This window comes from Conger conger, chromosome 10 (assembly GCF_963514075.1).
Source record: "Conger conger chromosome 10, fConCon1.1, whole genome shotgun sequence".
Taxonomy (NCBI): Eukaryota; Metazoa; Chordata; class Actinopteri; order Anguilliformes; family Congridae; genus Conger; species Conger conger.
Window position 1 is genome coordinate 21,503,537 of NC_083769.1, and position 60,948 is coordinate 21,564,484.

General features: G+C 43.0%; 3 protein-coding genes and 1 pseudogene across 6 annotated transcripts in view; all 4 read right to left on the minus strand.

Annotated features, from left to right (window-relative positions):
• Positions 1–4,854, minus strand: part of LOC133138081 (transmembrane protein 106C-like) — a 5,483-nt gene extending 629 nt beyond the window's left edge. Inside the window, exons 1-8 of the mRNA XM_061256529.1 lie at positions 4,707–4,854; positions 3,752–4,005; positions 3,300–3,363; positions 2,014–2,173; positions 1,789–1,929; positions 1,271–1,320; positions 528–581; positions 1–300 (exon numbers count right to left, since the gene is read on the minus strand). The exon at positions 1–300 is cut by the window's left edge and continues 629 nt beyond it. Of these exons, the coding sequence (XP_061112513.1) occupies positions 186–300; positions 528–581; positions 1,271–1,320; positions 1,789–1,929; positions 2,014–2,173; positions 3,300–3,363; positions 3,752–3,962 (795 nt within the window). The 5' untranslated portion in view covers positions 3,963–4,005; positions 4,707–4,854 and the 3' untranslated portion in view covers positions 1–185. The remainder of the gene's footprint in view (positions 301–527; positions 582–1,270; positions 1,321–1,788; positions 1,930–2,013; positions 2,174–3,299; positions 3,364–3,751; positions 4,006–4,706) is intronic.
• A 24,144-nt stretch (positions 4,855–28,998) lies between these two features.
• On the minus strand, positions 28,999–35,144 carry LOC133139048 (transmembrane protein 106C-like; annotated as a pseudogene).
• An 11,608-nt stretch (positions 35,145–46,752) lies between these two features.
• LOC133139412 (transmembrane protein 106C-like) lies at positions 46,753–52,631 on the minus strand. Of its 2 annotated transcripts, none has more exons than XM_061258936.1 (8): positions 52,403–52,631; positions 51,224–51,477; positions 50,812–50,875; positions 49,255–49,414; positions 49,028–49,168; positions 48,547–48,596; positions 47,944–47,997; positions 46,753–47,719 (listed from the first exon to the last, which is right to left on the minus strand). In XM_061258936.1, exons 2-8 carry the CDS (start codon positions 51,432–51,434, stop codon positions 47,605–47,607), a joined length of 795 nt encoding a protein of 264 aa, XP_061114920.1. In that variant the 5' UTR covers positions 51,435–51,477; positions 52,403–52,631; the 3' UTR covers positions 46,753–47,604. The 2 variants fall into 2 exon arrangements, with proteins under 2 accessions (XP_061114920.1, XP_061114919.1); XM_061258935.1 differs by lacking the exon at positions 52,403–52,631 and adding an exon at positions 52,242–52,396.
• A 1,383-nt stretch (positions 52,632–54,014) lies between these two features.
• On the minus strand, positions 54,015–58,866 carry LOC133139641 (PTB domain-containing engulfment adapter protein 1-like). 3 transcript variants are annotated; one of them, XM_061259245.1, is made up of 8 exons: positions 58,775–58,866; positions 58,126–58,193; positions 57,679–57,750; positions 57,017–57,112; positions 56,604–56,741; positions 55,977–56,081; positions 54,865–54,954; positions 54,015–54,338 (listed from the first exon to the last, which is right to left on the minus strand). In XM_061259245.1, exons 2-8 carry the CDS (start codon positions 58,171–58,173, stop codon positions 54,333–54,335), a joined length of 555 nt encoding a protein of 184 aa, XP_061115229.1. In that variant the 5' UTR covers positions 58,174–58,193; positions 58,775–58,866; the 3' UTR covers positions 54,015–54,332. The 3 variants fall into 3 exon arrangements, with proteins under 3 accessions (XP_061115229.1, XP_061115228.1, XP_061115227.1); XM_061259244.1 differs by lacking the exon at positions 58,775–58,866 and adding an exon at positions 58,362–58,388; XM_061259243.1 differs by lacking the exon at positions 58,775–58,866 and having other exon boundaries at positions 58,126–58,385.
• Positions 58,867–60,948: the final 2,082 nt, after the last annotated feature.

Here is a 60,948-nt window from a genome sequence, read left to right on the forward strand (position 1 = left end):
AGGCATGATGGGAGAGGGATTTAATACACTTCAGTCTGAGACAGCACAACTCTGCCCCGTATGACAGTGCAAAAACAAAAGAGAAACTAAAGAAACCCACGCAGCAAACCAAAGTGCGTTCCTGTCCGTCACAGAACGCGGCCCCGGGCTCCCAGAGTGCTTTGCAGGCGAGGGGGGGTCGGGGGTCAGAGCAGCCAGGGGGTCTGGCGGACGGTGTAGTTGGCCCCGCAGTCGATGTAGCGGTACACCTCCAGGGTGTTCTGCGCGGTGCGTACCATATACGAGGTCTTTACAGAGGTCCTGACGGGTGGCGGGGGGGAGGAGAAAGGATGAACCAGGAAATAAGCAACGGAAACAATGAGGAAGTAAAATAGAACAGGAAATGAGCATTTCAAAAAAGTGAGCGAGCAAAAGAGTGAGAGAGGTCAGGAAGCTGCAAAAGGAAGTTAGAATAAAAAGTAATCAAAACTGTGGCTCAGAAACAGCTAAGTGAGGGAAGTCATGTTACAGACTAGGAGGGGACTCACTGCATGAAGACCACAATGTTGTGCACTTTGATGCTGGCCATGGTGCAGAACGCACTGCAGGGGAGAAGAGAGGAGAGACAGTGTTAGAGTCTGACCCTCCTTCTCATTTCTGCTCCCTTTACCAACACCAGAGTAGCTTTAACAAGGGGAATTGAGTTAATGGACATTCCAATCAAGTGGTGGTACACTGCACGCATGTTAGCTACAACTCGCAGGGAAAAGGGACTCCTCTGTTCAGCAAAACATTCACAAACATCAGCATGACAAGCTGCGGCACATTTTGAATTTTGAGACAGTGTCTACTGTCAAAACATTGGAACATTGGAACCTTGAGAGAGCAGTGGTCCCTGTGTTGTCCTGCCTCATTGCAAAAAGTGTAGAAGATCCAAATTATTGTTTTACCTTTTTCTTGCAGCTGACTGAATGCTCTAGCCAACTGGTATAGACATTGGGGCGATTCTGGGGAGTTTTGGTTCAAGACTAAAGCAATGGTATACCGTATCCTAGAGTACACAGTTGTGATTCCACCAGAGTCACTTGAAGTGACAAGTGACTGGCAATTTTAAACCCCTGAAGCAAATTCGGTTAAATTTAGGATGATCTGACTGTGCTACAGGTGGCCATTTTGTTTCATGATTTTTTACCGCTCGTATCTACAGTTTCACGATGCAAACTCAAAAAATGGCATGTTAAATACATTACTAGTGCCATTTTTACACGGACAGAAAATAATATGAACTTACTAAACATAGGAAAGGCTCCCGCTGATCTCCATGCTCACAGTAAAGTTCATCTGCAGTGGTGACATAAATGTGGATTAAAACAGCAGAACCACTTTCCCACACTGCACCAGCAGACCGCAGATTAGTGTAAATTAATCAGTTGTAGCACACTAGGTTACATCTGCCCAGCACTTCTGACTCAGTGTGGCTTCAGTGGGGAGAAAGGGGCCCTGAGAACTCCCTCCAAAGGACAACCCATAAAGCACACCGGTTTGGTTGCATGTCTTTGGAGGGCAAGGATGGACCTTACTCGAGGTGCGAACAGGGCAATGGATTCTCTTTAAAAGCATGAAAACTCTTCCTTAGTATGGTCCTAGTGTGGATAGTTGCCCACTGCGCGCAAGGTAGCTGCACTGTGCATGAGGTAGCTGTACTGCACTGTGAGTGAGGTAGCTGCACTGCACTGTGAGTGAGATAGCTGCACTGCGCGTGAGGTAGTTGCGACGTGTGTGAGGTTCCTGAGCAGGGCGCTTGCTGACCTGTCTCTGGCTGAGGGGCAGAATGCTGATGACGTTATCCAGCTGCTGCGTACCAATGACCGTCTTCATGTACAGCACCTGGCAGCTCACACTATCCACCAGCGCTGTGAAGAAGTTGGAGTTGCTGATGTTCAAGGTGCTCTGAAAACAGACCGGCAGGCATGAGAAACGGTCACGTCCAAAACGGTTTAGAACAGAGAGGTAGAGGGACAGAAGTCTGCTCACGGTCATGTTGATGATGACTTTGCTGTTGTTGCGGTCGAAGAGGACGGTCACGGTGCGTATACCATCGTCCTCGATCAGCAAGGAGCGTGGGAACATGAAGAAGGCCAACAGCGAAGAGGCCAGCAGGCACAGCACCACGGACAGGACCACATACAGCTTCCTGCAGCAGAAACACCCTCACACTCATCACACCCACCCTGCTGCACATCATTGCCATCACTCACACTGCTGCACAGCCCATCATTACCATCACACACACCCTCACACTGCTGTACATCATTACAATCACTCACACTGCCCATCATTACCATTGTAACCGGTTACCATCCCATTTTTTAAAAGGTTAACCGATTAAACAATACTGCATTTTCGAACTTTAGTTTGGGCCATCTTGATAGTTAAATGTCAACATTGTAAGTCCGATAATGGTAAGTTAGCCTAATTGCCTAATTCAATTTTTACATTTACATTGGTCAAAGGAGTACTGACCACAACTCTTGGTCAATACTCCTTTAAATACAGAGGTCCATCACTCTCCATCAAAACCTGTCTATCATTATCAGTATTCAAGCTTAACATGAAAAAACACCTGTCTCATAATTAAGGTGCTCAGTATATGGATTTATCTCCTACGAGTCTGTTTTTACTCTTTTTTTAAATTTTTATTATTACTGTTGTTATGAATTTACCATTTTCTTTTTTCGCATTATGCGTTAAATATCAGGATGAATTTAAATCCTACAGGGGAGGTTTTATTATAAGCCCTTTGGGGTTCCTTACCTCTCCGGCACAATTTCTGTTTTGCTTGTTTTCCTTTTTGTATATTTTCTATTATTTTCTTTGTGCCAATAAAATAAACATAATTTTAAAAAACTGTGCAGTGTAACCTCACAGTTGCAGAAATCCCTGTATTTTATGTCCACTGGTCGATCGTGTGTAATTCTTTTTAATGCATTAGTTAAAATGATAATTCTTCATGTTTTCATCCCTCGTCCCTATGGCTTCTGCCTGAAGGACTTGATTGGCATGCAATTTATAAATATGCTGCTGTGAACAACTTTGTTACTGACCGGGTTGTGCACTCAATTCCATGGTCACGCAATATTTTGCTGATAGAATATAACACCAGGTCTAATAGGCAACTGGTCTAATGATTGTACTTTCCTGCCAATACAGGTCCCTGTACAATTTGATATATATTTATGTAATGATAAACTTGCATTTTATATGCCAATGCATTTTATATTCACACCTCACACCTCTATGTTAGTCAGTATATAACTTACGTTCTCTGGGGCTGCAGCCTCTGATCATTATAGGGAATCAGTGCCACCAGCTGGTTCACCTGGTCTGGAAGACAGTGACCACAAAATGAAAAACAGCACTTCCAAAGGGCTATCGCAAATACTATTCATTTGTTTGCCACAAGTGAATTTCAATAACGATCACACATTACCTCAAGTATGCATGTAGGGAGAGTACCAAATAATGATTCATTCCAGCTACATTTTATTTAAATTAATGTAAAGCATACATCTATCTTCCTGTTTTCATTAAGTACAAGCTGTGTTTCTAAAGGCTGTTTTATTACTTTTCATTGAATGATTGAGTGAATTACCCAAGTCAAAACACACAGTTAGTGCTAATTTGATGAGAATGTAACTTTACGTATTGTTGAAACAAACAGCTGACGGTGGTCCAGCTGTCTGAAATCAGTCTTTTCTTTAGGTAGGCTCACCCGAAGGTATTCTGCCGGTGCCTTGACATGTCGGGCACGTAATGCTGTCCGGACCCGTGAACTCCACGTACGCAAACTGCGCGATCTCCTCCTGCCGGTCCCGGCAATCCAGAGAGTCGTCATTTCTCAGTTCACCCCTACGCCGCCCCCTACCCTCGGTCTCTGGGAGGGGCAGGAGGCTGCAGTTTCTCTGGGACCAATGTGTTCCCATGGGCCGGCGTGCGCGATCCGGGCGGCCCCTCCCGGACCAGCGCCTGCAGCAGTGAGTAAACGGGCAGGTACAGACCGTATTAACACACTCAAGAAAATCTCCAACAAATGACAATCCAGCGAACTTCAAACGTGTGAGGCAGCGTGGCACACGTGCAAAAATCCACATGACTACCAGATACGTTTTCCGTAAAGTTATACTAAAGTTATACTTATCCGTTAAGTTACTTGCCGGGTGATGGTGGTTAGCCCACTAGCCAATTCGATTAGACTACGGTATGTACAGTAGCTACCTAGTTAGCTACCGTTACATTTACCGAACGAGAAACGCTTAACAACTGCTACCAAGCAAAAGCTAAGTTATAATAGCCGATATGGCCATACTTTGAAAGTTGGTGTAACGTTAGAAATTATTAATATTATCTAGCCGGTTATGAAAAGCTAGTTAGCCAAACAACATTTAGCTAGCTAAGCAAGTTAGCTTGTGTTATCCGCTCTGGGCACCTAGCTAACAAGAACGAGAAACATTAAGTTAAGCCAAAGAAACCAGTTCCAACATTCTGGTTGTAACGTAACGGTTATGCGTTCACTCGTTCGTTACCAAAAGGCAGTGATTAATCAAATCGCTGTGAGCAAAACTGGCTCTCAATGGAAAGCACCATTGGTAATATCCTGCTAGCTGGTTAGCCAACTAAATTCATTGGCTAACATCACGAATAATCTATAACGGTAATGGCTGGTTTACCTGTATGTAGTGTGAGTCTTCTGTTAGAACCACAAGGACTGTGACAAACGTTCTGCGGTCCTTTTCTTCGGTTAAAATGATACGTTCTCTTCCTCGGACAGGCCGGTGACATGTTTGCGCAGTGTCCATGTTTTTATGTGTTGCTGTCTCTTGCCTACGCCACTTCCGGAGACTCAGCAGTACGCGGTTTGTTTGCTTTTTTCAACCACACATCAACGCACCTAACTCTGATTCGTTTAAACGCGCCCTGTCAGGAACACTATGGAATTATAATAATCTGCGATGAAAAATTGTTTAATACAATGTGCTAAAAGGCTTGGACGTTGTATGTTTTAGGCATCGATCATCAAATTACGGGCCTCAAAGGCCAAGTACTACTGGTTTTCTACCCTCTCTTTACCTTGGGAGTAGGGTGTAAAGACAGTTTGGCCAAACCTAAGCGCTAATTCAGTTAATTCCCTGAAATAAAATAAAACCAGGGTTGGATTTGGATTTGAGGGCCAGATTTGATGACCCGTTTTATTTGGCTGTCTTGCATGTCCCCACAAAAAATATTAGTGACATTGTGACTTTGAATAACTTGGACTGAATTAATGAAGTCATTCATTCCACTGATTTGTCAAGACATAACCTGATAAGATAATGTTGACTTTTATAAACAAATTTCCCAAAAAATATTTTGCATGCGTTAGTCTTGTTTGGCGATAAAGCACAAGGACAGCAATTTTTGGATATCAGTTTCACTTTCCCCTGTAATTGCTCATAGTGGCAGGTCTGTGCAAGGTTTTTTGCGTGGACGTTTTCAGGTTCTCTCCACTAATCTTAGTTTTTCATTGACAGTAAAGGATATGGTGGAAATACAGAATATCAGTGTCGATTTCACCTTGCATCGAAGTTTGAAATGTTTGATGCTGAAGCTCAACGACTGGTAGTTGTGTCAAGAAAGAAAAGCCCAGGGCCCATGATTAGCCATAGGGTAGCAACAGGAGATTGCTGGTTCTCAGCCGAGGTGTGATGCTGTTCTGGGTATCTTTTTGACAGGCTCTTAATTAAATACTGTTTGTAATTCTCTAGTTGAATCAGTATGTATCTCACAATCTTAAAAAGTACAAAGCAAATGGGTATGGAGGAGTAATTTAATTCCTGATCCGTGTCCCCTGTGGATACAGGATCCATTTGTATGGCTGTTTCTCTCTGTGTGTGTTTATATGAGTGAGTGCCCACTGGCTAATATTATTTTGCCCCCGAGCTTCAGTTACTGGTAAATCCAACTTTCATAACAATGACCTTAATCAAACCTTTCCTGTAAGTGGTGGTCAGTCTTTCCCATTGCTTATTATGAATTTTGAACCACGCTTCCTTGCATGCATTTCTTGCTTCAGCCTCTAGCTTTCTTTCCAGCAGAATTCTTTCCACCCATCTGAACAGGCTCTTAGCTGTTTCAGAATATTCTACTGTAGAGTCGAATCCATGGTGGACCCATTGATTGACTCACTCATTGATTGCTCACTCCAGGTCCTGAGCCATCAAAACAGCATGAATCCCCCGCCATTTTTCATTATGCAGTGGGGTTCATCCACAGCAGGGGAGCTTGTGGTATTAACTGAGTGATTTATTTGAATGGCAGGGGCAATAGTGGTAATTAGTGAGTATTTATTCCCAATGATGGGGACAGTTGTAATTGTAGGGACTACAACTTCCACATTCCCACAGGAAAATTCTGCGACGTCCACCACGAATGACGTCTAACTTGGTTCAGCCAATCCCGTAATGGCGGGAGCAATAAACGGTCCCGTATAAGAGCAAGACACGTTCTTGGGATCTCTCTTCTGGCTCTTCTGCTTCTTCTCTTGGACGCACCCTTTTTGGGCATTCGCTTCAGCTCATCTGCTCCGAGACTCGGACAGAGGCTGAATGCTGCACAGCGCACTACCAGGCCTACGGACACACCCAGTTACCTCGCGGTAACTTCGTGGCCTATAGCGAGTGGAAACTGGTGTACGCGGAACGCTACATCAGTTTACTCCTGCAAAGCTCACCATCGAACAACAGCAACGAACTTTTCCACCCGGAAAAGGACAAGCGAACATCCTTCCAGCAACCGAGTGGACAAGACGGCAGCGCGCGGCTAAGACGCCCCAGCCTGCGCATCTCTCCAGGACACGCATTCACAGCACCATCGCGGCTCCTATAAGGACAGCACGTCTTTTGGATCCAATGCGTATGGACTCAGTAAGAGAACAAACATTCAGGCATAGCCAGTGTTTAGTTTAGTCTTAACTGTTTTTGTGGATCTGTGTTTCAATATTTACCATCCTACTACTGTAATGTGTTTGGTTAGCTACATATATATGTACGTGAATTGATTCGCCGTCTTTTGCGCATATATAGAGTAAAACTACTCAAGTAGTCCCATCCCACAGCTAACTCTAACTCATTACCACACCCAGAACTCTAGCTTACTCAAGCTAGCTACTCCCACTTTTACCTTTCCTTTGTTCAAGCGACATGCGCGCTTGCGCGCGCCACACACACATACCCAACTAAATTTCCTTACTAACTTCCCGTTAATTTATCTGTTATGTGTTTGTATGTTTGTTTAATAAATATATTTTATTAAACCCCGGTGTCCGTTTTGGAATCGCATAGACATGAGAGCCGAGTTAAAGCAGTCTTTCGAAGAACTTCCAACCTTCAGGTTATCGGTATGTTTAATCATTAATATTGGTTATTTTAATTATTAATTAAAATACTAAATTTGTGGTTAGATATTTCTGATAATAGTAATTTTATGAGACTGATTACTTTTTGCAGTTATACTGCTACACAACGTTTAACTGGCGCCCCGGTTTCGTAGAGAGTAAAATCCCTGCGTTATTTGGCGGCCCGTGCGAGGACCCTACATAATTTGGAGTCCCGTGCGAGGACCCCTACATAATGAATGAATGTCATTTCTGATGGCAGGGGGTCTTGGGTAGCAGGGGGGAAGAGGTAGGAACGTGACCAACCCTGTGGAGATCAGAATGTACTGTCAGTATTGGGTGGGTTTTGGTTAGTAGAACATGGCGGGGATCCAGAACAGACCAGGAATCTATTTGTGTCCATTAATGGAGGAAAAACAGAATACAGTGTCATAGTGTGAGTTCTGATGATAGTGGACAGCAAGCAGGTTATGTGGTGGATGACTGGTGGTTTCTGAACTGTGAGATAAAGGAAATGTTACACTCTGTGTGGTTAATGAAATTCTAAAATATTATTTTATCTTTGAATGTCCCTGTAGCAGGTTATGTGGTGGATGACTGGTTTCTGAACTGTGAGATAAAGGAAATGTTACACTCTGTGTGGTTAATGAAATTCTAAAATATTATTTTATCTTTGAATGTCCCTGTAGTGTATGTTGAGCAGAGTAGAATGTATGGTTCTTCAGATTAAGACCATAGACTCATTGTCCCCTACACAAAATGACTTGCCGGGTCATAGGAGGACATTATTGTTGTATAATAATAGACATTACCAGCAATAAATGTGAAGTTACAATGAATGAACAAACCATCAGTTACATAAAATCAAGAAGGTTTTCGAGACCACTAAAAATAGCCATAAAAAGTACAGGAAAAAAAGTGTGGTGCTCTTTCAATTTTATAGTGCTTTTTCCAATTAAATAAACATTTTTATTCATTTATAGAAATGGTTAATTTTGGGGGGAAAAACTATGTGGACTGAAGAAAGAACACTTGGATAGGGCCATTTTTTCCATACAATGCAAAGTAAAGGACTCTCTTTTGAAATCCTTAAAAATATAAAGAACATAAACATATTTTGTCTGGATAATGTATTTCAGGGAGTAGTGTGGCTCACAGAATGTAGCTCCATAACTAAACAATCTCATGAATAGAAGGTACAGTGGAGGTCCACATTTTTTGTCTAGGGCACTGCATTCTCAAACTTAATCCTGGGGCACCCGTGTGTATGCTGGTTTTCGTTCCAATCACAACAGCAATTCCAGAATTATTTTCTTAATTACTCACCATATCTTGAAGGATGATTGATGTCCTCTTTAGCCACATTATGTCATGTTAGTTCTTGCCATGAAGAATGAAAGTCCCATATACACATTGGGTCACATTTATCAATATTTTTCGTAAATCCATGTGTAAATGTATGTGTGATCAAAACCGAACTAACAAATGCTGCCGGATTTATCATGTAGACACAGCTACAACTACAGATTATTACTTCGCAGACATCTTTTTCTTTGATGTATTTTTATTAAATGTGTCTGTATCTATGGTATTGAGCTAGATAGTTTGCTAGCTAGTTACTGAACCCACAATTAGTTGACTAATTCTACAAGCTGCTGCGTTCCAGGCTTCACTGAGGGAAGGAAAGTACAGGGCTGGAGGAACGTATTGGCAAATTATAGGAGATGTTGCAGTCTGGAATCCCACCAGAGGGTGACAGCAATAGCCGATACGTATTCTCTGTCCTTGCAGAGAGCCAGAAGGTGTCACAAGCCTCAAACAAAATGGTTATGTGACCATGCTTTAAATATTCATGTCAACCTCTGACATTAAACCTGAGGCTAAAAACAAAACTTATAAACAAATGAAGCGCATCAGCCACATGATATATGGCACTTCTATATCATGATGTTTACAGGAGTAAACTTGAAATCACCAAAGAAATCGGCTCAGTCTTTGAAGATGCACTCTTTCCATAGTAGGCTACACCATGCCCCAAATCTTCTAATCTCCGGCCTATTTATAGCAAACTTTTAGGCTTGTTGGCTACATCCTATTTATAGTAAACTTTTAAAAATGTTTTATGGAATTTATATTCTACTCCTTTCAAGCATGAATTAACCAGGATTACCAGAATGAAACATATATATGAATAATTATAATATTCAATGGTCTTAAAATAATTTTGCAGATATATGATATTACAGACAAATTAATATTAGTACTGTGTGGTTTGCTCGGAAGTGTCCAAAATTCTGTTTTAATAAAGCCAAATAAGGGCCTTGGTACAAAGTTGGCTATATTGCTAATGCTCCTGGGTTTCTTTTCTCAGTTGTTTAGCAAGGCTCTCTGGTGCCCCCTGTCTGGGCCACTGACAGGGCCCCAGGCCATCTCCAAGGCAACCAGCACCACCCTGTGCCGAAGCGCCTGTCACCTTGCCACAGTGGTGCACTTCAAGGTGTCTGCCTGGGGAATCTCGCTCACCGACAGCCAGCACAGCTACCACCCCCACACCAACCAAACACGCCCCAGTGTGTATACTAATGACAATATAATAGTAACACCGCATCTGTATCATAGGCCAAATCAGAAGATATAGGGTTGCAGGAGCTAATAAGCACACACACTAATTCTGTAATATGAATTCACCTTTCAAACAAAAATAAATCTTACCTCTGTTAAACACTAAACAGTTCAAACAATTCAGTAAACACAAAAACAATTCAGCAATTTAGCATTAAGGCCTTGAAAAACGGACTTAACTATTGTAATTAAAGGGTTCCCTAGCTCAGGTATGCCAAGAAGACCTTCTTAGTTAGGCTCATCCTGGTCAGAATTCTGTTCCACTATCTCTTCACTAATCTGTTCATCTGGTGCCTCTTCTTCTTGACCGTTTTCTGACTCATCCAGAACTGATGAAGTTCCCAGACTTCTTTCGATAGGTAAATTATGCTGATTGCACAATTCTTCATTTGTTGTTCGTTCCACGAGTCTTTCTTTCGGACTTGCAGGTGAGTTACATTCTGCAACAGGTTCTTCTGCTTCAGGAACAACAGGGCACGTTGTAAGTGATTGACTTGTACTTGGCTTAGGATGCACAGGTCTTCTGTCTACCTGTTCTTCACCGGGTTCTTGACATTTAGTAGACTCATCTACTATTTCAAATCTGGGTCTAAAATAATAGGACTCCTCTTCTTCAGAATCATACTCTTCATCTTCCGCAGTTCTCTCTTTAGGACTAATACGGGTTCTGCGCTTACGAGCTAGTTCTGGAGAATTCTGCTCTTCTTCAGAAAGAAAGAAGAGTTCCACAAGGGAGCAGAATATCCTGATGTAAGGTTCTCATTTGCAGGCAAATCACCAGCTTGGCTCACTACTACATGAACTGTTTCTTCCCATTTGTTTGCAAGTTTGTGCTTGCCACGTAAGCGCACGTTTCTTACTAACACTCGGTCTCCTTTCAGCTATCACTCGTTTGTCAAATCTAGTTTTGTTCTGTTCAGCCATTTTCTGTGGGTTGCTATCTTGAAACTTTCAAGATGGGATTTCAGGTTTTGTACTATTGAGTGTGATGTACTTTGTTTGTTTTTCAAGGCTAGTCCAAAAGCTAAGTCTACTGGCAGCCTTGGTTGTCGTTCGAACATCAATTCATATGGACCAAAGTCTTGTTCCTAGTACAGTTGTAGGAATGCACTAGGGGTTTACATATTCCTTCCATCGACTTTTGCTTTTGGTCTCCAGGGTTCCCAGCACACTCGAGTTCTTTCAACAGGATTTCCCCAGGGATGATACGGTGTAGTTCTTATCTTTTGAATTCCTGCTATATGATATAGCTCTTTTATCAAGCGAGATTAAAAAAATCAGGCCCTTGGTCACTGTGCAATCGTTCAGGATAACCATAATGAGAGATTAATTGTTCCCATAGGCATTTTGCAACAGTCTTGGCTTTTTAGTTCGGTGTAGGAATAGCTAGAGCATATTTCATAAAATGATCAGTTATTACCAACACATTTTTTGTGTTGTTTCGATCAGGTTCTATGGACAGGTAGTCCATACAGACAAGCTGTAAGGGTCTTGTTGTCTTGATATTCACCAGTGGTGCAGCTTTTTCAGGTAAGGTCTTCCTTCTAACACACCGACCACAGGTTTTGATTTTCTGCTCCACATGAAAAGCCATCATAGGCCAATAAAAGTGATTCCGGACTAAATTAAAGGTACGATCAATGCCCATGTGACACAAGTCGTCATGCAGACTCTAACACATCAGCTCGGAGCTTCTCGGGTAAGACAAGCTGGTAAGTTGTTTGATCTCCTGTTGTCCTTTTCCTGTAGAGAATGCCGTCTTATAGCTCTAGACAATCCACCTCTCTGAGAAGGTAAGGTTGTCTGGGAAGTGCTTTTCTCACTCAAGAGGATGGTTTTCCCCCAGTTTCTATCTGTACAATAACTTGCCTGATACATGGATCAGCTGATTGCAAGTTCTTGATTTCAGCACGAGACAAATGAGAAATGAATGGTAATCCCCCACACTGTTCTTCTTTTTGTGTGTAACTGTCAGGTATAGCACTTGGATGCATTGTCAATGATCCAACATAGGCCATGTCAACATCAGCAGCAGGTTCGGTCAATTTGATTGAACTACATCAGCGCTAACTTCTCCTAGATCACCGGAGTTCACCAGATGACCTTCGGTAAACTTCATACGTTCTTGTTCTTTTAGGGATGTGACATTGTCCGAAGGTCCTCCATGTGGTTGTCCATCCATGTGGTTGTCCATAAACCATCAGCATGGTTGTTCAGTTTTTTAGCTCGGTATTGCAACTTGAAATTATATGTCAACAAAGCGGCTAACGATCTGTAACTGGTTGCATCCAATCTTGTGGTGGAGTACAAAAGGGATTGTTACCTGTGTAAGGGTAATTTTCTTAATTGATTCTTAATTGATAATGTGTGTTAACATAAAGACAATCACGCGATTACAAATAACCTTTCAGTGATTATCCTTATTACTATTAGACCACTTTCTGAATTAACTGCTTCCTATGAGTCTTTCTCTGTCTCTCTCCAGCAGACAGACAGCCTTTGACCTTAATGTCTCTGCTTCTCAGCTAGCACATTCTGGTCTTACAGCAAGGTCAACAAGGGGTATTCAGAAGACAAAATACTGATACATGTTTGTGGCCAGCTTCATGTCTTTTTGTTTTGGTAAAGCCCCCCCCTTCAGGAAAAGTGTGTATAAGAGTCTTAACTGTGTCTGATTCAAATCAGAAAGCCGGTAAGCTTTCTCACTTTGTCATTTCTTTGCAAATAAATACGAAAGTTAAAGAGAAGAATAGCTATTGTTGTTTTTTACTGGATCTGTTTCATCAGACGATGCTCACCTGTTAAATGTTAAAAAGGGCATTTTCCCCTAACACCCGTTACGACAGTAAATGAACTGCCGTAAACATAATCAGGAAACTTTTCGGTTACAGCACATTTAAGGGTTAAAAACTCGCCTTATGTAAATTCTATTGAAAGTTTCACATATGTGAATTTTTAGGTGCTAATCTAAAATATATATATATATATATATATATATATAGATATCAAAACAATATGCATCTGTATAGTTTGAGGTCATAGTTCACCAGTCACCTGCGCATGACAATTAACCCCGCTTTTGCTAGCTAATACATCAATGATTATACCGCGCTAAAAAACATGGCTGAGAAGAGAAAAAAAACGTATGTTTTTAACAAAGACTGGGAAGAGGAGTTATTTTTTACGTCAATACGAGATAAGTGTGTGTGCCTTATTTGTGGAGCTACGGTGGCGATTTCAAAGCGGCACAATGTGGAGAGACACTATCAAACCACTCATGGCAGCTTAAACACAAACTTTCCCCCCAAGACTGCGCTTCGGGCGGAGAAGGGCGTGAGTTAAAGGCCGCTTTGACCAAGCAGCAGACCTTTTTCACAAGACCGCTGAAGAAGGCCAAAAAGGCAACCAAAGCTTCATTCAGAGCTACACATTATTTGATTAAAAACAAGAAGACGTTTTCTGATGGAGAGATCGTTAAGGGGGCTCTGATGATAATCGCAGAGACTGTTTTTAAAGACGATAAAAATGGGTCCGATGTTATCTCAAGTCTGGCTGAAGTACAACTTGGGGCAAGTACAGTGACCAGAAGAGTGTCCGCTATGTCCGAAAACTTGAATGAGCAGCTGGACACGGACTTAAGTACATGCCGGTGGTTCAGCATCCAATGTGATGAGTCTGTGGACAGCAGCAGTACAGCTCAACTAATGGTGTTTATTCGCATGGTATTTGACGATTTCTCCACTAAAGAAGAGCTCACGCTGATACCGCTGAGGACAACTACACGTGGAGTGGACATCTACAACGCGATAAAAACTTTCTTCGTGGAGAAAAAAGTGCCGCTGTAGAAGCTTGTGTCGGTAACTACCGATGGTGCATCTGCAATGGTAGGATGCCGTGTGGGCTTCATTGCGCATTGCAAGAATGACCCAGACTTTCCACCTTTCCTACACTACCACTGTATCATCCACCAGCAGGCGATATGCGCGAAAGTGACCGGGTTTGACCATGTAATGACCACCGTTGTAAAAATCATCAATAGCATTCACGCTAAAGCCAAACAACACCGGACATTTAAGGTGCTTTCGGAGGAGCTTTCCGCAGAATATGGAGACCTGTTGCTGCATACCGAAATCCGATGGCTCAGCAGAGGGCGGATTGTGAAACGTTTCTTGGCACTTTTGGGTGAAATAAAGGAGTTTATGCAGAGAAGAGGACACCTCCCTCTCTGCACATTTGCAAAGAAAAAGTGTTGTGCACTTCCCCTCTGTGCAAAAAGTTTCTGCATCTGTGGCTTTTGATAAAGCTGTAGAAAAATACTGCCAAGTGATTAACAGACTGATGAAAGAGTTTGAGAACAGATTTTGTGATTTTGAGCAAATTAAGCCAAGTGTGTCATTCATTTCAAATCCCTTTATGTCAGTGGACATTACAGGCACAGCTGAGAACCTAAGTACAACCTTCACCTTGGATGCAGGGCAGGTGGAAATGGAAATAATAACTTTGCAAAATGACCATCTGAGTAACCCAAACTTTTGGAACCTAGTGGACATGGAAAAGTACAAATCTATCTGCACAGCAGCTATGAAGGTTGCTTGTCTCTTCAGATCCACTTATCTCCGCCTTTTCCAATATGAACTTTATAAAAAATAAATACCGAACACGCCTAACTGATTCACATCTGCAGGAGTCACTGAGAGTGGCAGTGTCAAACTATACACCAGAATACAGCAAACTAGTGGACAAAATGGAATGCCAGGTTTCTCACTAACTGACAGACAAGACTGAACAGTGCTTTAGTAAAACACCATGTTACCTGGTCAATTGATCATTGTTCATTGATTAAATCAGATTCAAAGTTGGAGTTGACACAATCTCATGTATTGGGAAAAAACAATTTGAGTTCTGTTTTTTGTTGAATGAAATTGTGACATGTTCATTTGCACAAAATAAATGTCACTTTGACAATGAAACATAAATACATTAATTTACAAATACTTGTCAAAAAGTTATGAATATAGTTTTTTGTGTGAATATTGTACGCTTTTTTGATTTTTTGTTTATACATATGTTTTGAGCTGGTATCCCTCAAGCCATTTGGGAATCTTAAGGTAGCCCTCAGCAAGTGTATGGCAACTGTGGATTAGCAAAAGCCAACACTGGAGCAGTTGTCAGGTCTCTTATGATCAGGTCGAATGAGTCTTAACATGCTGTAATCCACTTGCCACCAAATGGCTCTTTTGGGTTGCGATATTGCCCATCATTCTTGACCTTTGAATTCTTCCTAGTAGGTGGACATCTGGACATCAAGTCGTTGAGCGGCCTTACTTTGGTGAAAAGTCCTTTATAAATCGATGAATCCAAGAAATGATTTCAACTCTTTCAGGTTTCTGGGGATTGGCCAAGTCTTAACAGTAGCCATCTTCTCAGTCGGTTTGAACTCCTTGGTGTGACACTATGTGGCCCAAGTATTTGACTGATGTTTGTGCAAAGACACATTTCTCCCGGGCTAGCTTTAGGCTATATTTGCTAAGCCTATCTTCATGTTCATCTAAGTTCATCTGGGGCAGCCTGTAGCGTAGTGGTTAAGGTAAATGACTGGGACACGTAAGGTCGGTGGTTCTAATCCCGGTGTAGCCACAATAAGATACGCACAGCCATTGGGCCCTTGAGCAAGGCCCTTAACCCTGCATGTCTCCTGCTTAGTCTAATCAACTGTACGTCGCTCTGGATAAGAGCGTCTGCCAAATGCCAATAATGTAATGTAAGTCTTTTGAGAATACAATGATGTCATCTATGAAGACAGGAACTTCTCTGAGGTTTATATCTGCCATGCATTTCTCCATAATTCGTGCATTCGTAATTCCTTGAGGCATCGTGTTGAATTTGTAAAATCCAAGAGGGCACACAAATGCTGTGCATAGTGCTTTTATCTCCGAAGTGCTTTTATCTCCTGCTGATTTCGTTTTCTGTAGTCTATACACAAGCAGATGTCTCCATTCTTCTTTCGTACCATGACAATTAGCGTAGAAAAGGAAGATTCTCTCTCTGAAGCAGTCCTTGGAGATGCTTTCTATCAGCTTCTCTGTCCTATTCTCTGTATATTCTGGGAGAATATAACAAGCATGCTCTGTAATTTCTTCGTAAGTCTATTCTTCCACTCGAGTGGAACAGAAGAATCACTAAAGTTGAATTCTTGACTTCTGTTACGGCCACTTGGGCCTCTCAGCCTTATTCTGCATTATGTTGCTTATTTCTGTTCTCATGTCTTGTAGGCCTGGTCCCGTGTGTTCCTGGATGGGATGTGCCAGCGCGCGGGGCGTGTCCCAGCCGAGGACATAAAGTGGGCCTGGCCTTCGAGAGAAGCGGGGGGAGCTTTGCTTTGTCTTTTGCGTTTGCAATCAGTTTGAAATACATATGTTTTCACGTAATTAAAACCCTAAATGTGAAACAGTTGCGAAGTCTCTCCTGCCGTTTTCTTTGTTACTTTGAGCTAGTAACAAATAGGGGCTCGTCCCGGAAGTGCTTCTAGGTATTTGTTGACCATCATGTGCCAGGTGACTCGTTATCCTGCTGCCTACCCACTGCGTTCTATTACCACCAGGTCCATTGTAAAGGCTCTTTCCCAGTTCATCTCCATTTGTGGTATACCAAAGGTCGTCCAGACTGACCGTGGGTCCAATTTTATGTTGAGTGTTTTCTCAGGTTTTGTGTCAACTACATATTAAGCATCACAAAGCTTCAGCTTACCACCCTCAGAGCCAAGGTGCTCTTGAGCGTTTCCACCAGACGTTGAAGTCTGCTTCGTGCTTACTGCATGGAGTTGGGACGGAGCTAGGAGGAAGGATTACCTTGGTTGCTCCTTGCTTCAAGAGAGGTAGTACAAGAAAGTACAGGGTTCAGCCCTAATGAACTTGTCTTTGGCCATTCTGTGCGTGGTCCTTTGGCTGTACTGAAGGATGGTGCAGGCCTTCAGGAGCCACCAAAGCCTTTGTGTGATTACGTTAATGGTTTTAAAAGACGTCTATATGAGGCAGCTCGGTTGGCACGTGAAAATTTGTCTGTCACTCAGGCTAAGATGAAGGCTCAGCGCCGTGTATTTGCATTAGGTGATAAGGTGCTGGCCCTTTTGCCAGTTATCTCCTCACCGTTTCATGCAAAGTTTGCTGCTCCGTACACTGTGATCCGAAAGGTGTCAGATATTAATTATATGATTGCCACTCCTGACAGGAGAAAAAGCTTGCAGTTGTGTCACATGAACCTGCTTAAGCCGTATCATGGTGGTGCGGTTGTGCAGCCTGTGGCCTTAAGTGATGGTGTAGTGTCTCCTGTCTCTCCTTTTGATCCTTCGGTGGCAGCGCAGGAACAGGAGGAGATCAGGGCTCCTGACGACAGTGTGTTGCGAGCACGTCTTAATAACTCTAAGACCTTGAAACAACTTCCACAGTTGTTACAGCACTTGTCTGAGGACAAGCGGGCTGAGTTGATAAGTTTAATTCATGACTTTCCAATGCTTTTTTCAGATACGCCAACGCAGACCCATTTGTTGCAGCATGATACAGATGTGGGTGATGTTCCCCCAGTCAGACAGCGTTTTTATCGTGTTTCTCAGGAAAAACGTAAACACATTGACACAGAGGTGCAGTACCTCTGGACTGGCTGAACCTTCTTTGTCAGCCTGGGCTTCACCATGTCTTCTTGTTAACAAGCCAGATGGTACTTTCCGGTTCTGCACGGACTATCGAAAACTCAATGCTGTCACAAAGCCTGACAGTTTTCCACTTCCAAGGATTGAAGACTGTGTAGACCAGGTTGGGGCTGCCCGGTTTGTTAGCAAGTTCGACCTCCTCAAGGGTTACTGGTGTAGGGACTACAACTTCCACATTCCCACAGGAAAATTCTGCGATGTCCACCAAGAATGAAGTCTAACTTGGTTCAGCCAATCCCGTAATGGCGGGAGCAATAAACTTTCCCGTATAAGAGCAAGATACGTTCTTGGGATCTCTCTCTTCTGCTTCCTCTTCTGCTTCTTCTCTTCGACGCACCCTTTTTGGCCATTCGCTTCAGCTCATCTGCTCCGAGACTCGGACAGAGGCTGAATGCTGCACAGCGCACTACCAGGCCTACGGACACACCCAGTTACCTTGCGGTAACTTCGTGGCCTATAGCGAGTGGAAACTGGTGTACACGGAACGCTACATCAGTTTACCCCTGCAAAGCTCACCAAAGAACAACTGCAACAAACATCCTTCCAGCAACCGAGTGGACCAGACGACAACGCGCAGCTAAGACGCCCCCAGCCTGCGCATCTCTCCAGGACACGCATTCACAGCACCATCGCGGCTCCTATAAGGACAGCACGTCTTTTGGATCCAATGCGTATGGACTCAGTAAGAGAACAAACATTCAGGCATAGCCAGTGTTTAGTTTAGTCTTTACTGTTTTTGTGAATTTTTGCGCATATATAGAGTAAAACTACGCAAGTAGTCCCTTCTCACAGCTAACTCTAACTCTAATCCACTCCTTCGGCCTCTCCCTGCAACACTCTCCTCCAACCCACAAGGCGGGCAATGTCCTAGACCTTGTCTTTGTAAGGAACTGCTCATGCTCCAATTTCACGGTTACCCCTCTGCATACATCTGATCACCACTTCATCTCATTCTCCCTCCCTCTTCCTCCCCATCCTCCTCCCCCTCCTCCCTCCCACACTTCCTCAGCCCGCCGTAACCTCCGCTCCCTCTCACCCTCTTCCTTTGCCAGCACCGTCACCGCCTCACTCCCCCCTCTCGAATCCTTCTCCAAACTCCCCGCTGACTCTGCATCTGCCACCCTCCTTTCATCTCTCTCCTCCGCCTTTGACTCTCTCTGTCCCCCTGTCTCAAAGCCACCTCGCACATCCCCTCCCAGTCCTTGGATATCTGACACCCTCCGTACCTCCAGGGCCAGCCTCCGCGCAGCGGAGAGGAAGTGGGGGAAATCCAGAGACGCTTCCGACCTCATGACTTACCAGTCTCTCCTGGCGGCATTCTCTTCCGATGTCACTGCCGCCAAAGCAAAATACTATCAAACGCAAATTCAGAACTCTGCTTCTAACCCCCGGAAACTTTTCTCCATTTTCTCCTCTCTCCTCAACGCACCGCCTCCTCCTCCTCAGTCCTCCTTCGCTGCTGATGACTTTGCTGATTTCTTCGATGAGAAGGTCGCAGTCATCCGCAGATCCTTTACAACCGCCGCCCCCCTCACTGTGCCCTTCCCCCCCTCTAGGCCCATCCCTTCCTTTTCCACTTTCTCCCCCCTTACAGACTCTGATGTTTCTCAACTCCTGCTCTGCCACCGCCCTACAACCTGTGCCCTTGACCCTATCCCCTCTTCTCTTCTCCAAACTATCACACCTGACATTCTCCCATTTGTCACCTCCCTTGTCAACTCCTCCCTGTCTTCCGGCTGTTTTCCGGCATCCTCCAAGAGGGCCCACATCACTCCGCTGCTAAAAAAGCCTACCCTGGATCCCTCCATCATCCAGAACTACCGCCCGGTATCTCTTCTTCCTTTCCTTTCTAAAACTATAGAACGAGCCGCTTCTACTCAACTTTCTTCCTTCTTTTCTAACAACAACCTGCTAGACCCCCATCAGTCTGGCTTCAGATCGGGCCACTCGACAGAGACTGCGCTCCTCTCCGTCAGTGAGTCACTTCATGCCGCACGAGCAGCCTCCCTCTCCTCTGTCCTCATTCTTCTAGATCTCTCTGCTGCCTTCGACACTGTGGATCACTCCATCCTCCTGTCTGCCCTGTCAGCAACGGGCATCTGTGGCACAGCCCTGGACTGGATTGAGTCCTACCTCTCTGGTCGCTCCTTCCAGGTTGCCTGGGCTGGTTCGGTATCGACACCTCGGCCCCTCGCCACAGGAGTTCCCCAGGGCTCGGTCCTTGGCCCGCTTCTTTTTTCTCTCTACACTCGCTCCCTTGGCCCTGTGATCACTGCACATGGGCTATCCTACCACTGCTATGCGGACGATACCCAACTCTTCGTCTCGTTCCCGCCGTCTGATACGCAGGTTTCAGCCCGTATCTCTGCTTGCCTGAGGGACATCCAGAGCTGGATGGACAACCACCATCTAAAGCTCAACCCAGGTAAAACTGAAATGATATTCATCCCTGCTAATACCTCTCCCCATCTGGATCTCTCCATTTCCCTCGGGGATACCACACTCACGCCGTCACCCAGTGCAAGGAACCTCGGCGTGGTGATGGACAGCAGACTGTCCCTTTCCGAGAACATTGCGGCGGTGACCCGGTCTTGCAGGTTCTTCCTATACAACATACGGAGAATCCGCCCCTTTCTCACCCCCTACTCGACCCAGCTCCTGGTCCAAGCGATGGTTCTGTCCCGCCTGGACTACTGCAATTCCCTCTTGGCTGGCCTCCCAGCGTCTGCCATCAGACCCCTCCAACTCATCCAGAATGCAGCAGCTCGTCTGGTCTTCAACCTTCCCAAATACTCACACGTCACCCCCCTGCTTACTTCCCTCCACTGGCTGCCTGTCATGGCTCGCATCAAATTCAAAACATTGGTGCTAGCCTTCCAAGCAGTTAAAGGGTCTTCCCCAGCTTATCTGCAAAAAATCATCAGACCCTACACCCCTGCCAGACCTCTTCGTTCAGCCTCCACAGGCCGCTTGGCACCTCCCCCTCTCAGAACCTCCACCTCACGCTCACGACTACTGTCTGTTCTGGCTCCACGGTGGTGGAACGAACTCCCCGTTGAGGTCAGAACTATAGAATCCCTCCCCACCTTCAAGCGCAAGCTGAAGACACACCTCTTCAAACAGCACCTCTCCCCATCCCTCCCTACCTCCCTGTGAACCTTAATTGTTGTCTCTGTGACTTGTGTATCAGTATTTTAGTTGGCTAGGTAAGCAGTGTTTGGATAGTTAACTTTGGTGACTTTTGCTCTGTTTGTTTGTTTGTTCAAAAAAAAAAAAAAAAAAAAAAAAAAAATGGCCCTTGTCCTTATCTTTGTTGTACAGGTAGCAGTTGAAATTGTACTTACCTCTAGGGTCTTTCAGCGAACTTATCCCTGGTTATGGGTATGCACTTTGTTGTACGTCGCTCTGGATAAGAGCGTCTGCCAAATGCCAATAATGTAATGTAATGTAACTCATTACCACACCCAGAACTCTAGCTTACTCAAGCTAGCTACTCCCACCTTTCCTTTGTTCAAGTGACACGCGCCTACACACTCACATACACGCCCTAACTTAAGCTACTAATTTACCCAACTAAATTTCCGTTAGTTTATCGGTTATGTGTTTGTATGTTTGTTTAATAAATATATTTTATTAAACCCCGGTGTTCGTTTTGGAATCACATAGACATGAGAGCCGAGTTAAAGCAGTCTTTCGAAGAACTTCCAACCTTCAGGTTATCGGTATGTTCAACCATTAATATTGGTTATTTTAATTAATTAAAATACTAAATTTGTGGTTGGATATTTCTGATAACAGTAATTTTATGAGACTGATTACTTTTCGCAGTTATACTGCTACATAATATTAACTGGCGCCCCGGTTTCGTAGAGAGTAAAATCCCTACGTTATTTGGCAGCCCGTGCGAGGACCCCACATAATCTGGAGCCCCGTGCAAGGACCCCTACACTGACAAGTGCCCTTGACTGACCATGGAAGAGATGTTTCTTCTTTTATTACATCACAGAGTTTGTTTCCTCTAAAGTCATCAGTTTTGGATTGAGAAATGCACCGGCCACTTTCCAGCGCCTCATGAACACTGTTGTTGCTGGTCTGGAGGGCTGTGCGGTGTATTTAGAAGATGTAGTGGGCCATAGCAATAGCTGGGGGGTGCACTTAGACATTATTAGAGCTCTTTTCCATCGCCTTTCTGACGCCCGATTGACCATCAACCTTGCAAAGTGTGAGTTTGCAAGGGCGACAGTCACTTACTTGGGAAAGGTGGTGGGTCAAGGACAAGTGCGTCCTGTTCGGGCTAAAACTTTGGCCATTGACAGGTATCCATCACCCACAAATAAAAAAGAGCTGATGCGCTTTTTGGGCATGGTAGGTTTTTACCGCAGTTTTTGCCCAAACTTTTCTTCTGTGGTTGCGCCGTTGACTGACCTCTTGAAGTCTTCTGTGAAGTTTAACTGGACTCCAGTCTCCCAGTCTGTTTTTGAGAGTGTACAAGGTCTCCTCACTTCCTCTCCTGTCTTGGCTGTGCCGCAGTTGAACCGGCCGTTCAAACTGCACGTTGATGCTAGTCAGGTCGGAGCTGGTGCAGTGTTGCTCCAGGAGAATGAGCAAGGCACTGACTGTCCAAGTCAGTTTCTTTTCCAGGAGGTTTGCTTCCTATCAGTCAAGCTACTCAGTCATTGAAAAAGAAGCGTTAGGGTTAATTTGGGCACTTCAGAATTTTGTGTTACGGCCACTTGGGCCTCTCAGCCTTATTCTGCATTATGTTGCTTATTTCTGTTCTCGTGTCTTGTAGGCCTGGTCCCGTGTGTTCCTGGATGGGATGTGCCAGCGCGCAGGGCGTGTCCCAGCCGAGGACATAAAGTGGGCCTGGCCTTCGAGAGAAGTGGGGGGAGCTTTGCTTTGTCTTTCGCGTTTGAGATCAGTTTGAAATACATATGTTTTCACGTAATTAAAACCCTAAACGTGAAACAGTTGCGAAGTCTCTCCTGCTGTTTTCTTTGTTACTTTGAGCCGGTAACAACTTCAGATCTGGGTTCAGATTCACAAGAAGTGCTTAATCTGAGGCTCTTTGGGAAGTACAGCCTGTACTGCATTTAGTTCAGCTATAACACTTCTTGAAGGGATTGTGACATCATGGGCTGAGGTATTGGAAATCACTATAGGTATGTGACAGTATTTTGCATCACCAAGAGTGACGGCAAGTCTTGACTATTAGTCCTCCAGGCAAGGGGGAAGACAAAGGATGTTCAACAATGGCCCAGTTGTCAAGAATGCGTTTCTCGGACGGTGACTAACCCACATACATTTACATTGACATTTTACATTTTAGTCATTTGGCTGACGCTTTTAATCCAAAGCGACTTACAAGTGCATAGGTTCTTCCACAAGTCAAAGCATCACATCCATAACTAGGAAAATACATAGGAAGTGCTGTTTTAAACATATAGTCATCATAAGTGCAATTTTTTTTTTTGGGGGGGGGGGGTTAGACAAGAGGGATAGGGATATCAGAAAGGGGGGTGGGGGAAATCAGGAGGGAGTACTAAGGTAGAGTTTGAAAAGGTGTGTTTTTAGTCTGCGTCGAAATAGGGGGAGGGATTTCTGCTGTCCTGACAGTGGTAGGCAAGTCATTCCACCACTGAGGAACCAGAACGGAAAACAAGCGTGAACGTGCAGCTCGACCGCCAGGTGCTCGTAGTGAGGGAACCATAAGGCGACCAGAGCTGGCAGACCGGAGTGGTCTAGCTGGGGAGTAGGGAGTGATCAAGGATTGTATGTAAGGTGGGGCAGTCCCCTTAGCAGCCTGAAATGCCAACACTAGGGCCTTGAATCTGATGCGTGTGGCAATAGGAAGCCAGTGGAGGCCAATGAGAAGCGGGGTGACATCAGCCGACCTGGGCTGATCAGGCGGGCCGCAGCATTCTGGACCAGCTGGAGGGGCTTGATGGCACACGCTGGGAGACCGGCTAAGAGGGAGTTGCAGTAATCCAGGCGGGAAATGACGAGCGCCTGGACTAGGAGCTGGGTGGCTTTCTCCGTCAGGAGATGACGGATACGGCGTATATTGTACAGAAAGAACCTGCAGGTTCTGGCAGTGGAGAATACTTGTGGAGCCAGGGTGAGGCAGTTATCAAGAGTTACCCCAAGATTCTTTGCCGTACAGGAGGAGGAAACTACAAAGTCCTTAACATAAAACCAGACTCTGTCCAGCTGGAATCACCCTGGGGTCCTTCCCCGGTACTCTGACCAGCCCCACTTTTCCCTCAGTGGTCCGTCTTGGGCGGGGCGGCCTGTAGCGTAGTGGTTAAGGCAAATGACTGGGACACGCAAGGTCGGTGGTTCTAATCCCGATGTAGCCACAATAAGATCCGCACAGCCGTTGGGCCCTTGAGCAAGGCCCTTAACCCTGCATTGCTCCAGGGGAGGATTGTCTCCTGCGTAGTCTAATCAACTGTACGTTGCTCTGGATAAGAGCGTCTGCCAAATGCCAATAATGTAATGTAATGTAGTGGCATTTGCAAGACTTTTAGGACTTGCTTGTATCTAAACGTTGGGGTAATCTCTGTACAGCTCATCAAGCATATTCATGTCAATCAACATCATAGGCTTTGAGTGATGCGATATACCTGTAACTATCAAGGCTAGAGTAGGCACTTCCATGTCAATGACCTGCAAAGTCTCTTGGGAATGTAATGGTGACTTCATATCCAAGGTATGGAACCGTTTGCCGATTAGCGCCTTCAACTTCCAACTTGTCCAGAGTGTGAATGGGCTGCTCTGATAAGTTCTGATCATAGTAGGATTTTGGGATGGTGGTCACCTGTGATCCCGTATCCAGCAAACCGTTACATTTTCTTCCTGCTATTTGTATCTGAGCGGAACACTTTGTGCCAACTAATCCATTGGGTAGGCTGACAGTGTGCTGTCTGGGCTTTGATTCAGCGAGCAGGATCTTGGTGTGGTTAAGACATTCTTTGTCAACATCAGTCCCTGTTTGTCCCCTAACAGTAACTGCTCCTGGTTTTCACAGGAAGTGGCGATGTGGCCATCGTCACCACATTTGAAACAGTACCAGGTCGGGGTTTGACACTTTGTGGTTTGTCTGTAGTTCTTCCTTGTCTTGATTTGACTACAGCTTGGTTAGAGCTAGCTTCTGTCTTTGTCTGGTTTGCAGTCAGAGTTGCAAATTGACTTTTGAGCTCAGTAATTTGTTTTGTCAGCTGAGAAGTAACTGAACTAAACTCTGCTATGACATCTTGTTAAAGTCAACATGCTGAAGGTGACTATTACAGCATGTTGCTCAACAGTTCCTAAGTGCCGTTTCATGCGTTCATTCTTAGAAGAATGCTGGTCTTCTTAACTTTGTAATAACATCAGTAGTTCTGAAAAGGGCAGTGGATTTTGTTGTTTCTTTTCAAGCTGTAGCTCAAGAATCAGTGTCCTAACCCAACATCCCCAAAACTGCTTTAAGAGGTGTTTGTTTGTGTCAGATGCTTTTCACCAGTATTCTGTAAAGTGTTCATGAACTTGGCAAAGAATTCATCACCGTCTTCCATTGTGGCGAAAGCTGAATCAAGAAGTTGAACAGAAGCCATGGGTGAAGCTCCAGGAATAGTCGCTTTAATGTCATAAGCTGGTGAAAGGATGCTTTCACATATCTTGCGTGTTCTGTGAAGATCAGGCACAGCTGGGTTTTGCAAGAGCAGTTCAACATTAGCACGCCATGTTTCATAATCTGTCTCATTAAAGTTCTCAGTTGTACTGGTGTGTTGCCATGAGTCACCACTCCACACAATGTGTTCTACTACAACTCGTTGAATGTCTGGAGGATTCAACCCACTGGTAGAGAGAGTGGTGGAGTAACAGGGGCTCTTTTTCAAGTGTCATAGGAACTAAATTGTTCTACACATCAGCCTGAGCTGGCTTTGGTCGATTCAGTCCAGAGGGTTCTGTTCTGCGATAAACAGCTAGGCCTACTGCCTCAGTAGGTTCATCTTCAGTTGTTTCAACAGTGATTGGGTCTGCTCTCTCTTGTAGCAATGGTTTTACTTATCTGTGCTAACATTTCTTTCTCCACTGCGCTTGGCTATAGTTCTCAGGTCATCGAGATAAGCTTGTGTTGCGTTTTCTCCTACCTTCTCAGTATAGACACTGCCAAAAGCTACTACATGATAGCAGACGTCAGGATCACTGCTTGCCCGTTGATTGTATGGCAAGAGGGGTTCAAGATCTCTCACAGCAGAGCCAAATTTACATTCCAATATTAAGGATTTCTGAGACTCTGAGAACTGGGGTTTAGTAAGGGGAATAAGTCTAGCAACTGAGCTATATTCCTTCAGAAAGTCTAATATTTCCTCATCTATCTTTGTTTCAGTTATGCAACAGATTACCACAGCATTTGGGATTTTGACACCTTTCTCCTCTACAACTTCCATTTTCTTCACTTTAAGGCTATAAATAAGTTAATGTTTCTTGGGTTTTTTTTTTTTAATTTTTTTAACAAGACTACTTTTGGTATGAAAAATTAGTTGTGTGCTTCAGAACTATCTTTATCTACGCTCCTAGCTGGCTCGCCATAATTATGTAACCCCTGCGTGAAGTGTACTCACCGTCACACTGATACTAATGACAATATAATAGTAACACTGCAGAAAACAACAATCTGTATCATAGGTCAACTCAGAAAATCTAGGGTTGCAGGAGCTAATAAGCGCACATACACACTTATTCAGTTATGTGAATTCACCTTTCAAAAAAAACAAATATCTTACCTCTGTTAAACACTAAACTGTTCAAACAATTCAGTAAACACAAAAACAATAATTCACTTTGTTTTTCTTTTCTTAATTTCAGTCTCTCAATTCCTTTCAGAAACTCAGTTCAACGATACTAGATTTCCAGCGTGAAAATCCGTTGATCTCATCGCACACGCATTGCTAAATGTTCTTCTCCTGGGAGACTCGCCATCTTGTTTTCCTTCGGTGAGACGTGGTCGTTGAATCCACACAATGAACTCGTGTAACTCAATCAATAAAATCACAATTTAAACTTGCGTTAACCCGTATCCCGGTTGATCTATAAGGAAGAAGTGTTAGTTCGCTCCCTCTTCAGTCACTGCAGAGCGTGAAACTACTTAGCTAGTTAGCTGGTTAGCTACTTTGCGTCGGTAGATTAGATTTTTATCACAAATACCAAAGTTCAGTTTTTCTTTCTTGGTTATTTCTGTCACCAACCAGTAAAACAGGTAGTTATACTGTACATTTCGTTTATAATTCTTTTCTGTTTCGTACTTATCTGTAATCTTTAATCATCTTTCTTTGCAGCTCGCATGAACACGTCTGGTACGCAGTTAACTCATTCTTCTTCGGTTTTTCTTTAGCTATCGGAGGTCGGTTATATTCTAGTTCCTTTTTTTTATCCGCAGGGTGGAGCTCTAACATGGCAAATTACACTAATCGTCATTTCAAAGCAGAAACACTAGGGGGTGTTTAAAGACAAATTTCGTTTTATGACATGATTATAAGAATGATCGTCTTTATATTTATTGACTTTATATCATTTTGACATGTTATTAGATATTTAGATACAATATCATAAGTTAGTTATCTTTGTAGTTGTATCTTTCAAGGTTAATGCATTTTAAACATGGGTTACATTTACTTTTCACACTTAAAGAGAAGCTAAGACGGAAATTAGCTTCTGGCATTTGAAGGGCGGGGAATCAATTTAACTGACATTAAATGATGAGGGGAAGACAAATGAGCATGCTCACCACTGTGTAAAAAGGATAATGATTGAACAAAACATTGACAGACATTGATTGACATACACACCCACTGGTACACAATGACATAAAATCTTCTGTGCCAGGGAGTGGATGGAAAAAAACTCAAGGCGTTAAAATACACAAGCATTACAATTTTAGAATTTCTTTTGCAATATATACTTCAAGAGATGGTATGGTTATGATGAATTGACTGAACTGAGGAAAAGGCTTGATTTCAGCTTGTCTTTAAACACCCCCTAGTGTCTCTGCTTTGAAAGGATGAGGTTGATTCAGGTCTCCATCTCCCACCCTCTCTCCCCCTTCCTGTGAAGAGTGTTTTTCAGGAGACATTATCCAGTCTGCAGTGTGACCTTTAACAGTGTGGACCCCCAAGACAGGAGGTGGGTGCGGAATCTGGCCCCGCACAGGAGAACCCAACACCAAATCTGGTCCCCACACAACAAAATGGAACCTAACTGAAGACCAAAGCTGGTCCTCACATATGACAACTGAATTCAACTCCCCACCATACCTGGTCCCCACACAACGAAACTGTACACAACACCAAACCTGGTTCAGTTAGGAATTACTGGTCCTCATGAATTCAATCATTTCTATGAGAAATTATCAGTCAGCATGTTTCAGACCAAAGTGGCCTGCTCCAATCAGAGATGCAGTGGGCGGGGCAAGAGACGAGTCACACCCAATCACCATCAATCTGCGGGGAGGGGGCTTGGGTGAAATGATTTTGATAACTAGATTACTATCCCAGATCCCCCCCCCCCCCCCTATTCACAATGCAGAGGATGTGTGAACTGCAATTGTACTGCATTTCTTATTCAGTCACTTGCCTAATCGGATGTAAATATGGCACAAGATTAGACTGGTCTGAAAACAGGCTGAGGGTAGAAGCCATCACAGTCATGAGAATGAGCCTCTGTACCAGTGTTTGAAATCAGGTTATTAGTTCCCTTTGCTTTGTTTAACGTACACATGCCGGATATGGCAGCTCTGCCAGCCTTTTCTGCATTTCTCCCCCGCCCCATGAGAACTATAGAGTGCCTTAGAAACAGCTCCTCCTTCACAAAATAAGCAACACCTTTTCATATTGAAAAAATACATCAAAATATAAGGTCCTAGTTTTGTGTAATGTGAAAATGCCAATGACCTGAATATATCCATTACTGCCCATACGTATGCGTATACATACAGTCCCAAATTTTTACTACTTGGTACACTATAAACTATCATACTGCACATAAGAATTACAAATGGAAGTTGATTTACTTACTTCTGAGGTAACGTAATTTAAATGCATTTCTTATTTTATGTTCCATATTTTAACACAGGCTTTTTCCAACCTAGCTCCAGGATCACAATTGTAAATAATCTCTCAGTTCAATTTGCCAACAATGCACTTTTCTTTTCTGAGAGGCATAAATGTGTCCCTGTTTAATGGTTTTTCATCAGGATCAGTGACAGCTCTGTAGGCGAGAAGACATTTTGATTCATTTATTGGGTTATGGGCAAACAGCATTGCGCTTTGATTGAATAGGTATTGCTGATGGCCAGTCCCTCAAAGAATACCTAAAAGTGACAGCCTCTTTAGGGCATTACCAAAATACGAGAACCTTTCCATCACAATAAATAGGAGCATGTGATCATTTGCACCATTACAACACCATTATCCCCCACCCCAAAATATGTGAATAAATGTCTATTAGAAATATATATTACTCTGTTGCTGGAAACGGACAGGAAATATTACAAAGTTAAGACAATTTGAATTCCTCAGTTAAACACGCACCCGTGTGTTCCGTTCTAATCCAAATTAGTAAAAAAAATATCCATCATCCTATATCTTTTACAAAATAATGCTGTACAACTAAATCTCCCACGAAAACAAAAAAGACAACAAAAAAAAACAGTACCCTTTCTAAGGTGCGCAAATCCCTCTCGTAACCACCCTCCACAGCAAACATAAAAAATACACCTCTCTTCTCAAAAGAACCCATTTTTCTCGCCAAAGAAAAAGTTGTTCATGAAAAACTTGCAGGCCAAAATGTCCAGGGCAGCTATATGTTCAAATGAGCAGTGAACACTAAGCCTGTGGTCAGATGAGGAGCGCACAGGTCTGGGAGAGCAGGAGTATGCCTGAGAGAAGAGGAGCAGGCATGATGGGAGAGGGATTTAATACACTGCAGTCTGAGACAGCACAACTCTGCCCCGTATGACAGTGCAAAAACAAAAGAGAAATAAAGAAACCCACGCAGCAAACCAAAGTGCGTTCCTGTCCATCACAGAACGCGGCCCCGGGCTCCCAGAGTGCTTTGCAGGCGAGGGGGGGTCGGGGGTCAGAGCAGCCAGGGGGTCTGGCGGACGGTGTAGTTGGCCCCGCAGTCGATGTAGCGGTACACCTCCAGGGTGTTCTGCGCGGTGCGTACCATGTACGAGGTCTTTACAGAGGTCCTGCCGGGTGGGGTGGGGGGGGGGGGGGGGGGGGGAGGAGAAAGGATGAACCAGGAAACATGCAACGGAAACAACGAGGAAGTAAAATAGAACAGGAAATAAGCATTTAAAAAAAGCGAGCGAAAGAGAGAGAGAGAGGTCAGGAAGCTGCAAAACGAAGTGAGAATAAAAAGTAATCAAAACTGTGGCTCAGAAACAGGAAGTGAGGGAAGTCATGTTACAGACTGGGAGGGGACTCACTGCATGAAGACCACAATGTTGTGCACTTTGATGCTGGCCATGGTACAGAACGCACTGCAGGGGAGAAGAGAGGAGAGACAGTGTTAGAGTCTGACCCTTCTCCTCATTTCTGCTCCCTTTACCAACACCAGAGTAGCTTTAACAAGGGGAATTGAATTGTTGGAAATTCCAATCAAGTGGTGGTACACTGCACGCATGTTAGCTACAACTCGCAGGGAAAAGGGACTCCTCTGTTCAGCAAAACATTCACAAACATCAGCATGACAAGCTGCGGCACATTTTGAATTTTGAGACAGTGTCTACTCTAAACAAACAAAATATTGGAACCTTGAGAGAGCAGTGGTCCCTGTGTTGTCCTGCCTCATTGCAAAAAGTGTAGAAGATCCAAATTATTGTTTTACCTTTTTCTTGCAGCTGACTGAATGCTCTAGCCAACTGGTATAGACATTGGAGTGATTCTGGGGAGTTTTGGTTCAAGACTAAAGCAATGGTATACAGTATGCCAGAGTACACAGTTGTGATTCCACCAGAGTCACTTGAAGGGCAAGTGACTGGCAATTTTAAACCCCTGAAGCAAATTCGGTTAAACCTAGGATGATCCGACTGCTACAGGTGGCCATTTTGTTTCATGACTGCACTTTGTGCTTTCTTACCGCTCGTATCTACAGTTTCACGATGCAAACTCAAAAAATGCCATGTTAAATACATTACTAGTGCCATTTTTACATGCACAGAAAATAATATGAACTTACTAAACATAAAACAGGCTCCCGCTGATCTCCATGTTCACAGTGAAGTTCATCTGCAGTGGTGACATAAATATGGATTAAAACAGCAGAACCACTTTCCCACACGGCACCAGCAGGCCGCAGTGTAGTGTAAATTAGTCAGTTATAGCACGCTAGGTTACATCTGCCCAGCACTTCTGACTCAGTGTGGCTTCAGTGGGGAGAAAGGGGCCCTGAGAACTCCCTCCAAAGGACAACCCATAAAGCACACCGGGCGAGGTGCGAACAGGGCAATGGATTCTCTTTAAAAGCATGAAAACTCTTCCTTAGTATGGTCCTAGTATGGATAGTTGCCCACTGCGCGCAAGGTAGCTGCACTGTGCATGAGGTAGCTGTACTGCACTGGGAGTGGGTAGCTGCACTGCACTGTGAGTGGGTAGCTGCACTGCACTGTGAGTGGGTAGCTGCACTGCACTGTGAGTGAGGTAGCTGCGCTGCACTGCACTGCGAGTGAGGTAGCTGCGCTGCACTGCACTGCGAGTGAGGTAGCTGCACTGCGCGTGAGGTAGTTGCGACATGTGTGAGGTTCCTGAGCAGGGCGCTTGCTGACCTGTCTCTGGCTGAGGGGCAGAATGCTGATGACGTTATCCAGCTGTTGCGTGCCAATGACCGTGTTCATGTACAGCACCTGGCAGCTCACACTATCCACCAGCGCTGTGAAGAAGTTGGAGTTGCTGATGTTCAAGGTGCTCTGAAAACAGACCAGGCATGAGAAACAGTCAGAATTCCGAAACAGTTAGAACAGAGAGGTAGAGGGATAGAAGTCTGCTCACGGTCATGTTGATGATGACTTTGCTGTTGTTGCGGTCGAAGAGGACGGTCACGGTGCGTTATACCATCGTCCTCGATCAGCAAGGAGCGTGGGAACATGAAGAAGGCCAACAGCGAAGAGGCCAGCAGGCACAGCACCACGGACAGGACCACATACAGCTTCCTGCAGCAGAAACACCCACACTCATCACACCCACCCTGCTGCACATCATTATCATCACTCATACTGCTGCACATCGTTACCATCACTCACACTGCTGCCACATCGTTACCATCACTCACACCCTCAGTGCTGTGCATCATTACCCTCACTCACACTGCTGTACATCTCCTCTCTCTCTCTCTCTCTCTCTCTCTCTCTCTCTCTCTCTCTCTCTCTCTCTCTCTCTCTCTCTCTATCTCTCTCTCTCTCCTCTCTCTCTCTCTCTCTCTCTCTCTCTCTCTCTCTCTCTCTCTCTCTCTCTCTCCTCTCTCTCTCTCTCTCTCTCTCTCTCTCTCTCTCTCTCTCTCTCAAATCCGTTTTTGTAACCGGTTACCATCCCATTTTTTAAACGGCTGACCCATTACCCAATACTGCTTTTGACCGCTAAGGGTCATAAAAAAAAAAATATGTTATACAATTCAATATTTACATTTACATTGGTCAAACGAGTATTGACCACAACTCTTGGTCAATACTAAATACAGAGGTCCGTCACTCAGGAATACCTGTCCTCTCTCCATCATTGTCAGTATTCAAGCTTAACATGAAAAAACACCTGTGTCATAGTTAAGGTGCTCAGTATGTATGCATGTGCTACGTGTCTGTTTACTCTTATTTATTTGTATTATTATCACTGTTATTATGAATTTCCTATTTTCTTTTCTTATAAGCCCGTTGGGGTTTTTACCCTTCCAGCACAATTTCTGTTATGCTTGTTTTCTTTTTTGTATACTTGGTATTATTTCCTTTGTGCTAATAAACATAATTTTAAAAAATTGTGCAGTGTAACCTCACAGTTGCAGAAATCGCTGTAGTTTATGTCCACTGGTCGATTGTGTGTAATTCTTTTTAATGCATTAGTTAAAATGATAATTCTTCATGTTTTCATCCCTCGTCCCTATGGCTTCAGCCTGAAGGACTTGATTGGCATGTAATTTATAAATATGCTGCTGTGAACAACTTTGTAACTGACCAGGTTGTGCACTCAGTTCCGTGGTCGCGCAATATTTGGCTGATAGAATATAACACCGGGTCTATTTTACCATAGGCGACTGGTCTAATGATTTTACTTTCCTGCCAATACAAGTCCCTGTACAATTTGATATATTTTTATGTAATGCTAAACTTTTTATTTTATATGCCAATGCATTTTATATGGTGCGGGACAATCGTGGCGGTGAGATTAATGTGTCCATTTTTATTTTAAACTGGACTTACCATTTCACCTTCAGAAAAAAAGAAAGAAAAAAAAAACAAAAAAAAAAAAAAACTTATCGGTTATCAATTTTTTGTAACAGTTTACAAATCAGTTTCAGTTAACCGGTTAACTGTTCACACCCCTAACACACACACACATACACACACCCAGTACTTTATAAAAATGGTCTGACAATTTAGAAGCAAAAATTCCAACACACTGCAAAGTTCAGTTACCCTATAGACCTTCCTCACAGCAATAGAGACATTAAAAAGTAGCAGAATGTTGGTCAGGCATAACTTACACGGATGAAGGTGTAAATTATCTTTGTCTGGTTCTGACTTGCTCTGGTCAGAGAGAACTTATGCCGCTCAGGGTGTAGCTTATGTTGGTCAGGGTGAAATTTATGTTAGTCAGTATATAACTTACGTTCTCTGGGGCTGCAGCCTCTGATCATTATAGGGAATCAGTGCCACCAGCTGGTTCACCTGGTCTGGAAGACAGTGACCACAAAATGAAAAACAGCACTTCCAAAGGGCTATCGCAAATACTATTCATTTGTTTGCCACAAGTGAATTTCAATAACAATCACACATTACCACAAGTATGCATGCAGGGAGAGTACAAAATAATTATTCATTCCAGCTAAATTATATTTAAATTAATGTAAAGTATACATCTATCTTCCTGTTTTCATTAAGTACATACTGTGTTTCTAAAGGCTGTTTTATTACTTTACATTGAATGATTGAGAGAATTACCCAAATCAAAACACAGTGTTAATTTGATGAGAAGGTATCAACAATACGTAAAGTTAGACAGCTAACGGCGGTCCAGCTGTCTGAAATCAGTCTTTTCTTTAGGTAGGCTCACCCGAAGGTATTCTGCCGGTGCCTTGACATGTCGGGCACGTAATGCTGTCCGGGCCCGTGAACTCCACGTACGCAAACTGCGCGATCTCCTCCTGCCGGTCCCGGCAATCCAGAGAGTCGTCATTTCTCGGGTCACCCCTACGCCGCCCCCTACCCTCGGTCTTTGGAAGGGGCAGGAGGCTGCAATCTCTCTGGGACCAATGTGTTCCCATGGCCCGTGCGCAATCCAGCTGGCCCCTCCAGGACCAGCGCCTGCAGCAGTGAGTAAACGGGCAGGTTTACTCACAAAGAACAATTCAGGGAACTTTCTACGTGTGAGGCAGCGTGGCACACCTGCAAAAAATCCACATGACTCCCAGATATTTTTTATTATCGCTAACTTTACGGAAAACGTAACTTAACGGATAAGGTTTGCTACCTGCCGGGTGATGGTGGTTAGCCTACTCGCCAATTAGATTAGACTACGGTATGTATAATACCGAATGAGACAGCGTTTGCTTGGTAGCAGTTGTTAAGCTTAAGTTATAATAGCCGATATGGCCATACTTTGAAAGTTGGTGTAACGTTACCTCTAGCCATAACACGCACAAATGATTTATATTATCTAGCCGGTTTTGAAAAGCTAGTTCGCCAAACAACATTTAGCTAGCTAAGCAAATTAGCTTGTGTTATCCGCTCTGGGCACCTAGCTAACAAGAAAGAGTGACATTAAGTTAAGCCAAAGAAACCAGGAAGCCTAGTTATTGGTAGCCTAGCAAGCCAGTAGTTTACCGAACTGTTACCCGTTCACTCGTTCGTTACCAAAAAGGCAGTGATGAAACAAATCGCTGTGAGCAAAACTGGTTCTCAATTGAAAGCACCATTGGTGATATGCTGCTAGCTGGTTAGCCAACTAAATTCATTAGCTGACTTCACGAATTATCGATAACGTTACTGGCTGGCTTACCTGTATGTAATGTGAGTCTTCGGTTAGAACCACAAGGACTGTGACAAACGTTCTGCGGTCCTTTTCTTCGGTTAAAATGATACGTTCTCTTCCTCGGACAGGCCGGTGACATGTTTGCGCAGTGTCCATGTTTTTATGTGTTGCTCTCTCTTGCCTGGGTACGCCACTTCCGGAGACTCAACAGTTCATTGCGCGGTTTGTTTGCTTTTGCTAAAAGGCTTGGACGTTGTATGTTTTAGGCATCGATCATCAAATTACGGGCCTCAAAGGCTGAGTACTATTGTTTTTCTACCCTCTCTTTACCTTGGGAGTAAGGTGTAAAGACAGTTTGGCCAAACCTAAGCGCTAATTCAGTTAATTCCCTGAAATAAAATAAAACCAGGGTTGGATTTGGATTTGAGGGCCAGATTTGATGACCCCTGTTTTATTTGGCTGTCTTGCATGTCCCCACAAAAAATATTAGTGACATTGTGACTTTGAATAACTTGGACTGAATTAATGAATTAATTCATTAATTCCACTGATTTGTCAGGCATAACCTAATGAGCGATGCGCATGGACTACGCAGAGCAAGTTCAGTCACTGAACTCTACTGTCCAATAGCCAGCCTCAGCAGTCACATACACGCGTTTCCAAAATCAACAATTCAATCAGTATCTCATACTCATCCAATCATGTGCACACATCACCTTTCTGAAACCAAGTCAGACCTCCCCTGGCTGCTCTTTGCCTGTGCTGCTTCTGCATGCTTGCTTGTGAAGTTGACTGCACAAATTTCCCTCATTCTCCACCACCCCAGCTACCACCTGTTGTTTGGATCTGCTTCTAGGTACTCAGGGTATTCCGGTTTCCGGTATTCCAATGTTGGGGCAATTTGTCATAATTAGTACATGGTTATATCCAGCAGCACAGGGTTTTGTGGTATTAACTGAATGGTTTATTTGAATGGCTGGGGCAATAGTGGTAATTAGTGAATCTTTATTCCCAATGATGGGGACAGTTGTAATGAATGAATGTCATTTCTCTTGGGTATCAGGGGGGAAGAGGCAGGAACATAACCAACCCTGTGAAGATCAGAATGTGCTGTCAGTATTGGGTGGTTTTTGGCCAGACCAGTACTCAATTTCTGTGTCCATTAATGGAGGAAAAACAGAAAAGTGTCACAGTGTGAGTTCTGGCCTGAACATAGAAGGCCAAGTTCACACAATGGGACAGATTTGCAAGTGTTTGTGTATTGTGTATTTTTTCAGGAGACGGTAGAATTAAAATCTGTTCAGTTCATACAGTGACAGACATTTATTCACTGCTGGCTGATGCAATGTGATTGTCGCATTTGTTGGTTAACATTAATTGAGGGACTTTTACTGGCAAGAAAATTGTCACATTATTTTAAGGGAATAGGGAGAGTGGAAACTGGGGTAAGGAACAGGATGGGAGTTAAATGACAAATGAAGATTAAAATAGCCTGAAACAGTCTGTCCATGTAATTGGATTTGTGAGTACATTGGACCTGATGACAAATAATGGAGGTTTGGATGGATAGTGTAAATTGATATTTTATAAATAAGAACACTACATTAGGTTACAACTTATCAAAGAAATGATAACGATAATGAACAGCAAGCAGGTTATGTGGTGGATGACTGGTGGTTTCTGAATTGTGAGATAAAGGAAATGTTACACTCTGTGTGTTTAATGAAAGTCTAAAATATTATTTTATTTTTGAATGTCCCTGTAGTGTATGTTTGAGCAGAGTAGAATGTATGTTTCTTGAGATTAAGACCACAGACTCATAGTCCCCTACACTAAATGACTTGCCAGGTCTTAGGAGGACATTATTGTTGAATAATAATAGACATTATTATGTTGCAAATTAGCAGCAATAAAGGTGAAGTTACAATGAGTGAACAAACCATCAGTTAAAATCAAGGAAGTTTGCGAGGCCACTAAAAAAAGCCATAAAAAGGACAGGAAAAAGTGTGGTTCTCTTTCAATTTTATTGAGCTTTTTCAATTAAATACAAGCATTTTAATTCATTTATTGAAATTGTTAAATTTGGAAAAAACACAGAACTCTGTGGACTGAAAAGAGAACACTTGCATATGGCCAATTTGTGTGTATTATGATAAATACCAAGTAATTGTAAATCAAAGGCACGTTTACGTTGTGATTAGCTTAAATGGACGACCCTAAAATACCATATGGAATTTCAGCTATTTAGCCAAAAAAAAGAAAAAAGCTTCTCTGGAGCAGTGACTGAAGTTCTGTTAATGGAAGTACAAGTCAAAAACATCTTTTATCTTGTAGTGTAAACAGTGAATTGTCAGAGCTGGGGAAGACTAAAACCTGGCAATACATAGCCTAGTTGTTGTAAACTCTTTCTCAAGTAACACACACGTACTTTCCTTCCCACAGCCTGGAAGGTTGCAGTTTCAGGTCCACCAACCACAGATTATTACTTCACTGGCATCTTTTCTTTAATGTGTTTTTATTAAATGTATCTGTATCTATGTTACTGTGCTGGCTAGTTTGCTAGCTAGTTACTGAACTCGTAAGGGTCTTGTTGTCTTGATATTCACCAGTGGTGCAGCTTTTTCAGGTAAGGTCTTCCTTCTAACACACCAACCACAGGTTTTGATTTTCTGCTCCACATCAAAAGCCATCTTAGGCAAATAAAAGTGATTCCGGACTAAATTAAGGGTACGATCAATGCCCATGTCGTCATGCAGACACTAACACATCAGTTCGGAGCTTCTCGGGTAAGACAAGAAGGTAAGTAGTTTGATCTCCGGTTATCCTTTTCCTGTAGAGAATGCCGTCTTGTAGCTCTAGACAATCCACCTCTCTGAGAAGGTAAGGTTGTCTGGGAAGTGCTTTTCTCACTGAAGAGGATGGTTTTCCCCCAGTTTCTATCTGTACAATAACTTGCCTGATACATGGATCAGCTGATTGCAAGTTCTTGATTTCAGCACAAGACAGATGAGAAATTAATGGTAATCCACCACACTGTTCTTCTTGTGTGTAACTGTCAGGTATAGCACTTGGATGCATTGTCAATGATCCAACATAGGCCATGTCAACATCAGCAGCAGGTTCGGTCAATTTGATGGGACGACTCACAAATAGCTTGAACTACATCAGCGCTAACTTCTCCTGGATCACTGGGTGTACTAGATGACCTTCGGTGAACTTCACACGTTCTTGTTCTTTCTGGGATGTGACATTGTTCGATGGTTGTCGGAATAAAGCATCAGCATGGTTGTTCAGTTTTCCAGCTTGGTATTGCAACTTGAAATTATATGTCAACAAAGCGACTGGTTGCATCAAATCTTGTGAGGGAAAGTACAAAAGGGATTGTTACTTGTTACTACAGTAAATTAACTGCTGTAAACATAACCATGAAACTTTTGAGTTACAGCCCATTTAAGGGTTAAAAACTCTAGTTTGTGGGCAGGGTATCTGGATTCACTATGTGAATGTCCTCTACTAGCATAGGCAACGACTTTCAGGTGGCCGTCTTGTTCTTGATAGAGTGCAGCGCCTAACCCAGCCATGCTTGCGTCTGTATCTAAAGTGTATGGCAGCTGTGGATTAGAAAAGCCAACACTGGAGCAGTTGTCAGGTCAAATGAGTCTTGATATGCTGTAATCCACCTTCCACCAAATGTCTCTTTGGGGTTGCGATATTGCCCATCATTCTTGACCTTTGAATTCTTCCTAGTAGGTGAATATCTGGAAATGAAGTAATTGAGCAGCCTTACTTTGCGTGAAAAGTCCTTTATAAATCTTCGGAAATAACTGATGAATCCAAGAAAAGATTTCAACTCTTTCAGGTTTCTGGGGATTGACCAAGTCTCAACAGTGGCCATCTTGTCAGTCAGTTTGAACTTGGTGTGACACTATGTGGCCCAAGTATTTGACTGATGCTTGTGCACAGACACATTTCTCCCAGGCTAGCTTTAGGCTATATTCTCTGAGCCTATTCAGGACCCTCATAAGCCTATCTTCATGTTCATCCAAGTCTTTCGAGAATACAATGATGTCATCTATGAAGACATGCATTTCTCCATAATTCGCTTAATTATGCTTGGTGCATTTGTAATTCCTTGTGGCATCATGTCAAATTCGTAAAATCCGAGAGGGCACACAAATGCTTTCTTGGGCTTGTCTACTTCTTTAACTTCTATCTGGTAGTAGCCGGATTTTAGGTCAAGTACTGAAAACCATTTAGATCCTGTTAAAGCCATAAAAGCATCTTCAATTTCCGAAGTGCATAGGCACCCTTTATCTTCTGCTGATTTCATTTTCTGTAGTCTATACACAAGCGGACATCTCCATTCTTCTTTCTTACCTTGCCAATTGCCGAAGAAAAGGGAGATTCAGACTCTCTGATCACTCCTGCGCTAAGCAGTTCTTGGAGATGCTTTCTAACAGCTTCTCTGTCCTCAGGATTTATAGGTCTAGCGCGGTGCTTAATTGGCGTTTCGTCTGCAAGGGTGATTCTGTGTTTCACTTTTCCAGTACATCCAAAGTCCAACGGATGCTGGGAGAATATAACAGGCATGCTCTGTAATTTCTTTGTAAGTCTATTCTTCCACTTGAGTGGAACAGAAGAATCACCAAAGTTGAATTCTTGACTTAAAGTATGAATGGGTTCAGATTCACAAGAAGTGCTTATCTGAGGCTCTTTGGGAAGTACAGCCTGTACTGAATTTAGTTCAGCTGTAACACTTCTTGAAGGGATTGTGACATCATGGGCTGAGGTACTGGAAATCACTATAGGTAAGTGACAGTATTTTGTATCACCAAGAGTGACGACAAGTCTTTACTATTAGTCCTAGGGGGAAGATGACGGATGTTCAACAACGGCCCATTTGTCAGAATGCGTTTCTCAGACGGTGACTGACCCACATAAAATCAGACTCTGCCACCCTGGGGTCCTTCCCCGGTACTCTCACCAGCCCCACTTTTCCCTGAGTGGTCCATCTTTGTAGCATTTGCAAGATTTTTAGGACTTGCTTGTATCCAAACTCTCTGACAATTTTGCACTTTGGAGTATCTTAGTACAGCTCATTAAGCGTATTCATGCCAATCAACATCATAGGCTTTGAGTGATGCAATATACCTGTAACTATCAAGGCTAGAGTAGACACTTCCATGTCAACACCTGCAAAGTCTCTTGGGAATGTAATGGTGACTTCATATCCAAGGTATGGAACAGTTTGCCCATTAGCGCCTTCAACTTCCAACATGTTGTCCAGAGTGTGAATGAGCTGTTCTGATCATAGTAGGATTTTGGGATGGTGGTGACCTGTGATCCCGTATCCAGCAAACCGTTACATTTTCTTCCTGCTATTTGTATTTGAGCGGAACACTTTGTGCCAACTAATCCATTGGGTAGGCTGACAGTGTGCTGTCTGGGCTTTGATTCAGCGAGCAGGATCTTGGTGTGGTTAAGACATTCTTTGTTAACATCAGTCCCTGTTTGTCCCCTAACAGTAACTGCTCCTAGTTTAAAGAATGTCTAGGAATACTATTGCATGATTCCCACTCAGACTGTCTCTTCTCTAGCTCTTTCTTCTTCTTGGCTGCTAATGCAGGATTATGGTCATTTTCACAGGAAGTGGTGATGTGGCCGTCCTCACCACTTTTGAAACAGTATCAGGGTCAGGGTTTGACACTTTACGGTTTGTCTTCAGTTCTTCCTTCTGTCTTGATTTGACCACAGCTTGGTTAGAGCTAGCTTCTGTCTTTGTCTGGTTTGCAGTCAGAGTTGCAAGTTGACTTTTGAGCTCGGCTATTTATTTTGTCAGCTGAGACGTAACTGAACTAACGCTGCTGACATCTTGTTAGTCACATGCTGAAGGTGACTGTATTACAGCACGTTGCTAAGTGCCATTTCATGCGTTCATTCTTAGAAGAATGCTCGTCTTCTTAACTTCGTAATAACATCAGTAGTTCTGAAAAGGGCAGTGGATTTTGTTGTTTCTGTTCAAGCTGTAGCTCAAGAATCAGTGTCCTATCCCAACATCCCCTACAAAACTGCTTTAAGAGGTGTTTGTTTGTGTCAGATGCTTTTCACCAGTATTCTGTAAAGTATTCATGAACTTGGCAACCAATTCATCACCGTCTTCTATTGTGGCAAAATCTGAATCAAGAAGTTTAACCGAAGCCATGGGTGAAGCACCAGGAATAATCTTCATTTAATGATGTCAAAAGTTAGAGGAAGGGTCCTGGGTTCGAATTCCAGTTGGCCGGGGCCTCTCTGTGTGGAGTTTGCATGTTCTCCGTGTTCATGTGGGTACTCCAGTTTCCTCCCACAGTCCAAAGACATGCAGGTTAGGCTGATTGGGTAGTCTAAATTGCCCGTGGGTATGAGTGTGTGAGTGAATGGTGTGTACGCCCTGTGATGGACTGCCGACTGAATACCAGGGTGTATTCCTGCCTTTCACCCAATGTATGCTGGGATAGGCATAGGATAAGCAGCTTAAGATAATGGATGGGGGCGACAAGGCTCAGGCAGTAAGAGCAGTTGTCTGGCAGTCGGGAGGGTTGTGTCAAAGTGTCCCTGAGCAAGACACCTAACCCCAAAATGCTCCTGATGAGCTGGTCGGTGCCTTGCATGGCTGCCAATCAACGTTGGTGTGTGAGTGTGTGTATGAATGAGTAGATGAGAAGCATCAATTGTACAGCGCTTTGGATAAAGGCGCTATTATAAATGCCAACCATGCTCTGTGACAATCAGACACAGCTGGGTCTTGCAAGAGCAGTTCAACACTAGCACTCCATGTTTTATAATCTGTTTCACTTGGTGGACAAGGGGAAAGTTATCAGTCGTACTGGTGGATCGAGTCATTAGGTCCTTACTCCACACAATGTGTTCTACTACTACTCGTTGAATGTCTGGAGGATTCAACTCACTGGGAGAGTGGTGGATTAACAGGGGCTCTTTTTTCAAGTGTCATAGGCTGAACTGGTTTTGGTCAATTCAGCCCCAGGGGGTTCTGTTCTGGTGTAAACAGCTAGCCTATTGCCTCAGTAGGTTCATCCTCAGTTGTTTCAACAGTGATTGGGTCTGCTCTCTCTCTCTGTTGTAGCAACGGTTTACTTATCTGTGCTAACATTTCTTTCTGGACTTCTTCGTAAGTATAGTAACTATAGCTTGGCTATAGTTCTCAGGTCAAGATAAGTTTGGGTTGTGTCTCCTACCTTCTGTGTCTCCTGCCTAAAGCTAGTATATGATAGCAAACATCAGGATCACTGCTTGTCCGTTGATTGTATGGCAAGAGGGGTTCAAGATCTCACACAGCAGAGCCAAATTTACATTCCAATATTAAGGATTTCTGAGACTCTGAACTGGGGTTAGTAAGGGGAATGTCTAGCAACTGACCCATATTCCTTCAGAAAGTCTAATATTTCTTCATCTATCTTTGTTTCAGTTATGCAACGGATTAACACAGCATTTTGATTTTGACACCTTTCTCCTCTACAACTTCCATTTTCTTCGCTTTAAGGTTTTAAATTTAAAAAAATAATAAAAAAACGTTTTAGTGAACAAGACAACTTTTGGTATACTAAATACTAGTTAGTGTGTGCTTCAAAATGTGCTTCCAAATCAGAAGATTTAGCTAATAAAACACACACACACACACACTTATTATATAACGTGAATTCACCTTTCAAACAAAAATAACACTAAACAGTTTTAAAAAATTCAGTCAACACATAAACAATAATTCACTTTGTTTCTTTTCTCAATTTCAGTCTCTCAATTTACTCAGTTCCTTTCAATAACTCAGTTCAAGGACACTAGATTTCCAGTGTGAAAAGCCGTTGATCGCACACGCATAGCTGAATGTTCTTCTCGTGGAAGGCTATCTTGTTTTCCTTCGGTGAAACGTGGTCGTTGAATCCACACAATGAACTCGTCGAACTCAATCAATAAAATCACAATTTAAACTTGCGGTATCCCTAATAGATCAACCGGAAAAATTGTTAGTTCGTTGACTCTTAAGAGTCACCGCAGAGCGTGAAGCTACTTAGCTTCTTAGCCGGTTAGCTACTTTCCGTCGGTATATTTGTTTTTTATCACAAATATAAAAGTTGAGTTTTTAGGTTATTTCTATCACCAATCGGTAAAACGGGTAGTTATACTGTATATTTTGGTTATAATTCGCTTCTGTTTCGTACTTATCTGTAATCTTTAATCATCTTTATTTGCAGCTCGCATGAACACGCCTGGCGCGCAGCTAACTCAGTCTTTTTCTTTTTTTAGCTGCCGGAGGTCTGTTCTATTCTAGTTTTTTATCCACAGGGTGGAGCTCTAACATGGCATATGACCCTAACCGGCATTTCCTTCAGCAATCTTATTTGGTTATATAACATTGATTATTATAAGAACGATTATTTTATTTATTATCCTTTATTTATATTTATTGACTTTTTGACATGTGTTATTAGATATTTAGATAAAATCTAATATGTTGGTTATCTTTCTAGTTCTACAGGTTAATGCAGTTCAACCTTGGTTACATTTACTATCACACTTAAAGACAAGCTAAAAGGGCGGGGAGTCAATTTAACTGACATTAAATGATGAGGGGAAGACAAATGAGGATGTGCACCACTGCGTAAAAAGGATAATGATTGGAGGGGAATAAAACATTGACAGACATTGATTGACACACTGGTACACAATGACGTAAAAAAATAAATAAAAAAAGGTTTTAAAATACACAAGTATTACAATTTAATAATTTATTTTGCAATATATACTTTAAGAGATGGTATGGTTATGGTGAATTGACTAAACTGAGGAAAAATTTTGATTATAGCTTGTCTTTAAACACCCCCCAGTATCTCTGCTTTGAAAGGATGAGGTTGATTCAGGTCTCCATCTCCCTCCCTCTCTCCCGAGTTTTTCAGGAGACATTATCCAGTCTGCAGTGTGACCTTTAGCAGTGTGGACCCCCAAGACAGGAGGTGGGTGCGGAATCTGGCGCCACACACCAGAACCTAGCACCAAATCTGGTCCCCACACGACAAAATGGAACCTAACTCAACACCAAAGCTGGTCCTCAGATATGATGAAACCAAATCCAACTCACCACCATACCAGTCCCCACACAATGAAACAGAACATATCTCAACACCAAATCTGATCCTTAGATATGACATTACCAAATTCAACTCCCCATAAAACCTGGCCCCCACACAACAAAACTGTACATAACTTCTAAACCTGGTCCCCACACATGACAAAAAACCCAACCCAACACCAAACCTGGTTCAGTTAGGAATTACTGGTCCTTATTAATTCTATCATTTCTATGAGAAATTATCTGTCAGCATTTTCATGCTTGAAACTCTTCATCAATCCATCGAATCCGCAACTCACATGGCAGCATATTATTTTTAATAACAAAAAACTGTTCTGCTTTTCTTAATATTTCTAATATAAACTCTGCTCTATAACTACATAAGCTTTAGTTTAGAGTATTTACAGAATGGCGCACATGAACGGCAAGTGTTTTACAGTTGAATATATTTTTGTGATCAAATGTTTTTTTTATTCAACAAAAAGTCTCAAACAGAACATTCAACAGTCAATTTTTATACTTTCAAGCTATAATCAGTCATAATTTGTAAGCTTCCTGTATTTGTAAATGTATAAGTGGATGTTTTAATTGTTGATAGAAACACACTTGCGTCTCTGACAGCTTTAATATATTTTTGATCTTTTGTATGTAGTAATATATTTTCTCACATGCAGCTGCCTCTAAACATGTAAGAAATTAAAATTAATGTTTATAATAAATTTTCAGGTACATTTAACCCCCAAGCGCAAACCGAAAGGCTTGTTTACCAATTTAATATGATGAGAAACATAAATCCAAGTATATGTGGGAATTGGTGTTTCATGCAGGAGTGGAAGACATAAAAAATCTGAACTGGAATTTGTCAAATTTTCATTTTATTTTTCTTATCAACAACCCTCTCCCCAACCCCCCCCCCAAAAAACTTGGCACACAGGTGAGGAAACATACTGCTGAAATGAAAGGAGAAAAATTCCAATTTACAAGTTGGGAATTTAAAGGCAAATTAAATTCCCTCCTCCTACCAGATAGACTTAAAGCAACAGTTCAGAGTAGCCTAGGTTCCAGTCATGTCAACTGCACCTAGGAGACCCCATCAGACTCTTGAAGAACTGTTTTAAACATATACGTCTGTGGAATTGGTACAGCACATTGACTTAGAGATGTAGACCATGGTGCACTTTCAGTGGCCAGGGGACCTCAGCCCTGGCATCAGAGCTTAAGGGCCTGGGCATACATTATACTAATTCCCCAAATACCTGAAGGAATGGTGCAATTTCAGCAGGCCCCAATTCAAACAAACCGCAATGCGGATTATCAATAATGCACCATTAACAAAATTCAACCTCCTGTGTCTCATTAAATACAGCAGCCTACCCCCACATCCATTCCTGTGCAGGAAAACAAAAAGGTAATTCAAGGGCAATATGGTTAGATTTCACTTCACGTCTAATAACACTAGAGTCAGGGCAGCATAGTAGAGCTCCTCAGCCTGGTTAGATACAGATATTAAGATATTGCCAAGTGGGTTCTGACCGAGCTGGCCGGCTCTGGAGGAGTAGTCACGAGACGCCTGGTGCTCACCTAGCCGACAACGGCAAGTGACCTAACCTCCGAATAAACAGATCAGTCCAAATCACGCACAGACTGAAAGACAATAAAAACGTTCATCAATTCAGCTGGTCTTAGAATGTCAGAATTAGATAGGTGCAATTTGTATGCACTTCAAGCTCAAACATAGCCTTTTGCTTCATGGGCACGCTCCCATCGCTGTGATTGCTGTAACTGCACACTTTCCCAATGCAGGCACTCGTTTCCAGTGTAACAGTTTGTTTTAAGACAAGCAGCTTGTCACCCCCTCCTGGCCGTGCCGTCCAGAGGCGCAGCCAGGTTTTTGATCCGCGTTTGCCTCCTGGGGTCCTTCATTTGCACAGTGTTATTTAGCTGTGCAAACGACCAAAGGGGCCTGCTCCAATCAGAGATGCAGTGGGCGGGGCAAGAGATGAGTCACACCCAATCACCATCAATCTGCGGGGAGGGGGCTTGGGTGAAATGATTTTGATAACTAGATTACTATCCCAGATTGATGATTAGACTGGTCCGAAAACAGGCTGAGGGTAGAAGCCATCACAGTCATGAGAATAAGCCTCTGTACCAGTGTTTGAAATCAGGTTATTAGTTCTCTTTGCTTTGTTTAACATTCACACCCCAGATATGGCAGCCCTGCCAACCTTTTCTGCATTTCTCCCCCGCCCCATGAGAACTATAGAGGGCCTTAGAAACAGCTCCTCCTTCACAAAATAAGCAACACCTTTTCATGTTGAAAAAATACATCAAAATATAAGGTCCTGGTTTAATGTAATGAGAAAATGCCAATTACCTGCTCATATCCATTACTGCCCATACGTATGTGTATGCATACAGTCCCAAATTTTAACTACTTGGTACACTGTAAACTATCATACAGCACATACGAATTACAAATGGAAGTTAATTTACTGAGGTAACGTAATTTAAAATGCATTTCTTATTTTATGTATGCTTTTTCCAACCCAGCTCCAGGATCGCAATTGAAAATAATCTCTCAGTTCAATTTGCCATTCTTTTCTGAAAGACATAAATGTGTCCCTGTGTAATGGTTTTTCATCAGGATCAGTGACAGCTCTGTAGGTGGGAAGACATTTTGATTCATTTATTGGGTTATGGACAAACAGCACTGTGCTTTGATTGAATAGACTGAGGTATTGCTGATGTCCAGTCCCTCAAAGGATACCTAAAAGTGACAGCCTCTTAAGGGCATTACCAAATTACAAGAACATTTCCATCACAATAAACAGGAGCATGTGATCATTTGCACCAAAATATGTGAATAAATGTATATTAGAAATATATATTACTCTGTTAATTTGCTGGAAACGGAATTCTTACGGAGTTAAGCCAATTGGAATTCCCCACACAGTTAAACACGCACCCGTGTGTTCCGTTCTAATCCAAATTATTATCCCCAAGTTAAAAAATAGCCATCATCCTATACCTTTTACAAAATAATGCTGTACAACTAAATCTCCCAAGAAAACAAAAAAGACCAAAAAAACAGTACCCTTTCTAAGGTGTGCAAATCCCTCTCGTAATCACCCTCCACAGCAAACATAAAAAATACACCTCTCTTCTCAAATTAACCCATTTTTCTCCCCAAAGAAAAAGTTGTTCATGAAAAACTTGCAGGCCAAAATGTCCAGGGCAGCTATATGTTCAAATGAGCAGTGAACACTAAGCCTGTGGTCAGATGAGGAGCGCACAGGTCTGAGAGAGCAGGAGTAGGCCTGAGAGAAGAGGAGCAGGCATGATGGGAGAGGGATTTAATACACTGCAGTCTGAGACAGCACAACTCTGCCCCGTATGACAGTGCAAAAACAAAAGAGAAATAAAGAAACCCACGCAGCAAACCAAAGTGCGTTCCTGTCCGTCACAGAACGCGGCCCCGGGCTCCCAGAGTGCTTTGCAGGCGAGGGGGGGTCGGGGGTCAGAGCAGCCAGGGGGTCTGGCGGACGGTGTAGTTGGCCCCGCAGTCGATGTAGCGGTACACCTCCAGGGTGTTCTGCGCGGTGCGTACCATGTACGAGGTCTTTACAGAGGTCCTGACGGGTGGGGGGGGAGAGGAGAAAGGATGAACCAGGAAACATGCAACGGAAACAACGAGGAAGTAAAATAGAACAGGAAATAAGCATTTCAAAAAAGTGAGTGAGCGAAAGAGAGAGAGGTCAGGAAGCTGCAAAAGGAAGTGAGAATAAAAACTAATCAAAACTGTGGCTCAGAAACAGGAAGTGAGGGAAGTCATGTTACAGACTGGGAGGGGACTCACTGCATGAAAACCACGATGTTGTGCACTTTGATGCTGGCCATGGTACAGAACGCACTGCAGGGGAGAAGAGAGGAGAGACAGTGTTAGAGTCTGACCCTTCTCCTCATTTCTGCTCCCTTTACCAACACCAGAGTAGCTTTAACAAGGGGAATTGAGTTAATGGACATTCCAATCAAGTGGTGGTACACTGCACGCATGTTAGCTACAACTCGCAGGGAAAAGGGACTTCTCTGTTCAGCAAAACATTCACAAACATCAGCATGACAAGCTGCGGCACATGCATGTGTTCACGTGGAGATGGTGCAAGGGGCAGCCTGTAGACAAATAATGGCTAAAAACTCTAATAAGAACCCAGCCACGCTCTGGATAGACAGCTCACATGCCATACAGAAATGCTCCTCTTGACTGCCATTTTGAATTTTGAGACAGTGTCTCCACTCAACAAACTAGGAAACTAGGAAACTAGGAAACGCTAGGAACATTGGAAGCTTGAGAGAATACCATGCTGTCCTGCCTCATTGTGAAAAGTGGCTTGGCTTTGAAATTCAAGACTAAAGCAATCGGGCAAAAGTTTCACGTGCACAAAAAATAATATGAACTTACTAAACATAGGACAGGCTCCCGCTGATCTCCATGCTCACAGTGAAGTTCATCTGCAGTGGTGACATAAATGTGGATTAAAACAGCAGAACCACTTTCCCACACTGCACCAGCAGACCGCAGATTAGTGTAAATTAATCAGTTATAGCACGCTGGGTTACATCTGCCCAGCACTTCTGACTCAGTGTGGCTTCAGTGTGGAGAAAGGGGCCCTGAGAACTCCCTCCAAAGGACAACCCATAAAGCACACCAGTCTTTGGAGGGCAAGGATGGACCTTACTCGAGGTGCGAACAGGGCAATGGATTCTCTTTAAAAACATGAAAACTCTTCCTTAGTATGGTCCTAGTATGGATAGTTGCCCACTGTGCGTGAGGTAGCTGCACTGTGAGTGAGGTAGCTGCACTGCACTGTGAGTGAGGTAGCTGCACTGCGCGTGAGGTAGTTGCGACGTGTGTGAGGTTCCTGAGCAGGGCGCTTGCTGACCTGTCTCTGGCTGAGGGGCAGAATGCTGATGACGTTATCCAGCTGCTGCGTACCAATGACCGTCTTCATGTACAGCACCTGGCAGTTCACACTATCCACCAGCGCTGTGAAGAAGTTGGAGTTGCTGATGTTCAAGGTGCTCTGAAAACAGACCGGCAGGCATGAGAAACGGTCACAAGTCCAAAACGGTTTAGAACAGAGAGGTAGAGGGACAGAAGTCTGCTCACGGTCATGTTGATGATGACTTTGCTATTTTCGCGGTCGAAGAGGACGGTCACGGTGCGTATCCCATCGTCCTCAATCAGCACAGAGCGTGGGAACATGAAGAAGGCCACCAGCGAAGAGGCCAGCAGGCACAACACCACGGACAGGACCACATACAGCTTCCTGCAGCAGAAACACCCTGTGATCACACCCACCCTGCTGCACATCATTACCATCACTCACACTGCTGCACTGCCCATCGTTACCATCACTCACACTGCTGCCACATCATTACCATCACTGACAGCCTCACTCTACTGCACATCATTACCATCACTCACCCTCACACTACTGCACATCATTACCATCACACCCTCACACTGCTGTACATCATTACCATCACTCACACCCTCACAGTGCTACCACATCATTACCATTACTCACCCACACACCCTCACTGCTGTACATCATTACCATCACTTCCACCCTCACACTGCTGCACATCATTACCATTACTCACACACACACACCCTCACTGCTGCCACATCACCATCACTCACACCACTGCCCATCATTACCATCACTCACACCATCACAGTGCTACCACATCATTACCATCACTCACACCCTCACACCACTGCACATAATTACTATCACACACACAGCTGCCACATCATTACCATCACTTCCACCCTCACACTGATGCACATCATTACCATTACTCACACACACACCCTCACTCCTGCACATCATTACCATCACTCACACCGCTGCCCATCATTACCATCACTCACACCCTCACAGTGCTACCACATCATTACCATCACTCACACCCTCACACTGCTGCACATCATTACACCCTCACACTGCTGCACATCATTACCATTACTCATACCCTCACACTACTGCACATCATTACTATCACACACACACACACACAGCTGCCACATCATTACCATCACTCACACTGCTGCCACATCATTACCATTACTCACACTGTTGTACATCATTACCATCACTCACACCCTCACACTGCTGCCACATCATTACCATCACTAACCCTGCTGCCACATCATTACCATCTCTCACACTGCTGCACATCATTACCATCACTCACACAGCTGCCACATCATTCGCATCACTCACACTGCTGCCACATCATTACCATCACTCACACTGCAGCCACATCATTACCATCACTCACACTGCTGCCACATCATTACCATCACACACACACACACACACACACACACACACAGCTGCCACATCATTACCATCACTCAACAACACACAACAGTCACTCAATCACACCCAGTACTTTATGAAAACAGTGACGATTTAGCAGCAAAAATTCAAACACACTGCTGAGTTACCCATTAGGTCTATGAACCTTCCTCACAGCAACAGAGCCATTAAAAAGTAGCAGAATGTTGGTTAGGTGTAAAGGTGTAAATTATCTTTGTCGGGTTCTGACTTGCGCTGGTCATAGTGAACTTATGCCACTCAGGGTGTAGCTTATGTTGGTCAGGGTGAAACATGTTTTTCAGAGTGTCAATTATGTTAGTCAGTACATAACTTACGTTCTCTGGGGCTGCAGCCTCTGATCACTGTAGGGAATCAGTGCCACCAGCTCATTTACCTGGCCTGGAAGATAGTGACCACAAAATGAAAAACAGCACTTCCAAAGGGATATTGCAAATACAATTTATTTATTTGCCACAAGTGAATTTCAATAACGACCTGCGTATAGGGAGAATACCAAACAATGATTAATTCCAGCTACATTTTAAAATTGATGTATAGAATAGTTATCTTCCTGTTTTCATTAAGTACATGCTGCGTTTCAAAAAGCTGTGTTATTAGTTTTCGTTGAATGATTGAGTGCATGACCCAAGTCAAACGACAGTCACTTTGTGTTAATTAAAATTAACATTACGACAGTTAACGGTGGCCCAGCTGTCTGAAATCATTGTTTTCTTTGGGTAGGCTCACCCGAAGGTATTCTGCCGGTGCCTTGACATGTCGGGCACGTAATGCTGTCCCGGCCCGTGAACTCCACGTAGGGAAACTGCGCGATGTCCTCCTGCCGGTCCCGGCCATCCAGAGAGTCGTCATCTCTCAGCTCACCCCTACGCCGCCCCCTACCCTCGGTCTCCGGGAGGGGCAGGAGGCTGCAGTTTCTCTGGGACCAATGTGTCCCCATGGGCCGGCGTGCGCGTTCCGGCCGGCCCCTCCAGGACCAGCGCCTGCAGCAGCGGGTAAACAAACCGCATTAACACACAGTAAAGAAACAATCCAGAGAACTTCAAACTTGTGAGGCAGCGTGGCACACCTGCATAAATCCACATGACTAACAGATACGTTTTCCGTAAAGTTAGCTATAATAAAAAGTAACTTAACAACGGATATCGTTTACTACTTGCCGAGTGATGGTGGTTAGCCCACTAGCCAATTCGATTAGACTACGGTATGTACAGTAAATGTACCGAATGATAAAACGTTTGTTTGGTATCAGTTGTTAAGCGTCAGTTATAATAACCGATACGGGCATACTTCGAAAGTCAGTGTAACGTTACCTCTAGCCACCCACACGCAGAAATTATGAATATTATCTTGCCGGCTATGAACGCTAATTAGCCAAACAACATTTAGCTAGCTAAGCAAGTTAGCTCGTGTTATCCACTCTTGGCACCTAGCGAACAGTTACGAGCAAGAGTAACATCAAGTTAAGCAAGATAAACCAGTTTCAACATTCTGGTTGTAACGTTATTGGTAGCCAAGCAAGCCAGTTATTTACCGAACTGTTATCCGTTCGTTCGTTACCAAAAAGGCAGTGATTAATCCAATCGCTGTGAGCAAAACTGGCTCTCAATGGAAAGCGCCATTGGTGATATGGTGCTAGCTGGTTAGCCAACTAAATCCATGAGCTAACTTCACGAATTATCGATAACGTTACTTTGCAATGTGAATGATACCGTCACTTTACATAATAACTTGCTGGCTGGCTTACCTATATGTAGTGTGAGTCTTCGGTTAGAACCACAAGTACTGTGACAAACGTTCTGCGGTCCTTATCTTCGGTTAAAATTACACGTTTTCTTCCTCGGACAGGGCAGTGACAGGCGCAAGTGTCCCTGTCTTTATGTTACTGAGTCGGTTCATAACACTCACGTTCCAGTTCACGTTATTTTCTGGCGTTGCTGTGTCTTGCCTGGGTACGCCACTTCCGGAGACTCAACAGTACATTGCGCGGCTTGTTTGCTTTTTTCAACCACACATCAACGCACCTAACTCTGATTCGTTTAAAGGCGCCATGTCAGGAACACTATCGAATTATAGTCATCTGCGATGAAGAATCGTTTAATACAATGTGCTAAAAGGCTTGGACGTTCTATGTTTTAGGCATCGATCATAAAAGTACTACTGGTTTTCCACCCTCTCTTTACCTTGCGCGTCAGGAGTGAAGACAGTAGCACTAATTCAGTTAATTACCTGAAAGAAGATAAAACCAGGGCTGGATTTGGATTCAAAGGCCAGATTTGATGATCCCTGTTTTATTTGGCTGCCTTGGCATGTCCCCACAAAAAAGTATTAGTTACTTTGTGACTTTGAATAACTTGGACTGAAATAATGAATGATTTCATTCATTCCACTGATTTGTCAGGCATAACCGGAATATCTTTGCTCACACCAGACACGTACAGTAAGGTAATGTTGACTTTTATAGATTTTCTAAACAAATTTACCCAAAAAATATTTAGCATGAGTTTGTCTTGTTTGGCGCATTACAATAATTTTGTAGCATTTCTGAAACACCATTTGTGGGTATGCTCTCCAGCACAACTCGGAATGTAAAGCCATTGTGCATAAAAGACCTAAAACCTCAAGATCTGTTTATGTGCTTAAAATATATTTTAGCTCACAGCAGGTTGCAGAAGCAGAATATATAATAACACGACAGCATCCACAACAACAACAACAACAACAACAACAATAATAATAATAATAAAGCACACTAAGCAATACAACACAATGTGCTTCACAGAGGTAAAGGTAAAGGTAGAAGTAAGAACATTAAGAAATGGAGAGGGGAAAAGTTAAAAGCATCAGGCATAAACAGAACTATATAAAAGTGGATAACTAAAAATGACCACAAGTAGGATTAGGAAAATATAGCACAGAAATGACAAAATAAAACCCAGTCCAAGCAAACAATTTAAGCCCAACTAAAAAGCAATGATGCCTGATGAAAATGAGTTCTCAAATGGCATTTGAAGGATGGCACTGATTCAGCATTTCTAATTGAGGGCTGTTGGGCAGAGTCTGGCAGCCTTTTTAAAACTAGATTACGGAACCATCAAAAGGCCTTTGCAACAGACCTGGGCCCACAAATGTAAGGTGTAACAGGCTCACTAATATACTGCTGTAGATCAGTAGGTATCACTTAAGAACTCACCCTGTCACACTCACTTATATCCTCAACAAAACACCTCTTCACTCTCCCAGCCATACATTTCAAAACAAGAGGGGGCAATGGGGGCATGTGTCTTTCTGTAACTCTCTCTTATTCTATATCTAGTTTTAAAAAAAAACTTACTATTACTATAAAATGTAACGTTTCTTGTCTTTATTCTGTTTTATTTCTTTATCAATTAATTGTCAATTCGTGTATAGTGTAAAGCACTTTGTGAATCATAAGAAAAGTGCTCAACCATTTTTAAAATGTCTTTAATATAATTGTTACAAATTCACAAGTGACAGACAAGAACCACATGCCAACAAACACCAGCACAATTTATACAAAGTGCTGATTGCAGTGCAAATAAATGGTGAACCTGAATGTTAAAGCCTTTACAAGGGAATGCAATTGGAGAGCATGCAATTGTCTTTTCAAAATTCCAAAATCAAATGGCTTCTATTTGTGTTATGATCATCAGGTATGAGAATGTGCATTTGTTAGCATTCAGGTTTGTACAGAATTGGTAGGACTGGTATGTTTCTGCATTTCTGGTTTATTTGGGTTATTCCAGTTTCGTTCTTCACTCTTTCTGTTGAATCTGTATTTCTCAACAAAGGGAATTGTCGTCTTCGGCATGAACTCTCACAGCTGAAAAGGAGCATTGTTTTTTGTATTTTTTGCTTGATTTTCTTCAGAAAACACAATTTTTAATATATTTGAATGTTTGCTCATAGAAAAAGGTGCTAAGGGACTATTGTAGGTGTGCATTTATGTGTGTATGCTTGTGCTTGCATATGTGTGTGCAAGTGCATGGTGGTGGGTGTCTGTGCTTATTTGTGTGTGTGTGTGTGTGTACCTGCCGTGTGCTCTAGCCAGCTCATTTTTGTGACAGTGAAGAGGCTCAGAGCTCAGGGGAAATTTGATTTCTGAAAATATTCTGAGATCCTCTGTCCCTCTCCTGAGGTTAAGAAATGGTAGAGACAGGGGAGAATTGGTGGTGCATGGAAACCAGATAAATAACTAAAAATTGTTTCAATGGAAAAAAATCTTAAAACGATGTAGGGAAAGCTTCAACTAAATGTTATTATTAATAATAATAATAATTATTATTATTATATTATATAATAAATATTATATTATAGTTATTATCAATAATTCCAGGGCAGACACTCACCATGTTAGAGTCTGCTCTCTCAGCTCCATTTCCCAGCAGTGCCACAAGTCTCTTCTTCAGCTCCTTGTTTTCCTTTTGCAGAACCTTATTCTAAAGCACAGGCAACAGCATTACACCACAACATTCAAAAGCACAAGGACAGTGTTACACAGCTGTTACACCACAACATTCAAAAGCACAAGGACAGTGTTACACAGCTGTGACACCACAACATTCAAAAGCACAAGGATAATGTTACACAGCTGTTACACCACAACATTCAAAAGCACAAGGATTGGGTTACACAGCTGTTACACCACAACATTCAAAAGCACAAGGACAGTGTTACACAGCTGTTACACCACAACATTCAAAAGCACAAGGATAGTGTTACACAGCTGTTACACCACAACATTCAAAAGCACAAGGATAATGTTACACAGCTGTTACACCACAACATTCAAAAGCACAAGGATAGGGTTACACAGCTGTTACACCACAACATTCAAAAGCACAAGGACAGTGTTACACAGCTGTTACACCACAACATTCAAAAGCACAAGGATAGTGTTACACAGCTGTTACACCACAACATTCTAAAGCACGTATGTGTATCCGTTCATTATTGCCAAAAATCCATTATTAATTCACAACAATGGCGTGGCTTACTTAAACTAAACTGAACTGACGGAGGGGAGATAGTGTCAGCCTTTGGTGAGTTAGTTTGTTATTATTTTGGCAGTCCTGAGGTACGATGGAGCTCCTCCATTTTGAATGTATAGCCTGAAGTCTATGCAGATAGCATGATCCACACATGAACTTTACCTATAGGCTACTGAACGGTAAAAGCAAAACCATGGGTGGTTGTTTATCGGTCCCTTTGATATTGAGTGCTATATGAGCGCAACACTGATGAAAGCAGAGCACAATTGGGCCCCTATATTTATTTGTGCATTAGCTCTTAGTTGGTATAAAGAACTTTTTTTATCATTTAAAGGGATAGTTTACTTTCTGGGATTTTGATACCATTTCAGGTTTGATTTGTGCTTTCGAGTAGCTGAAGGGCTGTGGTAATATTTTCCTCATGCAAGTACAAAAAGGAAAATGATTATAAAATTCAATGTGAAGTGTACCTTGTGCCGGAGAGCCTCCACCACCAGGTCCCTGTGGCTGCTGACTGCCTCCTCTCTCCTGGAGGCCTGGAAAGCGTCCCCGATTATGGACACCAGCAGGTGGGACTGGATCATTGACACGGAGGGACGGCAGTGTGAAATAAGTGCAGTTTTCAGTCAAATGGTAAATGGCTGGCATTTATATAGCGCCTTTATCCAAAGCGTTGTAAAATTGATGCTTCTGATTCACCCATTCATACACACACTCACACACCAACGGTGATTGGCTGCCATGCAAGGCACCAACCAGCTCATCAGGAGCATTTGGGGGTCAGGTGTCTTGCTCAGGACACTTTGACACACCCAGGGCAGGGATCGAATCGGCAACTCTTCCGACTGCCAGACAATTGCTCTTCCCATCTGAGCCAATTTTGCCAAATTTTCACCTCTGTTTGTCAGTTGCCTTTTCTTGGCAAGGACCTAATAGGGGTTTCCTGCACATTAACATTAAAATTCAGAAGTCAGTGTTCTATAACTCCATTGCTTTCAGTTACCAGTAGTGATTGTTACATGGGCATTATAATGTTCAGTTTATGTATCCAGCAGCTGTACAGGGGCTGCTGGTGGGGGCTCCAGGACTGTACTCACAAACTTCTTGCTCTGGAACAGGTAGCAGTGGTTCATGTCGGCAGCTGGGTGTCTGGCCACAAAGCCGAAGAGGTTAGGCTTGGTCTGGTGCACTCCGCAGAAGGAGATGGAGGAGAGCGGGCAGGTGTAGAGCATGAACTATGGAGGGTGTGAGTGTGAGAAAGGCAGGAAAGGTAGGGGTATATGACAGGGAAACAGATGTGAGGATTGATTGACAGAGATGTAAAAGATCAGAGAAGATTGTGTGCGGATATGTGTCCGGAGTGGGAATTACGTTACATCTGGCAGCAGTGTTTTGATTAATTAAAGCATGTGTTGAATATATCATAAAAATAAAACCTTTCAAATGATTTTTGTGCGATTTCTCTCTCCTGTGTGGAGAGCAGTGTGTCGGAATCCCGCCCTGTCCTCACCTTGGTCTTGTGCTCTAGGATGTCAACTCCACTCACAGACAGAAACAGAGACACTTTGTTCTTTTTCGTTGTCTTCTCTGTGTCTTTGTCGGGTGACTGTCAGGGGAACAAATGATTAATTACATTACATAAAATGACATTTCTCATATCAAGCGGGGATAGCACATGAACACAACATGCAAATGATTTCAATTGGAACAAATCTGTAAGAGAAAAGGGCGGCCTGTAGTGTGGTGGTTAAGGTAAATGACTGGGACACACAAGGTCGGTGGTTTGATCCCTGGTGTAGCCACAAAAAGATCCGCTCAGCCCTTAACCCTGCATTGCTCCAGGGGAGGATTGTCTCCTGCCAAGTCTAATCAACTGTACATCACTCTGGATAAGAGCATCTGCCAAATGCCATTAATGTAATAATGTAATGTAAAAGAAGCAACAGCTCTGAACTGCACCACTAATGAACAAATTCACTCTCATAATTAAAAATGAAATTAGGCAGAAATGATTATTTTTCAAGGACAGAATTTCCAACTACATTTTTAGCTCTTCAATTTGCAGATTCCCATTATTGCCAAATAGCCTTTTCAGGAATCAGCCATAGACTATAAGCCTTGACATGAGCCAGAACTGATTAAATGACAAAAGATTTCAGTGAGTGACTTTACCTTCAGGATCCCTTCTGCCTCGGACAAAACCTGCAGTCCCTCAGATCGCTGCACCTCCACTCGACCCAGAAACTGACGAGGAGAGAGGGAAAAAAACCTGAAATGTATGGAACTGTGAAGAATGAGGGGAGAGGGGGAGGAAGGTGGGGACAGGAAGAGACTAAAAAGAGATGAAGTAACCACAGAAGAGATGACCTGGAACCAATAACACAGAGCAATGCAGACGGAGGGGATGTAGGAAGAAGGAGGCAGGCAGAGGAGAATGTTGGAAGAAGAGGTGGAACAAACACGAAGGAGGGGAATAGTGAGGGAGGTCGAGGTAGATGAGGAGGAGGGAGGAAGATGAGGGTGGAGCAACAGGAGGTTTCTAAGGCCATGTAGTAATGCATAGTGCGTGTAAGGACAGGGTAGACCGCACGTCTCCCCTCTAAAGCGGCGCCCCCTCACCTTCACAGTGAACGCAATCTCATTCTCATCTTCTGAGATATCGCTCATCTTCGTCTTTTTCCTGAAATCTGATGAAGAGAATTCATGAACTAACGATAAACATCTATAAAATGTCATTATAACATTAATAAAAACACTTTTAAAATGTTGTAAGATTTATAAAAACACTAATAAAATCTCATCCTTCAACATATTAAATAATGCCTGTGAGACTATGGAAGAAATGTTTATGTCACCAGACAGTCTATCCTTCTGTTGCTGTTCTCTGGTTTGGTCGCTAAGAATAACAAGGACATGAAAGTAGTTAACTTCCTATCTGAGACACAGCTGTGGTTTTTACCCAACCTTATCACTTAACCAATTCAGTTACAGTACCTCTATTAGCACAAAATTGTTGATTTAAAGTGCCAATAACGTCAGTCCTACATCAGAGTTTTTTCTTGCTTTTCCCACTTACGCCGTGTTTCTGAGAAGCCTTATCAGAAGGTGTACAACTGAAAGAATCACATCTTTAAATTCATCTCAAAAAGACGAGCCGATTATGTTCTGCTTAACCACCCATCGTCTAAGCTCTGTGGTTTTAATGTTAATGACCGAACCGACTGACGTGCTGTCACACATTATCGCTCCATGTTAGAATCGAGCTTACCTCTGATTATGAAGTCCCTGATCCTTTTCCTCGGTTAGCTGTAAGTGCTGTTGAAAGCCTGTCCATCTGCTGTCCCTGGGTATAAAGTCTAGGTGGGGTGGGGGGGTGGGTTAATCACTAACCGGGGCGAGGAACTGTTCCTTATGGCACTATGTATCAGAGGCAATAAATTCTCTGTGAATTATCTGCACATAGAGAATTATATGACGTTAGCAGGTTATATAGCTCTTCACTGTGGAGCTAAGCGCTGCCTTCAGGTCACAGCCATTCAGCTGAAATGAAGACCTCAGCTCGACCAAAGAACATGTTTTGATTTGTAAAATGTCATATAGCATTACTAATTAAAGGTGAGATAGTAGGCAGGCGCTGAAGATGACTTTTTCTTATAATTTGTGACATAATTTTGTCATGGATAAACTCCACACAATCATGTTTTATGAAATAAACCCATTGTTAGATACCATATAATAAATAGGAACCATTTTCTGAATAAACCCGCATGAATGCCGATTATCTACGCCAGGGATAATCAAATCACAGTCATAAAGGGCAAATAACTGCTGTTAAATGAAGCAGTGCAAAGTGTCACCAGCAGAGGCCACTGTCGCTCTTTCAGCAGTCAAAGGGCGCTCCTGTCTCACCTCGTAGGTTTGATGACGGTTGGACGAGCGCTTGTTTTGAAGCGGAGAGAAACACGACGACAGCATTGGTCCTGGAAATGGAGCTTCACAGTCGCATGAAATAATCTACCAAACCAATATTATATGAAGAAAAATAGACAGAAACTGTGGAATAGTTTAGATCCTGTCTTATTAGTTGTTTTTTATTTTTATAATTACAGTAGAGATCACTGCACACAGGTATAGTAATAAAGACATCCAGGGCTGTGTTTAACACTACAGTAAGTGCATTAGAGGGGAAATATACTAGCGCGTTGTTGTCATATTAATTGTCATATTTATTTAGATCTCAAAGGGCAAAAAGTAAGTTAGGACAGTGACACAATGTGTGTTGCTTTGGCTCTGTTCCCCAGCATACTGGATCTGAAATCCTAACAATGTATGAAACGGTTGCTTCAGACACACACAATATTTTAGCTGTGTCTCTGAATGATTTATTTGGATTTTTCAGCCTCATGGTGGCCTGCATTACTGGCATTGACACTCATCTGGTCCTCATGTTGAAAGACAACAGCAACAGACTCCAAATAAACATAACACATCTAAAATCAACTGTTTTGTTGAGTTTCCTGTGCATTAACTAATGATGTAAAGACACAGCTGGCCAAGAAACAGTTGAGCAGAATTGTCCCATTACTTTCATTGAAAAATCCTACATGGATCATCTGATTTTGATGTACATTTGCATGGCATGCCATTGATGTAGCATGCTATATTTTAACCTCATTATCATTGTTTTATTTCAAATCCAATGGATGGCAGTAAAATAAGACACTGTCCCAATACCTTTGCATTTATTCCATCAAATAAGCCAAAAGAAGGGATTTGGCCCCACTTGGATGTTGGATGGATTTTAGGCTTTCCAAAAGATAGATCATTAAACTACACGATCGCCCAGCGTCACCCCTGGTCCTGGAGAGCCTCTGGGTGTGCTGGTTCTTAATATCTGCAACCAATTCAGACCCAAGAAACCAGGTGAAGTGAGAACTGCTTTAATTGATGAGTTAAATGCTGAGTATCAACAAAGACCAGCACACCGTGCGGCTCTCCAGGACCTGGAGTGAAGACAAGCATTACAGAGACTGTTCTAACCTGTAATGTAGGGCAGGCCATATCGCAGTTTAACAGTCGTTACATTTTAAATTTCTTGGCGTATTAATACATATATCTGAGAAATGTATATTATATAAAATTCCACCACCTCCAGATTTAACAAAGAAGAGTTAAATATGTTAGCAACCAATCGTATCCTTAACCTTGCCATACATAATTACATTTTCGGTTATAGTACATGCGTGGAACCACGCGTGAATGAGAATAGATCCACTTCATTTATCATAATTGGCAATGACAGAACATATCATGGTTTTCCGGGATCTATGCTTATCTATGCTAGACCCGCCTCGTGTCGTCTATAGCACAGTTAAGTGATTTAGTTAGATGCGCCAGTGGTTCGCTTAAAAATATGTGCAGGCACCCGTCCAGAGTAGAATA

Excerpts from the sequence above, each read along its gene's own strand:
- LOC133139641 (XM_061259243.1), bottom strand. The coding sequence starts at position 58,242 with ATGACATTTTATAGATGTTTATCGTTAGTTCATGAATTCTCTTCATCA. Across the intron at positions 57,751-58,125 it reads AGATTGCGTTCACTGTGAAG|TTTCTGGGTCGAGTGGAGGT; the intron begins GTGAGGGGGCGC and ends TCTCCTCGTCAG. Across the intron at positions 56,082-56,603 it reads TGTTCCAGAGCAAGAAGTTT|TCCCACCTGCTGGTGTCCAT; the intron begins GTGAGTACAGTC and ends TCAATGATCCAG.
- LOC133139412 (XM_061258936.1), bottom strand. The coding sequence starts at position 51,434 with ATGGGGACACATTGGTCCCAGAGAAACTGCAGCCTCCTGCCCCTCCCG. Across the intron at positions 50,876-51,223 it reads CACCGGCAGAATACCTTCGG|GCCAGGTAAATGAGCTGGTG; the intron begins GTGAGCCTACCC and ends ACTATCTTCCAG. Across the intron at positions 48,597-49,027 it reads TGCCCCTCAGCCAGAGACAG|ATGAACTTCACTGTGAGCAT; the intron begins GTCAGCAAGCGC and ends TCACCACTGCAG.